Source organism: Hordeum vulgare, chromosome 6H (assembly GCF_904849725.1).
Source record: "Hordeum vulgare subsp. vulgare chromosome 6H, MorexV3_pseudomolecules_assembly, whole genome shotgun sequence".
NCBI lineage: Eukaryota > Viridiplantae > Streptophyta > Magnoliopsida > Poales > Poaceae > Hordeum > Hordeum vulgare.
The window spans coordinates 543318320-543390408 of NC_058523.1; the positions used below are offsets into that span (position 1 = coordinate 543318320).

At 45.3% G+C, this 72089-nt stretch overlaps 3 protein-coding genes across 3 annotated transcripts; 2 read left to right on the forward strand and 1 right to left on the reverse strand.

Annotated features, from left to right (window-relative positions):
- Positions 1 to 8442: 8442 nt before the first annotated feature.
- On the reverse strand, positions 8443 to 10894 carry LOC123405823 (zinc finger MYM-type protein 1-like). Its single transcript, XM_045099365.1, has 2 exons — positions 9999 to 10894; positions 8443 to 9904 (listed from the first exon to the last, which is right to left on the reverse strand). The coding sequence occupies exons 1-2, from the start codon at positions 10892 to 10894 to the stop codon at positions 8443 to 8445; spliced, it is 2358 nt and encodes a 785-aa protein (XP_044955300.1).
- Positions 10895 to 17642: 6748 nt separating this feature from the next.
- On the forward strand, positions 17643 to 22414 carry LOC123402606 (P-loop guanosine triphosphatase YjiA-like). Its single transcript, XM_045096538.1, has 10 exons — positions 17643 to 18037; positions 18671 to 18736; positions 18950 to 19130; positions 19329 to 19525; positions 19649 to 19699; positions 19777 to 19868; positions 20666 to 20799; positions 20894 to 20976; positions 21113 to 21217; positions 21959 to 22414. The coding sequence occupies exons 1-10, from the start codon at positions 17744 to 17746 to the stop codon at positions 22100 to 22102; spliced, it is 1347 nt and encodes a 448-aa protein (XP_044952473.1). The 5' UTR covers positions 17643 to 17743; the 3' UTR covers positions 22103 to 22414.
- Positions 22415 to 23032: 618 nt separating this feature from the next.
- LOC123402810 (cyclin-B1-2-like) lies at positions 23033 to 25771 on the forward strand. The gene is made up of 4 exons (XM_045096770.1): positions 23033 to 23252; positions 23358 to 23458; positions 24718 to 24815; positions 25542 to 25771. Exons 1-4 carry the CDS (start codon positions 23124 to 23126, stop codon positions 25640 to 25642), a joined length of 429 nt encoding a protein of 142 aa, XP_044952705.1. The 5' UTR covers positions 23033 to 23123; the 3' UTR covers positions 25643 to 25771.
- The last annotated feature ends 46318 nt before the right edge of the window (positions 25772 to 72089 follow it).

Consider the following 72089-nt stretch of genomic DNA (forward strand, 5'->3'; position numbering starts at 1 on the left):
CTGGAATCATGGAGTTCGTAGGAGATAAGAACAGGACCTAAGCCTTCATAAAGAAATCCAAAGGCATATAAGAGATTTTCTTTGATAGTGCATGTCAATGCATACGAAAGAAGCATCAACACCAATATACTTGGTGAGCTAGCTCATGCTCCACAGGGCAGGCGCAATACTGATAGCATATGTAATGTATGCCAATAGTGTAGTCGGTGTAGTAACATACACATCAAACTCCTAAAGTAACCACCATAACCAAGTCAACCTTGTCGTCAAAAAGAGTCGTAGCACACAACTAATCCTCTTCACTCGAACGAGAAACTTCATTTTGTTTCTTCATTTTCCATGCAATGAGTGAACCACCAAAAAACGCAATAAGCAAAAAGTAAATGATGATATGAGAGACCACTAGCCCACGTAGCATCCGAATAGGAATGAAGTTGTAACAAACTGAAGAGGGGAAAGAAAAAATACCGCAAGAGATCATGCCACGAAATATTATAGAACAAGAAGAAGGTGGTCACTTGCCTTAACAAAGGCAATGTACTCAAGGTCGTCGACAATGATGATCATGTCATCAACATATAGAAGAAGAGTTCAATCACAAGGTGGAAGTGAACAAGCAGTGCCAGATCAAGAGTACTCGTCGAAAACCAGAGACATTCACCATCAAGGTTTAACACATACATGATTATCACTTCATTGATGAAAGTGATGACTGATAATCCCCAAGTGTAAGGAATCATCGTAGCACTTTCCAAAGATGGAAGTGGTAAGTATGGAGTGTCGAACCCACAAGGAGCTAAAGGTAAGATCAATATTCTCTTAGGTCATATTTGCCACTGATACGACTCTACATATACCGAACGTTCTCTTCTATCTAGTAACGAGAAATAAAACTGTGTTGTGCGTATAAATAGGATAGCTTTGCATGATATTGGAGAACTAAAATATGAAAAGAGTTGCTGCACTAAATAGAGTTAGAATATATTACAATATATTACAAATAGCGACTGTGGAATAATGATGGTATGGTGTGCGTAATCATCCTAGGCAATTCATAACAAGATCGTTAATCATTCTTGCAATTTTATATGAGGCAAAGGCATGAGCTAACATACTTTTCGTACTTGGATCATATAAACTTATGATTGGATCTCCGCAACTACTAGAAATCATTAAGGTAAACCCAATCATAGCATTAAACATCAAGTCCCCTTTACTACCATACGTAAACAACCCCTTACTCGGGTGTAAGCTTCTGTTACTCTAGCCACACACTATAAGCGAATCATGAACGTATTGCAACACCCTCACGAATTAAACATACACTCAAACCAATAAAGATCATCAATCAACCCAAAGGACAACATAGATCTACTCAAACATCATAGGATGGCAACACATCACTGATTAATAATATGTGCATGAAACACCATGTTCAAGTAAGGGATTATAGCGGGGAGCAGGAGAGTGGACCGCTGAAAAGATATGAGGAAGGTGATGAAGACATTGATGTTGATGAAGACGATCACCACGGTGATGGCTCCCCCGGTGGCACTCCGGTGCCGCCGGAATAGAGGGGGAGAGAGTATCACCCCTTAGGCTTCCTCCTCCATGGCCTCTCCCCATCTAGGGAGTGGTTCTCCCTTTGGTCCTTGGCCGCCAAGGCTTTCAGAGGGGCGAGAGCCCCTTAAAGATTGGATCTCTCTCCCCCCTCTCTCTCTCTCTCTCTCTCTCTCTCTCTCTCTCTCTCTCTCTCTCTGTGTGTGTGTGTGTGTGTGTGTGTGTGTGTGTTTCTCTCCTTTTTCGCTGCTGTTTTCTGGCCTTTCACCGTTTCTTAAATATCCGGAGATCCGTAAATCTGATCGGGCTGAATTTTGAGGGGATTTTATCGGGAAAATATCTTTCTTGCGGAGAAATAATGGCCCCAACCGACTTAAGGGGTGGCCTGATGTCTGCTAGAACTACGTTGGTATTTTCCCAAAGAGGAAGGGATGAAGCAGTATAGCGACGGTAGGTATTTCCCTCAGTGATGAGACTAAGGTTATCTAACCAGTAGTAGAACCTCCTCACACCACGTAAACAGGACCTGCACACAAATAACAAATACTCGCAACCTGACGTGTTAAAGGGATTTTCAATCCCTCCCAGGCAACGGCGCTACAAATTGGCACGTTGGCGGGAGACTATCTTGACTTGATCTTTCCCGACAATGGCGTCAGAAATTCCTTTCGGGTACGACGCCTCAAGATAGGCAAATAATGTGAGGTAAATGTGGTAGATAGGATAAATAGATCGCAGAACAAATAAATTACAGCAAGGTATTTTTGTATTTTTGGTTTAATAGATCTAAAAATAAAAGCAAAGGAAAATAGATCGCAAAGGCAAATATGATGAAAAGAGACCCGGGGGCCGTAGGTTTCACTAGTGGCTTCTCTCGAGAAAAATAGCAAACGGTGGGAAAACAATTACCGTTGGGTAATTGATAGAACTTCAAATAATCATGATGATATCCAAGCAATGATCATTATATAGGCATCACGTCCAAGATTAGTAGACCGACTCCTGCGTGTATCTACTACTATTACTCCACACATCGATCGCTATCCATCATGCATCTAGTGTGTTAAGTTCATGGAAACCGAAGTAATGCGATAAGAACGATGACATGATGTAGACAAGATCTATTTGTGTAAAAATAGACCCCATCTTCTTATCCTTAATAGCAACGATACATACATGTCGTTTCCCTTTCTGTCGCTGGGATCAAGCAACGTAAGATCGAACCCATCACAAAGCACCTCTTCCCATTGCAAGATAAATAGATCAAGTTGGCCAAACAAAACCCAAATATCGGAGAATAAATACGAGACTACAATCAATCACGCATATAAGAGATCAAAGAAGACTCAATTAACTTTCATGGATAAAAACATAGATCTGATCATAAACTCAAAGTTCATCAGATCCCAACAAACACACCGCGAAAAGACTTACATCATATGGATCTCCAAGAGACCATTGTATTGATAATCAAGAGAGAGAGAACAAGCCATCTAGCTACTAACTACAGACCCGTGGGTCTACAAAGAACTACTCACGCATCATTGGAGAGGTACTAATGGACATGATGAACCCCTCCGTGATGGCGTCTAGATTGGATCTGGTGTTTCTGGAATCTGCGGTTGCTGGAATTGATTTTCGTCCCCCTCCTTAGGATTTATGGAATATTGGGATATTTATAGAGCAAAGAGGCGGTGCGGGAGGCCAACGGGGAGGGCACAACCCACCGGGGCGCGCCTGGGCCCCCAGGCGTGCCCTGGTTGGTTGTGCTCCCATCGGAGCTCCCCTCTGGTGCGTTCCTGGCCCACTGGATGTCTTCTGGCCCAAAAAAATCCACAAAAAGTTTCGCTGCATTTGGACTCCGTTTGGTATTGATTTCCCGCGATGTGAAAAAACATGCAGAAAACAAAACTGGCACTGGGCACTATGTCAGTAGGTTAGTACCAAAAAATGATATAAAATGACTATAAAATGATTGGAAAACATCCAAGAATGATAGTATAACAACATGGAACAATCAAAAATTATAGATATGTTGGAGACGTATCATGGCCAGAACCCATCAGGGTGCAGCCACCCCCTGACCACGCTCTGTTGTCTTGTGAGATCCTCGGGCATCATGTGGCGTTGATTCTGAGTTTGGTATAATGGCTCGGAATTTTTAGCAGCCGTTGAGAGCACACGACTCAACATCAGAATAATTCAGCAGCCTACCAATATCCCTGATTTGAATGGGCTTGACCTTGGATTCTTCAGTTCATTGCAATCTGTGACAGATTGTCTAAGCCCGAGAACCCTTCAAGACCTTATTAAGGGCGTGTTGGAAGAATTTGAAAACTATGAGGTTTACAAGCTGAACATAGTTTTCTTATCTCTGCATGCTTGCATGATTGAAATTTTGAACCATGCAGGGGGCAATGGCTATAAAATACCGCATGGAACAAGGAAAGACTAGAGAACCTTGGGTTGCTGCCTCCAAGACTCACATGCCCTCGAGAGGTTTACGCAAATGCCCTACACAACCTACAAGTAATGGAGAGAGTTCACTCATGGAAGATGCTTGATGAGATGCGTGAGGAGATGCTTGAGGAGCCCATTTTTTTGTGGAGTATGTGTAAACCCTAGAGATGAGGCTTGTGTGGAGTATGTGTAACTCCTTGTGGTGAGGCTTGTTGTGATCATTTGTACTCCTTGTGACGCGACATTCTCTTGTTGTGTCGCATCCTTGTGATTATGAGTATGTGTGAAGTATGATCATTTGTGTAACTCTTTGTTGTGATAAGTATTTCATTTTTTTGATTCGTATGAGCATTTGAACTCATGTGTTAATGTGTATGATCATTTGTGTAACTCCTTGTTGTGATATGTGTGTGAAAGGCTTGTGTTGAATACGATCATTTTTGTTTGAAAAGTTTGAGAATAAGAAGTGAGAAGAAGAGAATTGTTGGTGATTTAGGGCTACTGGATTTAGGACAAAATAAAGAAAAGAGAAGAGAAGAGAGCAAGAAAGTCCTATACTAAACTACTCCTACAAGCAAATAACTATAACAAATGATCAAAATGTTTTAGTAAATTTAAATTAATCTGTGAACATAAAAAGTTTGAGTTAAAGGAAATGAAGAAGGTTTTAGTGAATCATTTAATCCTCAACATTTTAGTGAAGCACTTGCTACACTAAAACAACAGCAAGTCCTGAACATTTTACTCCATTTTAATTAAAGGAACAATGTGAGTTAATTATACTTAGACAATGAGTAATCTAAAGTAAGAGTAAGTAAACATTTTGATCATTTGATCACTTGCCGCTCATAATGATCACTTGCTACTCAAAATGATCATTTGCTGCACTTAAATACTGCAAGTGATGCACTTAAATACTCCATCAATTTAGTTCCTTTGCAAAATTAAGAGGAACAAGCTACTCCTAAATCTCTTTGCTGGAACAACAAGCTATCTACTTCTACTCCAGCTCAACTAATTTTGCTAAATTTTACCAATCATCAGTCAAAACCTTTGTTCGCAACATCACAAACTGTAAATCTTACTGATTTTCAGTCAAAACCAACTTTTAGAGTTCAAGTACAATACAGATCTTAGTGAATTTTGAGTCAGTACAAATTTCAGAGTTCAGAGTTCAAATACATTACAAATCTTACTGAATTTAGCTGGAGTTTCAGTTTAGAGTTCACAGTACTCAAGCTCAAGCATCCACTAATTAATCCACTAACTACTCAAGCTCAAGTTTAGAGTACATATTGGTGGAGTACAAATCCTTTAGAGTTTCATTTAATTAACAAGCCTCACTAACACATCCACTAACTAATCAAGCTCAAGCGTGAAAAAACCTCATGTCGTCGTCGTGGTCGTGGTCGGGGAAGTCTAGCTGAGGGCGGCATCCAGATGCGGCTCCAACTCTTCATCACGACGATGTCCATATGCGGCTCCAGCTCCTTCCGCTCGGGCTCCATCTCCTCATGTCGTCGTCTTCATGCCCGCGCCGACACCTCTCGGGCTCTGCTTCAACGTCTCCTTCACTCCTCTCCAAAAAGCAAATCGAGGGCCGGCGCACTCAGATCGAGCGCCAGTGCGTGAATCTAGATCCTCCTTGCCCATCAATGCATCAACGATGCATAAAAATGGTAGCTTTGTGAATCTGCCGCAGCTGGATTAGCGGTGCGACATGAATCAGGGCGGTGGGGAGCTGTGACCTAGCCGGCGGTGCGAGGGAGAGGGCGGTGACGGGGAGAGGAAGGGAGAGGGAGGCGACGCACGCACGAGAGAGAGATGCGAGTGATGAGGAGCGACGACGTCGAGAGAAAGAGCCAAGTGGTGATGAGTGAGTGGTGGGGAGCGAGGGTAGAAAGGGAAAGTCGAGAAAATTCATAGCGTGGAAAAGTTTGCACTACATATTGTTAAACGACCTACATTTCGATAGAGAGGGAGTATAATTCATCAATATGCCTTTTCTTAGTTTTTTTAGTCTATATGCTTTTTCTTAGTCAATAACTTCGGGACCTCCTAGCGCCACTGGGGGAATCGACGCCTACAGCGCCACCTTCGCGGGCCGGACCATTTAATTGTTATTCTATAAACTTCAAATAAAGTAAAAAAAAGGCGCGTACGTCAGTTTTGAAATATAGAGCTCTCAAGTTAGAGTGTGAGGTTGTAACCAATAGGATACACCAATCTAATGTGAACATACATCCTTTTATCCTTATATTATCTTTAGTTCGCGGGAGTTTTTTTTAATTTTCTCTTGTTCTTTTTCTTAAGTGCATGATTTTAAAAAAAAATCGATGAAGTATTTCAAATTCAATGAACTTTGTCTCGAAATTTATAAACATTTTTTATAATTTGATGAACTATTTTTTTCAAGTCAATGAAATTTTTAAAATTTTGATAACATCAATGAACTTTTTTAGAAATTGATGAACTTTTTTCAAGGGAGTTAATCGGTTTTTGAAAATTTTCATCAATTTTGAAAATTTCCATTGTTTTTTTATTAAAGTTCATCAATTATGAAGAAACGTTCATTGTATTTGAAAAAAGAGTTCATCGATTTGAAAAAAGTTTATCATTTTTTCAAAAAATTCATTAGCTTTTGTAGACAGTTCGTGGGATTTAAATAAGTTCACGAATTCAAAAATGTGAATGAAAAAATGAAAAAAAAATCACGAGCTCGAGAAAAGTTCAACGAAAATTTTCATCATTTTTTAAAAAGTTCATCAATTGTGAAGAAAGATTCATTGTATTTGAAAACAAAAGTTCATATATGAAAAAAGGTCATCAACTTTTGAGAACAGTTTGTGGGATTTGACAAAAGTTCACGAATTCAAAAATATTCAAGAAAAATGTTTATGAAAAAAGATAAAAAATCACAAACTTGAGAAAAGCTCACGAAATGAAGAAAAAAATAGCTAAGAAAAAATTGTTCCAAAGAAAAAAAAAGGACATGGCAAGAAAAGTGGGAAGTAATAATAACAAAACTAAACAAATGAGGTGAACTTGGTCTGCTGGTTTGTGCGGCTCGCCCTCAACCATAAGATCACCGGTTTGAATCCGTAGAGCGAGCCCAGCTAAGGCGGCTGCAGGCGTCGATTTACAGAAAACCGAAGGAACCAGCGCCTGCAGCGTTAAATAGGATTTGCCAACAACTCATCAACATCTCCTAGATTATATCTTACTGGATGGTATTGCACTAATCATATGAGCTGCTGCTTATAACTGTATTAAGACCCTATGATTCCCCCGGAGAAAAAAAGGGAACAGCTAGGCGTCCACCGGCGGATCCGTACTAAACATCCGCCACCCGAATGACCGTTCGATGTACGCGCTCGTAGCCGTCCGATCCACCTGCTAGCACGCGGCTCAGTCGTTTCCCCGATCAATTAATTCTTGAAGCAACGGTCTAGTTGCAGAAACAACGGATGCGTTGCGGAAATAATTTCTAAAACAACGTCTCTTGTCGCGGTGAAGACCGGGCTGCCGGGCACGGGGGCGGCACCTGAGGCCACTGGGGCGTAGCCCCTACTCAGCCGCATCGGATGGGGGTCCTCGGGGGCTGAGGGATGGCCGGAGGCGGCGGCAACAATGGCGGAGGCGGCGGCCGGAGCTCGGCCAGGCCGGGTCCGTCGCTAGGGGCAACGAGGGGAGGAGCTGGAGGCAGCTACGGGCTCAGGGAAGTGCGGCGAATGCGATGACGCTACTGCGACAAGCGAAGGAGCTCAGCGGCCATGGCCATGGCCGGAGCTCGGGCTTGGCGGCGAATGGTGCTAGGAGAGGGAAACGACTACAGGGCTAGGAGAGTTGCAGGAAACTGTCCTGAAATAATAGGTGAACTGCAGGAAAAATGGAAGCGGCTTCGGCAAACTATCCTGAAACAACATGTGGGCTGCAGGAAAAATAAAAGCGGCTTCGGCAAACTATCCTGAAACAACAGGTGAGTTGCAGGAAACTGTCCTAAAATAATAGGTGAGGTGCAGGAAAAACGAAAGCGACTTCGACAAACTATCCTGAAACAACAGGTGAGTTGCAGGAAACAGTGGCGGAGCTAGGAAAAATTAGGAGCCGGGGCGGGCTACAAGCGCTAAAAAAATTTGGCGAATCCGAACCAGATATTTCGTTAAGCAACTACAAAACATCTAGAGTGCCGTAAAATCGCAATAGTTACGAAGTGAAACAACCAGTATTATATTGTTCATACACTTTATCAAAAACTGAAATCAAATACGACAACTAATTAAAATAGCACTCATGAATAAAATACTAAATATCCAAATGTTCGATGAAGCACACCAAAAAGACCCTAGAGGACAAGAATTAGTAATCTATAGCTGAGTTAGAAAAACTTAATTGAAAGGCACGGAACGTACCAATAAAATGCTAATGATGCCTCGGTAAAATTCCTTTTCGAGCCTTCATAGCCTGAAACCTTCGAGTAATAACATCATCATCGAGTGATTTAAATATTTCACGTTCGGTGTAGCATATCATCAAGTGATTAAACCAATCATCACTGATCGTGCTACGCAATTTAGACTTGATAATTTTCATTGCCGAGAAAGCTCTCTCAACAGACGCCGTTGACACTGGCAGTAGCAAAGCTAACTCAATGAGTTTGTAAACCAATGGAAAGACCAATTGTTTCTCTGTTTCAACCATTTTTCTAGCCAAACTTTCAACATCTTTGCAAGTAGAAAATGCAACATGGTTTCTCAAATGAAGAACATAAGTCTCAAGTTGGTCCCTCAATACTGCACGGTCACTATTTGAGAAATCTGCACAATATATTTCAGCAAGCCGTGATAGCTTCTCCACATCAAACTTGGAGAAATAATTCTTGGGATCAAGACACGAGAAACATGCAATTACCTCTTGATTTGAGTCACCGAAGCGATGATTCATCTCAACACATATTTTGTCAATAACGACATAGAAAATCTCGGCCCGATAATAATGAAGATTGGTGATAGTCCTTCCCTCTTTTCTCGAGCGACCACGAACTGGTATTTCATCATCCATATTAGGAACTGGAATACCTTTGGAATTGCAAAATTGTTGGACCTCGTCCTCGAGACTCTCCCAACCACTATCTCTCATGGTAGCCAAGCGGAGTTTAACATCATGAATTAATTCCAGGGCAAGCACAACATTTGTATCCTTTCTTTGCAAGAGTTGTGAAAGCTCATTTGTTATAGCAAACAACTTCATCATAAGCTTCAAAACAAGAGCAAATTTGAAGCACTCCATCTTTTCCATGCAACCGGCGGCATGGCTCGGATTACGCCCATTTGCATCAACCGTGCTAAGAACTTTTATCACAGAGGCCCACATTTGGTCCAACCGAAGCAATGTTTTATGATGTGAACCCCATCTGGTATCTCCAGGTCTAGCCAGACTAGTCTGTTGATGCAAGCCCCTTCCTGTAGATATTTCACCCCTCTCGAGCCTTTCCAAAATATCTTTGTGAGATTCTTCCACCAACACTTCCATCTTCTTGCAAGATGAAGTTGTTGTGGTTACAATTAGTGATACATACTCAAAAAAATCATGAATATATGAGCAAGAGGAACTAGCAACGGCAACCACAACCAACTGCAAACGATGGGCAAAGCAATGGACGTAGAAAGCATGAGGATTTTCATCTAGAATTTTTCTTTGCAAACCATTGAATTCACCTCTCATGTTCGAAGCACCGTCATATCCTTGCCCTCGCAGCCTTGAAATTGATAAATTGTAATGGTCAAGAATCTTTAGAAGAGCTAACTTTAGTGCCTCAGATGTTGTATCTATGATGTGGTGTAGACAAATAAATCGTTCCACAACCTTCCCTTCGTTCACATACCTAAAGAAAAATAGAATGAATGAATGAATAAATCATGGATGAACTTAGAACTGAAATAAATAAATGAAATCAAAAGACAAACACAGTTACTAACCTCAACATTACTGCCATCTGTTCTTTAACAGATATATCGCGTGACTCATCAATAAGAATGGAGAACTTTTTATCACCAAGCTCCCCCATAATCACTTCGGTGACTTCTTCTGCACAACATCTTGCAAGGTCCTTTTGTATTTCTCCGGAAGTCATCTTGCAATTATTTCCACCACGATCAAAAGCAACTCTTACATCTTCATTGCTATCCTTTAACCAATCTATCATCTCTAGAAAGTTCCCCTTGTTCAATGAAGTAGAAGATTCATCATGGCCACGGAATGAAAAACCTTGTGCTATGAGGTATCTTATACACTCTAGAGAAGAAGTCAAGTGGATCTTATATAATCTGTGTGACTCCTCACTTGCACAAGCCAACTTGGTTGACACACTTTGCCTTTGATTCTTGAAATCATCATAATGCCTAACACAATTGCTGTGACCACTATTCAAACCACCAACATGCTCAGGTAAGGCTCTATATGCATGTTTCCAGTCTCTAAAACCTGTTTTGGTGAAGACTTCAAAGCCGAAGTGTTCAGCCCTTCCAGGTTGCTTAAACAAGAAACAATAGAAACAAAAGGCTGCATCCTTGGACTCACTATATTCTATCCAGTGATATTTGTCGTACCATGACCGAGAAAATGCTCTAGAATCTGTGCGATGGAAATTTACTATTGGTTTGGTTCGACCCTTCAATATGTATGCCCTCCTAACTTGGTCTTGAATATCTGGTGCATATTCAGAAATTTGTTTCCTCTGTGCGGGATCAGATTGAATTTCGGCCGGATTAAACTCGGTATTGTTGGCAACATGAATATGAGGTTCTTGTTCTGCTTCCGGCTGCACAACATTTGCATTCTCAATACTTTCTCTAAGAACCAAAAACCTCCTCATATCTGAAATTTAATAACTTACAATTAAAGTGGGGATGATTTGCAATGATTGAAAAGATTAATAAAAATGAGGTTAGAGGTGTTCAAAGAAAATTGACAATACCTATGAGAAGTGAGGATCGATTTGCCTTCAATCAATCTGCTTGCGATGATAGAACTCTTAACTTCCTATAGCAGAAAATTACAAGCTGAATTGAGATTCCCAATTATGAGAAGAGACGTAATAGCGAATTCTCAATTTGTCTAAGCCCTAGACTCACCCGAATTCCTCTGCTCATTAGAACAGAAGCCAGGCCACGGCTGCTCGGAGATGTTGTGAATTGCTATTCTTTCCGCCGGGAGCAGCGGCGCCCGTGCCCGGCGATCTGTCTCTGCGATCTGCCTCTGGCCACTTTGACTGGCGTCTGGCAATCTGCCTCTGCGAGACGGCGACCGCCGAAGCTCTAGCAGTCGAGCGACTCAAAACTGATCGTCGGTCAATCCAAAGAACACGAGGAGTCAGGCTATTTCCTAGCGATTTGGGCTAACCAGGCTTGCTAGCCATAGGCCTAATTCAGCGTGAACGTGAATGTTAATCACAAGTTGATGGCATGGGCCTAGGAGTATAGCAGAATATTTTAAGGCACACCAATCAAGGCCCATACCGTGTGTTTGGAGAAAGGCCTTTGACCGGGCAAATAACTTTAAATTAAGCTAATCACTAGGCATCATGGTAGTTGGGATTAACGGCAGCTCAGCTATGAGCCCGGGCAAGTGCCCCGGGTCGCCGGGTACCAGCTCCGCCACTGGCAGGAAACTGTATTGAAACAATAGGTGAGCTGCAGAAAAAACAAAAGCGACTTCGATGAACGCGGGACGCTGTCGACTGTCTGATCAACACATAATCGAACGGCCATGGAGGCGTGATCAGCCGATAGAATTTAATCTTTTCTAAAAAAACTCATCGATATCTAGTACTCCCTCCGTCCGAAAAAAGATGTCACCGAGGCATTTTTTCAAAAAACCCCTTCATGTTTGCCCGACCGAACGCGCGCTCCCCTCCATCTTCCTCCACCGCGCCGCGCCGCAACTCCTGGTGCCACCGCGCCGCGCCGCCTCCTAAGCTCCGGGCCTCGTCTCGCCGTCGTCTCTATCGCCCCGCCAACCGCCGACCGCCTTCTCCCGCTCGTCTCGCCGCTGTCTCTATCGCCCCGCCAACCGTCGACCTCTTCTCTTCTTCCTCATCAGGATCTCAAGATGGAAGGAGCCCCTTTTCTTCCAAGCTCGCGATTTGCCGGCTCCGGCGGCGGCACTGCCCGTGCATACTCCAGCTCCGGCGAGTCTCCGTTAAGTTTTGTTTGTTTGGATCGGGACAACTTTGTTTGTTTGGCCCAATCGAAGCCTCGTGTCGCCGCGGAGTCCGTCCACAGCCCCCTCAGCAGCCATCCTGCGCCGCTCGCCCGCCCGCCCGCACACCCACCACCGTCGGCGGCGAGATGAGGCCCGCGGCGGCTGCTACCGCGTCCGTGCTGCAACGGTGAGATGAGGTCCGCGGCCGCGGCGAGCGCTCGGAGGGGTGTCGTTCGTCGCCGCGCGCTGCGGCTCCTCCTCCTCCTCCTCTTCGGTCTCCGCCGCCGCCGCCACGGCGTACAGTGAGGACGCCGGCAGTGTGCTATTTCTCCTCCTACCTGATTGTGGCAATTGGTTCGATATATCGAGCACTGCGCGACGTTCATAGATGCTGGATTCTTAGGCTTATGTTCTAGACCCAAACAAATGTGGCTACTCTTTAAATGGAATGCTGAATTATGTTGCTTTGCTTACTTTATTGTGCTAATTAGTGGGTGGATGTATAAGAACTCTATGATCTTTAACAACAACACTTGGATATATGCTGAGCAGGTCTGGAGAGTGATCCTCAGGACTCTCAAATCCTGGGAGATACTGACACCAGAACATGGCAAGCTGAAGATGTTGGGCTTCTTGGAGGAGCTGACAAGATACACCCAGCTGCCCCCCATGATCCTAAGTGGCTGATGCTAAAGCAGGTTTCAAATGAAGGGATCCCTAATCTCAAGGTATCTGATGACGACGACTGCTACCACTCCCGAGCAAGAAAAGGCCCCTAGGGACAAATGCACACTGAGCAGCCCCGTCTCTATCCTCTCTGCATGTTGGTCACCACAAGCCATTGCTGCACCTCCTCTGAAGCTCAGGCAATCAGGAGAATATGTGGTGGTCTGAAGCAGATCTGAACAAAAAGGCTAGTTTTAGTTTCTATCCCAGGCCTGCTTGTCTTTCATCTCCTGTTGAGGAGACGTTTTTATGTTTCCTTCACAGTAGACATTGTGTTTTCAAGCACAAGAAAAGGAGTTGTGCTTTCTGAATGTTTTGCCCATTTTAGAGCCTGTGTTTTAGTAAACCGAGCTAAGGGTGCTTCTTCTCTCTTCTAGAGCTTCTACTCTTTATGAATATAGGTAATCTGTAGCATAAAATGTTCTTTATTATGCTAATTAGTGGGTGGATGCTTTCTGCAGAATATTGAGGTCAACAAACTTGTTAAAGGACGGCCACTTGACAACTTGGAGTTTCTGAAATGGTTGAAAAGATAACGTTTTGTTTGTGTACTGCAGAATTATTTGGAGAATAGGAAACTATCATGTGTATTGAAGAAGAAGAAGAAGAAGAAGAAGAAGAAGAAAAATATGAAGAAGAAGAAGAAGAAGGAGAAGAATTTATTCTAATGATCTTATACAACTTGTAATGACCCTTATGAAGATATTATTTCTCTTCTTCCAACTCCTTGTAATGACCTTGTACATCTTGTAATGACTCTTAATAAAGATATTATTTCTCTCAACTAGAGTTTTTGTCTTTATATCTTGTCATAAGATTTTATTGTCAAATTAATTTAAATAATTTAAATAAATTCAAATAAATTCATAAAAATCCAAATAATTCAAATAAATCCAAATAAATTCATAAAATCCAAAAAATCCAAATAAATTCATAAAAAACCAAATAATTCAAATAAATTCATAAAAACCAAATAAATTCGTAAAAAAACAAATAATTCAAATAAATTCATAAAAACCAAATAAATTCAAATAAATTCATAAAAATGCAAATAATTCAAATAAATCCAAATAAATCACATGACATACTCAAATCTTATCTCATTGAACACATGACACAAGACATACATATCACACATGGCATACACATGACACATGACACGAATTCCTATCCTTTCTTTTCATATCCTTTCTTTTCATTTCCCTATCTACTGCTTTCCTTTTCCTTAGTCTATTATCCTTTTTCAAGAATGGCCACTGTGTCGGTAATTAGCTCGGCACTGCAATACACACCGATTATTTCCTCCCCGGCATTTTGTAAGCGATCTTTGTGCAAATGAGGCATTTTGTAGCTATTTCCTCCTTGATCTTCCATGACTCTTACCATGACTGCTTGGAGTGTGATGAAGCTCTTGAATAGCTTATGAGCCTCATAGTTCTCAAACTCCTCCTCTACACCCTGTATCAGTTCCCCGATATTCATAGGCGCTCTGTAGTCGGTTAGGGATTGGAGAGATCGGTGGAAGCACAGGTCTAAAACATTGAACTCGGGGCTGTTTGGAGGTTGTTGTAACAATCGAATGTCCAAATCTGTTTGCTCCACTGCTTCTCGAAAACCTGGATCGTTAGGAAGAACATGAGGCTTTGCATTGTCTTGTTGAATAAAGATTGTGGTGCCCTCGTCATCGTCGGGCCACTTGTCTTGGATTGCTGGGATTACTTTATTGATCAGGTACTCTCTGCATACATGTCTGGTTACCTTCACTGATTTCACCTCAATCGTTCCTCTATCTCTATTTTGACTGTTCCGTTGTGCCTCTGTCTCAACAACAAACGCCCAAGTCCCAATCTTTCCATCAAATGTCATCTCTCCTTCATCATTGTACCGGGGCTTTGCCACGGCGGTCAAGAACATGATCTTCCCAATACTGTTAGTGTTTGACACAGTGCGCTCAGGTTCAGGTTCTCCGGGCAGTACATAGTAAGTGTTCTTAACCCTCGTCATGTCATACCATTTCTCGTCTATATGAACCATATTATTCATTGATTTGAAGCTAGGATAGGGGGTTGATATCGAGTGCTCATCCATCATGGATATGCAAAATTTCAGTCTCGCTATCTTGTTAGCTCGCTTGAGGAAGGGCTTGACAGTGTTAGTGATGCGTTTCAGCTCTTTTAACTGAAACCTATCATGTAGCGTCGAGCGGGGAACACCCAAACACCTTGCAAGAGATCTGATTGTCCTTCTTTTGTTCAGTGGGACCGTAGCTGTTCTCGCCAAGTCTAGCTCTTTTCTCTTTCTACCAACATTCCCCTTCTTCTTGCTTGAAACGTTCACTTCTTGGCCTAAGTCAAGTTGTTCTTTCGCTAGATTCCATATTCTTGAAACTGTTCGTACGCATACATTCATCAGCGTTGCGATGAGCACCTTATCATATGGATGAACCTTCCCATCTCTGAGCTCGATTACTCGCAGAGCAAAGTAAACACCAAACCTCTCATTGTTTGTTAGCTCCTTCTTTTTTGCATTACCTTGTGCATCAGCTTCTTCCTCTCGAGCTTGTTCCTCCTCTTCAGCCATCAAGTTCGTATCCATAGCATGACCATGTCGAGCTCCTTCATCCTCTTCAGCCATCAAGTTCAAATCAATAGCATGACCATATTGAGCTTCTTCCTCCTCTTCAGCCATCAAGTTCAAATCCATACCATGACCGTCTCGAGCTCCTTCCTCCTCTTCAGCCATCAAGTTCAAATCCATAGCATGACCCTCTCGAGCTCCTTCCTCCTCTTCAGCCATCAAGTTCAAATCCATAGCATGACCCTCTCGAGCTCCTTCCTCCTCTTCAGCCATCAAGTTCAAATCCATAGCATGACCCTCTTGAGCTCCTTCCTCCTCTTCAGCCATCAAGTTCAAATCCATAGCATGACCCTCTCGAGCTCCTTCCTCCTCTTCAGCCATCAAGTTCAAATCCATAGTCGTTCCTCTGCTTCTATCTATAATCATTGATAAATGGAAAAAGATGAATCCGGTTAGCACCATAATGTAAACAAATGAAGCATTCTTCCCAATATACAAATGATAGAGACAAATAATTGAAACAGGGCAAAGAGGCTGCCATAGCACCATTTTAAGTATTCTCAGTTAACAAAGGTTTTAAATATCCAGGGTGCATTGTTGAACTTCATGCATTTCCTAAAAACACAGGGTCCTTTTAAACTTCAAGGATATTGTAGTGGATATCAACAGCAAGAATTAATAATCATCACAAGCCATCACAAGCAGCAATGCCGTTTTTTTCATTACACAAAACAGTTACTATGTGCAACCAAAACAGAGAACTGATTGTTACAAGAGCACATGTTCTGAGTACTGCACAAGTTTTCTACAGTACTCAAAACAGATAATTGTTCCTCGTCGCCCTGAACAGTTTCCTTCAGTGTTCTCTAATAGTGGACTAAAAAATGATTGTAGAAAGAGCTATGTGACCTGCAACATTTTAGCAAGAGACAAGTCTGAAATAAACCTTAAAATTCAGTTTTCTTCAGTTATCTGGGAAGTGTTGGAATATTGTGTCAACTTTCAGTTCTTGAGAAGGTTCAATCTGAGCTAAACATAGTTGCATAATATGATGACCAATTTTCCTTTCCAGTAGACATGGCAATAACTTCCTTATTGATTCATAGCATGTTATCCTACAGATGGCATCACTAAATTCAAGCTGGTACACAAGGAAGTATAAACCATAACAAAGCTCGGATGTGTTTAATAGTTCAGGCACTAGCTCACTAACTACCTTGCAAACATGGTGAACACACCCTGGGTAAAACTGGCAGAAAACAGCTTCAGTTTATTGAGAAGGGGATATGAGTCCCTCCATGTCACATGAAACAATGGTTTCAGCAAAGTACTGCGGATCCACAATGGACCAAGTGCAATTCAGAGGATATGAGTAGCACAAATACAGCTATTGTCTCCCCAGTCGGCGTTCCCAATCCCAGTTACCAAATTCACCACATACTGATATGCGCACTTGTGTGTAGTGGACACTCACAGAACAAATTGATCTCTCCATAGTGAAAATGCAGTGACGTACCACGCATAGCTGGACGCGGGACTCGAACCCCGAGAGCTCGCGGACCCGCGGCTCGCCTCCGTGCGGCAGGGCAGATGGAGACGAGGCGCGCGAGCTCAGAACGCGAGAGGTCGAGGCTGGTGAACCGGACGGCGGCGGGGCGCAGGTTGCTCTCCACGCCGGCGTAGAGGAACTGTGGGTCCTTGGAGACGAGGGCAGCGACGTCGACGCCAGAGAGGCCGAGGCCGGCGAGGAAGGCGAGCACGGCGTCGGGCTTGGAAGGCCAGATTCGCTGCAGCAGGTGGGAGGACAGCTTGAGGGCGGTGCAGGTGGGCAGCGGCGCGGGTGGGTGGCGGCCGTCCGCTACATCTACGGCGGCTGCCGACGGTGGCGAAGATGGCCACTTGGTCCAGCCACGGGTGAAGGAAGAAGAAGCAGAGGAGGGGGGATTAGCACGAGATTTAAAACGAAAAGGGTGTATTTGCAAAATTTAAAATGAACTAAGCATTGGACAACTTTTTTCGGACGGAGGGAGTAGATTATATCTTACTGCCAGCCAGCCCATTCCCAAATCCGGCCTCGGAGGAAGCCCAAATTCGGCACGCCTGAAGCCGAACGAGAACTCCCCTCGCACTCGCACCCGCACCCGCACCATTGGTCTACTCCGTCCCACAATATCCACTGCGCTCCCCCGCCCGCTCCCTCGCCCGCAGTCCGCAGCCCATGGCGGCGCTATGCTCCGCCGCCTCGCCGGCCGTCTCCAGGGCCGCGGCGCTCGGCCTGTCCGCGCGCGGGCCCGCCTCCCTCCTCCCCTTCCGCCTGCGCCTCCGCGCCGCCCCGCGCTCCTGCTACGCCGCGCCGCGGGCTGGGAGGGTCGCGCCGTCGTGGCGGGCGCACCGGCGCTTCGCCGCGTCGGCCGCCTCCGCCACGGAGGAGGGCGCGGACGTCGACACGGTGATCCCGCCCGACAACCGCATCCCCGCCACCATCATCACCGGCTTCCTCGGCTCCGGCAAGGTCGGTCAGGGCGCCCCCAAAACAAAATCTGTAGCCCCTACCATGCGCCCGAGCCGTATAGCATACACGCCGCTCTCCCGCAGGGATGCTGGGCACTTGTTTTGCCAGATTACCGTATTGCTGTGTATCTGCGTTAATGGACTTTAGTACAGTGGAAGATAGGTTAGAGCAGCACCTGGCCAGAATTAGGGTCACCGAAACCTTGAGGTAGTTCGCTCTGAATTTGTTTTTCATATGAACTATGAGCTTTGTAGCACGGATTGGCAAAGGACAGTAAGACTGATCGTGCAGGTGTAGCTATGCACCTTTGGCACTTTGACACGCAGTAGAATTTTACAGTGCCCCCAAATGTGCTAACGATTGTTGAACTGGAAAGGGAGAACTCAGTTCATATAGGAACAGCCCTTTTAACATAGGAGCTAGGAACTTTACGTAGGCAGAACGTTTAGATGGCTAAGATCAAAATACAACTCTTAACTTTTAGGACGGAACTGGGGCACCGTGAGGTAGTTCTACTTATATATATATCCATTGTGTACATGATGTTTATCATTTTTTTACTTGTGTTACCATGCGTGGCATGTGTGCCTGTCTCTGTTTTATTCACAGTTTGCCATTTGTTTCTGTTCGCAGACAACTTTACTAAATCACATACTGACATCTCACCATGGAAAACGGATCGCTGTCATTGAGAATGAGGTATGTCTGTATGAGGAACTCTTGTTGTATATTTATTCTTGAAGTCCCTGAGCAGGGTTAGCTTTTCATTCTTGGACACATGCCAGTCTTCTCAATTTGAAAAAATCATCTTAATTTTGCTAGTGCATCACTGAATAATCATTTTAGAAGGGCCATGCCATCAGCTAAGGTAGGCAAGGTCAAGCTGATCTGATGTCATTGTGTATATTGCAGTATGGTGAAGTTGACATCGATGGTTCATTGGTTGCCGCACAAACTGCTGGAGCTGAGGACATAATGATGCTGAACAATGGTTGCCTTTGCTGCACTGTGCGTGGTGATTTAGTACGAATGATTGGTGAATTGGTTGACAAGAAGAAGGGAAAGTTTGACCATCTTGTTATTGAAACCACAGGTAAGGAAACTTTGTAGGAACATGATGTCCACCATAATACCCTGCAAAAAGAGGATCTCCATGATACTCAAGAAACCTCTGAGATTTAATTTTCTCGAGGTTAAAATATCACCCTAACTTTGAGAACTTTAATTTCTTAGCTTTTTTTATTGCTTTACAATGTGCAGTTCTCTCACCTTCCGTCTATCTGTTTTTCAGGTTTAGCAAACCCAGCACCCATAATACAGACATTCTACGCAGAAGATGCAGTTTTTAATGATGTCAAGCTGGATGGTGTTGTTACTTTAGTGGATTCAAAGCATGCAAGGTTGCATCTGGATGAAGTGAAGCCCAAGGGTATAGTCAATGAGGCAGTTCAGCAAATTGCTTATGCTGACAGAATTATAATTAACAAGGTAATGTTTTTTGTAACCAATACATGCTGTTTAATGTGTAGTCATGTGTGTCTAACTACGAGGCCCTTTGTATTATTTCTATCCTTGCTGGTTGAGGAGCTAATTTCTGGTTACTTCTTGCAGACTGACCTTGTTAGCGAGCCTGAAGTTTCTTCCTTGGTTGAGCGTATAAGGGTCAGTACAGTACATTCATTTTACTCTCTCTTTTTGCCATGTGGTTATTCCTTACATTACGTTTTTTGTGCCTGCAGAGTATCAATCGCATGGCTAATTTGAAACGAGCTCAGTATGGTAAAGTTGATTTGGATTATGTGCTTGGAATTGGAGGCTTTGATTTGGAGAGGTTCCTTTCTTTCATCGCCTTTTTTGGACCTTTGTTTTTTACAAACAGAATGCTATCTTTCAGATGGTTATATGTCCTCCTAGTCAAGGGAAAAGAAACAAAGCCATCAATATAACCACATTGTGTATTGATCTAAATTATTCAAGCACACGGGAACGATACATTATCCTACAAGCATAACTATGGTAGATGTTAGTCTCACGGAGTCGCCCGCTAGCGCGGAGAGATCCATACTTTTACTGCTATGCGGACATAATGATCTGATTTGTCCAACCATAATGAAATGACATGTTAATGCTTAATGTACGAGTATAGTACTAAGTATATATCAGGCATATTATATTTACAAGCATTGAGAGATGCAAGATCAACAGCCACAATAACTTGATGGGTTACAATGCGACCTAAGGTATTGCTATTAAATGATTAAATGGACCATGTCTAGAGTTGATTTAAAATGATGCCATCAATCAATTATACACACATTAGATGTCTCAATCCAATATAGATTAGCTATTTGTTAAATGTGGACATGTACTCTTTGAGATATCATTAGTGACTTCTTAAGCTTGCTGATATACTTGTAATTTATTCATTTACCAAACATGTCATCATCTGTTTTAATTTTTCTTGGGTAGAATTAACTGGTTTAGTTGGGTATTTACCATCACCAAACAGCGCACGCCACGTATATTACACCTAGTGATCGTTCTTTATCTTCCCTCAAAATTTAGCTCTAGTTACTCAAATTAGGAGACATTGACCATAAAGGAAACTGGCTTTCGTTTATGTTTCAGGATTGAGAGTGCTGTCACTGAAGAACCACATGATGACCACGAACATGAACACGAACACAAGCATGAGCATGAACATCACCATGACCATGACCACGACCATGATCACCATCATCATGATCATGACCATAAACATGGTAAGCATAGTATTATTTATGTGGTCATCTACAAATCTGAAGTACCATATAGCTCAACAATATAAAGTGAATTAACGTTGTTTGCTTCTTGTAGACCATCATGCGCATGATCACACCCATGATCCTGGCGTTTCTTCTGTAAGCATCGTTTGCGAAGGGGAGATGGACCTTGAAAAGGTTAGACTGAAAATTGTGTCTTGCATTTTTATGTTTTGTCAAGATAGCTAAGATGAATTCCAAGACATATGTTTATGGCCCTGCACATGATTGGTTTCTGTATGTTAGGACAAACATTTTACTTGCGCTCATGCAGGCTGACATGTGGTTGGGGAACCTACTGCTGGCACGCAGTGATGATATATACCGGATGAAAGGGCTGCTTTCTGTCAGTGGAATGCCCCAACGCTTCGTCTTTCAGGTATTTGTTACTCAAGCCTTTAGTTTATCCAGTTCAATTTATTCTCCTGTTCTGGTGAATGCAAACTAATCATGTCTTCTTTAGTGACTTATTAAATGATACGCTGGGTCCAAACAGTCTTAGAAAATTATTTGTTGGTAGAAAAGATGTGTCTGTTTATAAAACAAGCAGCTTGTCTTTCCTTCGATGTTTTTATTTGCTCTGCTAGTTAGCGAGTCCATTTGAGAGTTGTCTTTCTTTGATGGTAGTGTCATTTCTTCACGCTCACAATCTCTGCAGAATTTAACAAGATAATCCACGCTAACAACCACTCCTTTTCAATAGAAAGGAATAGCCAAACCTACCCAGCTGGCTGGTCAATCTCAGTCGTTTATGTTTACTGAGCTTTCTTCACTTTCAGCGTCATGTGCTTTTCTTCGCTTTATAGCATAGAGACACCGATCATTGGTGTATGTACGTTTCCACACCCAAGCACCAGTTGCTTGATCTTAATGGTTCTTGAATTTCTACTCCTGATCTAAGATCCTTTTTTTGTCTAACTCCTGATCTCTTCAAGGCCCATGTTGTTGATGCTAGAGTGTCACTGGACAATTTTTTTCACCTGTTTTAAGATTCCTTGCATAAGCTTATGACAATTTTTCTTCCAAATTTGCACAATTGGGTGAACAATTAGCTAGCTATTATGCCGTCCTCTTGTTAAACGACCTAACCACTGCCTCCATGTTCTCTCTCTGTTTGTAGGGAGTGCATGACATTTTCCAGGGATCACCTGACAGGATGTGGGAGCCCAACGAACCGCGCATCAACAAGATTGTGTTCATCGGCAGGAACCTGAACCGAGAAGAGCTGGAGACGGGCTTCAAGGACTGCCTGCTGAAGAAGTAGGCCTAGGCCATAGACCCCAAGCTTCTTCCGTTTCTCCTACGTGCGTGTGCATGCGGGGTGGATCTCCAGCTTCATGATTTTGAGCTTTGTGGCTGCAGAACCTATATCCTTCATTCAAATGTCGAAACCAAAACCGTGAACGAACCGGCACGAAACGCGATATGTGTATATAGATTGGGGGAACATCAGCATATCCTTGGAATCTGGCCGCCGTGTCTTTCACGGATGTCTACTGTGCCTGGATGCCAGATGTTTTGTGCACGATGTTGCACTGTGACTCGCAGAGATTTATAGACCGCCCTGTGAATTGAAGAATTTGCTTCACAAGTCCGAAAAGCCTCCATAGCACGCATTTGTTAGTTTTTGCAATTTTCAAAACTCATGCTGAAGTTTAAATGTGTTTGAAATCGCATATTTCCAAGCTCAGTTCTGAACTGGCGACCTCTCTCTCCACCGCAGCTAATCACCCACCTTCGTCACATTCACCCTCCTCCCTCCTGACCTCCGTAGGTGACTGCCGTCAGCGATGTCCTTCCCCATGACCAAACCTCTTCCCTACCACCGTCCTTCCCCATGACCAAACCTCTTCCTTACCACCGGGACATGCAAACAACATCAAAGAGCTCGTCTCTTCTCTACCTCCACACCGTAGCAAGTCGCCCACCATCGAAGATATTCACTTTGTTCGATGACGACCACATGCCAACAATTCTAAACCGATACAAGAAAGTTGTTGTTGTTATAAAATTTAGATACTAAAATAGATATTCTGTGTGCGAAAAATACGAAAAATCCGGAGTGCCTTCTGTATGGATAAAAACCAACGCAGGGAAAAAAACAAAAACTTGGGCCTCACGACGGATTAGGCCCAGGCACTACCCGAACGGGCCTATATCATCTACCAAGCCCAGACCAGCGGCCCCCCAGCCTTCTTTCTTCTCCGCAAAGAAAGAAACCACGACCCGAAAGAGGACACAGAGAGAGAGAGAGAGAGAGAGAGAGGAAAAGCTCAGCAGCGGCGATGGCGAGCGGCGGATTCATGGCGAAGAAGGAGCTCGGCGAGACCCACGACGTGCTCCGCTTCGGCGTCAACGACAGCGTCCGCGGCGACCTCGCGCCGGCGCACCCCGTCCAGGCCGCCATCCACAAGGTAAACCCTCTCTCCCTCCCTCCCCGATCTGCCCCCGCGAGCTGAAAAACCCTAGCCCTGAATCCGATTTGTTCTGTGGGTGCCCGCGCGCGTGCGTGCGTGCAGGAGTCCAAGTTCTGGGACGACAAGAAGAAGTTCGGGACCGAGGCCATCTACGGATCCGCCTTCAACATCCGCAAGGATCTCGACGCCCAGATCCTCTCCAGGTAGACTTCGCCCGTCGCCCCCTTCTCCCCCCCCTCCTGTAAATAGGTTTTCGCTAGCTACTGGCGGTAGCTGATGCGGGGCATTAGAAGAAGAAAAAGTTAGCGTATGATCTGGCGGCTGCAGTTTCGTGGATTTGACCTTACTTCGAGAACCAGATGTGTTCATATCTTGTGCTAGACTACTTGTGCTAGACTTTTCGTTAATCTCACTTTCGAACATTGGTCTACAGACATGGAAACATGTTAAGGTAGGAAGGAGCGACTGGGGTGAATAAAATCTCCGATTAAACAACACCAGTTAGTACCATGTCATAGTTCCCAGGAGCACAACATCCAATCCAATTGAATTTGCAAACTAAATTTGGTTAAACAAAATGGCAAGTAAATCTGTATACATAAATCTATTTAGGTATAATTTCCCCGATTTATCATGTTTAATTGTTTTATTAATCTATGAATATGAAAGTGGAGACAATCGAAGGTCCAGTAATACATCAAGAAATGGGTCAGTCCATGCATGTTTAGAGGTCATGAGTATGCCATACGTCCTGGTGTTTCACTCTGTCAAGCAGATTGCAACATAACGGATTAGTGCGTTCTGAATAGGAGATACAAAACCAATCATGCAGCTTCAGAAACACAGGTTATGGTAGAATGAAGTAATAAGGCAATCATCTACACATGTGGAGATCTCAGTGTTCATTATCCCATCAACACTCCAAACTGGCAGAGACGGATCGGCTTTGTCCTTAGGAAACAGAACTTCAACAAGCTCATGTTGACCATGAGCCGCTGCGCTCAATTGTAATTGGCCATGCTATATCATAGAACAGAACATAATATGTTATATGATCCAGGGTGAAGAAGATAAAGCGGTCAACATCATCAAATCATAAAAAAAGAAGACCGAAAATTCTGTAAGAAAACAAGATATTCTTGAATTCATCCCAGTGGCAGTAAGAGCCCTGGATACTGCTACATGAACTTTATTGGAGAGCATAAAGATTAGTTAACAGAGAGACATAACATACCTACAATTACCTGGTGGCTCCAGCCTTTAGCAAAACCTTGACAAAATCAATTAAGCTTCTGTTAAAGGAGTTGATCTAGAGTGATTTCCGTTTTGTTTATACACTTTTGAACGTCGTTTTTCCTTGTCCTCAGTTTTTTTTCTTTAAAAATATGTAGGCGGTAAGCTCTTTTGACTTAACGGCTGCTTCACACTAGAAACGTTTGATTGATGACTTCTGTGTTTCCAGGTTCCAAAGGCCCCCAGGTGCATTGCCATCATCTATGCTGGGATATGAGGCAATGACAGGTTCCTTGGATGATTTTGGATTTGAAGATTACCTTAACTGTAAGGATTGCCGTCCTTTTTGTTTCCATCAATCTTTTGCTTGCTGCTTCATAACTCTTTAAGCTTCCGTGCAAAACTTGCTAGTTATGACTTATGAATTGATTGGTTGGAGTTAGGAAGAACTGCTGCATTTAAACTTTTTAAAGCTGTTCTGGGCATTAGCTTCCTTGCTCACAGTCGAATACACTCGAGCAAGTTTTTATTGATCTGGTGGGGTTTTGATCCTAGAACAGTGGAACACACAAGTTCTTGGGAAATCAAGATAAGCTTTATTAAAATGGTTCTGTTGCTAATTTTCCGCACTTCTGGCTAGTTACATCTGGCATATAGAGTTTGTTATGCTCTAGAATAGTACCCGCAGAGATCATTATTACAGCTATATTTACAAGGTAGGTAGCTGATGGACTAGTCTATTTTGAAGGAATCTCTTCATGAATAACCAATAACAAATTGTTCGACAATTTTGTCAACCAAGCTTGTGCCCTCCTTAGTTTCAAGTACCTTAGTCTGGCATATATGATTTCTATGGCAGAAAGTGTACAGCCTGTTCATGAATTGCAGAAAGTGCTTGCCACCATGAGTTCTGCTTTGATAGCTTAAGAAAATGTCTCTCAGTGCAACATTTGCCCTTGCAAGTTGCAGCTAACCCTTTCCTTGTGTTATTTCCATTTGCTAGTAGAAATGTCTTCAGTTCTTGTGATTCTTATTTCCTTGGTTACTTTGCAGTGCCCCAAGACTCTGACAGCCTGCGCGTACCGGACATGCACCACGGGATGGAGGTTCGCCTTGGCCTGTCCAAGGGACCCATCTGCCCCAGTTTCAATTGATTCCATCCATGTATTAGTCTTGTGATACGTTGTGCTCCCCGTCCAGCATCTACACCAGTCACTAGGCTGTATCATGGATTTGTGAAACATGAGAACTAAATGGGTATCGCATCAGTTTGAATTCTTTAACGTCGATTGTAATGTCACTGTGTTTTCAGCTTTTGGACTTGTGTTTATTTGCTTGTTGTCCTCTGTTTCTGGGTCGACAGACTTGGAAAATGCTGATCTCGAGCTGTAAGAACGTATTATAGGCAAGGCCAATGGATCTTCCTGTTGGTTCGTATCCTGTTTCTAGTCTCGAGCTGTAAGAAAGTTCATCAAGCTTCTTTGCTCTGCTGTGCGAGCAATTCATTCATAAACAGGTGTACAATAGAGGAAGGTGGGGTCATCTAACCATGTACGAGGATCATGTTTTTTTTGCCAAGAAACGCCAATTCGTGAGCTGCAGTATTTGCTTCTCTGTATTCATGAACATACTCTTGCATTGAGAGGAAGTAACAATCTTCCGCTGCAACCCCTGCAGAATGGATCTTCCGGCGTTGTCCTCCTGTTGCAGCCGAAGGATTCAGAAAATAGCAACCCTTGATAATGCTTCTGCTGATAAAACATCAAGCACAGTATCTGTTCTGATTTCCTTTTGCTGGCATGAACCATCCTTTATTATCTTGGATCGCTACTCCAGTAGTGCCTGTTTTTCATCCACGTTGATTTTGACAAAATCTTCCTGCGCCCATATAATCTTCCTTGTCTTTTGATGGTTGCCTGAAGCCTGCATGTAGTTTTTCGCGCGGATCTTATTCAGCATTGCTGAGCTTTCCTGTGAGCAAACTGCTTTTGAAATCGGGACATCGCCATTTCATTGGGCAGTGATGCTCCGATCGTGCTGTCTATGGCGATCGGCGATTATGAAATGAAACAAAAGAAGCTTTCCGTGGATCCCGGTTTCAGCTGCTCAGCGATTTTGTGCGAAGGTTCTTCCTAGTTTATTTTGGCAACAAGACTGGTGGAACCTTTGGAGAACAAAAATATCATGGTGAACCAAAAAATTGCCAGCTTGTTATTCCGTCGCTTATGTTGCCAGTGCCCCTGAATATCTTTCTTAGCCGCCACACTCTGCTGAACTAATCAAGCAAAGCGACTATACAACTAGCATACGCCAATCAGCAGGTACGATCAGTAGAGTGTATCTGATTGCCCTCTTGCCGCAAGCAAAACACAAAACAGGGCAAACACGCTGCACAAAGTTACAAGACCCAAGCTTTCAGGAAATTCCTGCTAGCGACAGTGCTACGACAGGAACTAAATTGTACTTCCTTCATAAACTAATACTCCCTCCGTCCCAAAATAACTGTCTTGACTTTGTACTGGCTCTAATACAAAATTGTATTAAGCTTAAGACAGTTATTTTGAGACAGAGGGAGTATAATATAAAAGGAAAGCGTTTAGATCATCAAGTTTACAGAGAGAGTACATACCCTTCTTTTGTTTTTTTGCAGGAGGGTACATACCCTTCGTCAGTGTACTACTCCACTTAAGAATCTACAATGCTATGTTTTGGACTGAAATTTTTTAGACCACTTCTTCTTTCCTTTTGAGGGAAACCTGTTAGATTGATCTCCTCCCGTTTGAGTCCAACGGCTCAACGGGCCCCTGACTCGCGCCCTGATCTAGGACGCCAACTCTCTTCTGGTTGGTGGGGCCCTTGTCGCCAACGCTATAAAGAGAGGTGGGAAGCCGGACGCACAGATCACGAGGTTGACCGTGCGTCAAACACCCCACCGACACCCCAATCCGATCTAGGGTAGCGCCAGGCCGACGGGAAGCGTCGTCATCCTTTCGCCCATTCTCGGCCATCGCCGCCGTCGCCATCCACCATGGCATCAGCTCGGGCTCCTCGAGTCAAGCAGAAGGTAAACCCACCGTCAATCACTAAGCCTATCCGATCCACCAAAGTCTATCAAAACCAACAAGCAGCTGCGCAGTGTAGGCCTGGATTTGCTTGACCTGTAGCGAGAAGCCTTGCTTGCATGAGGCGCCAAGGATAGCACTAATTGAGCCCATCTTTGCCACTTGAAAAAGAAAGCCTCATAGTCCTCTAGGCTCCATCCCATTAGCTTTACACTAGCAAACGCAAGCTAAGCACCTCACCTAGCCTGAAAATTGCAGAATAATTGCCTTTTCTCGAGCACATTTTCAACAATAACATAAGATTGCTATAGGCACAATGGAGATGATTTGAATGTTGCCATTGAAAAGGCCAACACGGATATAACAAGACCGGGGCCCGGTGTTCCTGCCTCTTGTGGATTAGTCTAATCGAAAAGTTTATTTCCTTCTAAAACGCAGGTTAGTAGAATTATGGTGCTGTTGGGGGGAGGGACTCGAGGTCAGGTGTAGGCATGTAGCAGCTGCGTGAGAGGATAGGAGGCAGTGGTCAACTTCTCTCACCAACTAATTATTTGACATTTGTTCCATCCTTGTGTTTATCCTAAACAAGCAAGGCCAGGTGCGTGCTACTAGTTATAATTAACACTAGACTTTGGCAGGAAATTAGTTAAATAAAAGTAGTACGTAGTAGTCGCACCAACTAAGATTTGGTCTAACTGTCATGATTGTTCGTGCTTCATTCAGACACAGGTATTTCCGTTCTCATGGTAGATTAGGCTGGTTGTAATGGGGAGTATCATGCATATGATACTAGTATATGATACTACACCCGTAATGCGTAGTACTCCCTCCGTTCCTAAATATAAGTCTTTTAAGCGATTTTACTAGATGTCTACATACGGAGCAAAATGATTGAATGTACACTCTAAAGTATGTCTATATACATCCGTATGTAGTCCATTAGTGAAATCTCTACAAAGACTTATATTTAGGAACGGAGGGAGTAGTATCATATGTTAGTATCACAAGATAGGTCATTTATTACCATGCATGACACATAGTAGCACAACATTTAATATGATACGGTATCATGATATGATACTCAACCCTCTTTTTTTTCATTTAATTCTATGTCACATCATCAAAATTGCTTAATTGGCATGCATGATAGTACTAGCTATGGTACTCCCATTACGACTAGCCTTATATGGCTACGTACTAGCTGGCGTATTTTTAGTTAGTTTTTACTCAAATTAGCAGTACACTTGTGGCCCTCTTTGCCATTGCAAGTAAGCAAAAGGTCAGAGCCAGCAGGCATTATACCACAGTTGGGTTTGGATGCATGCATGCCCTGTTTTGAACAGGAGAAAATAAAAATGCATGCATGGGCTTGTGGTAATGCGTTTTTCTTTCTTTGAGTGGGCAACAATGCATAGTCACTGGAGTAAGTAGAGTGCTTGCTTGTGGACCAAACAAATGTTAGCATCCCCTGACCTCCAACAATCAACGCGTGCGTTGTACTGCGTGCTCCGACCGTGAGGTCGGTTTCCATTCTAACATGTCAAATACTAACGTTTTGGATGCATGCTCTATCGACACTGACACCACTAAAATGCTACTGCTTGTAGTAACCATCGTAACGTTTGTTGAGATAGTTACTGCTCATGCATATGCGCGCTGTTGCGTCACACTTTTGGTGCTACTAACCTTTTTTGTTGCTGTTGAGCCACAAACCGAAATTCGTTTTCACCAACAGTACGTACCCATCTTAATTTCCTTATAAGTTTTGCGTTGCTTTTACCACCACGCCCGCCTCATCGAGTTTGTCCCGCCCACGAGCCAAGCAAGGCAAAAAGCAGAGGAATGTGCAGCGAAGGCAGGCAGGCAGACCCATCACCCATCTTCTTCTTCTTCTTATTAGAGCATCTACAGCCAAACCTTGCAAATCCGGCCTTTCAAACGCCCGCGAACACGTGCCTGCGGACACTAACCGGACACGTCTTAAATAATACATTTTACATCCGGATACCTTAAATCCATACTATTGCATGCAACGTAAACCTCAATGTCAGACGGACCACACCGTCCCTGGTGAGGCAGCGACGCCGGATCCAAGCACCGGTTGCGCAGACGCAATAGATTCCCAGCGTTGCGAGTCCGAGCGCTGCCGTCGTGCGGCCGCCTCCCGGGAGTGAGGAAACGCAAGCCGGACGACCATCTCCTCCTCGGGCCGCGTGGGACGAGCTCGTGGTCGACGGATCTGGAGGTGAAGGACCCGGATCCGCTGCCGCCATACTGGGGGTGAGCTTGGGTGGCGGATGGGAGTGAAGGGGGTTGGAGCGAAATGGCTAGGGTTTGATCCGGCGAGCGAATGGAGACGAGTATATGTGAGGTAGATGCGGGCGAGCGTGGGCTACTGCGGGCCAGGCAGGCGTACCCGGGAGAGCCGAGGCTCCCCCATATCCGCCCCATATTTGGGCTCGATATGAAGGGTGCCGGTCAGCCCGAGCGAATGTAGACGAATATATGTGGGGGTAGATGCGGGCCAGGCAGGCGTACCCGGGAGAGCCGAGGCTCCCCCATATCCGCCCCATATTTGGGCTCGATATGAAGGGTGCCGGTCAGCCCGAGCGAATGTAGACGAATATATGTGGGGGTAGATGCGGGCCAGTGCAGGCCACTACGGGCCAGGCAGCCGTACCCGAGCGAGCCCAAGCTCCCCATATTCGCCTCATATTTGGGCTTGATATGAGGGGTGACGGTCAGCTCGGGCATTTGAGGCCGGTTTGAGGGGTCCGTTTGGGTCTCTTTTTCATGATCGGTCAGTGATCGGGCGGCCTGCCTGGACGTTTGAGGAGGTTTTGAGGGGTCCGGTTATAATTGCTCTTAGAGCATCTACAGCCGGGTGTCCCAAACCGGCCACAAACGTCCGGGCAGCCCGTGTGGTCACGTACCGGTAACGATTTTTTGATCGAGACAAACGTCTCAAACGGGCCTCAAACGTTCGGACAATCCTTATATCCGGTCCAAATATGAAGCGGACACTGATGGTCCGGGCACCCCCGAGCGTGTCCCCTTGATAAGCCCGGCCCACCATCGATCCTACGAAACCCCATTCGGCTCATCGCTTCGAAACCCTAGCTCACTCAATCTCCTCTCTCGCTCCGTCCTCTCCTCTCCCTGTACCGATTCGGATCGAATCCGGCGCAATGTCGAGCTCCGGCAGCTGCTCTGACTCGGACCTGGATCCGAACTATGAGCTTGCCCTCTGCATCGCCTTGGAGCGGTCCAAGGTGAAGACCGGGACAACTCCGGGTATGCAACCTCGCTACTTCCCCGTCGGCGTAGCTCGAAAGCCGGTAGTGGGCCCTCCCGGTCCGTGCCAGCTCCGACAGGAGCCCCGCGCAATTAGTGCCTCCCCTATGCCGTCCCCTGCTCCAGCTGGCTGCTGCTCCCCCACGTGGGCAGCGGTAGGCGCTTGTGCCCGTCCTGTCGTCCCGGACGCGCATGCCGGAAACAAAGGCGCGCGCCCCCGCCTCGAGCAGTAGCAACAAAGGGAGAGGAGGAAGGCAGAGCAGTCCATGCACCATCGCCGTGGGATGGAGGCGGAGCCCGACGAGGATGTGTGGCGGCTTCGCCGGAAGAACGCCAAGTTGCTCCGGATTGCCATTGAGCAGTTCAAGCGCGAGGCGGCGGAGGTGGCTCGGCTCGAGAAGCTTAAGCGGCAGCAGGACAGGGAGGTCTGACGGCTAAAAGGGCTCATCATCCTCTCCGACACCTCCGCCACCGCCGCCGCCGACCACGGCTCCTCATTGGACGACTCAGAGGAGCTGCCACCAGCTGGCGACGCCTACAGGTGCACCGACGACCGGAAGGGCAAAGGGCCGACGAGGAAGTGATGAATGTCCGCCATCCCCGTCTTCAATTTCATGTTTTTAGTAATCCAGTTTAAATTTGTCCGTTGTTTACGTGAATTATGTGAAATGTTGTGATCTTTTGGACATCCAGTGGTGATCTTTTGATGATCGAAATATGCATTCCATTGTCGGATTCTATGTTCGTCTGTTGTTCTATGTTTTCTTTATCTATGTTGCATTGCTAGTATGGATATAAAAGATCGAATATGAGATACACAGATCGATCTAGGATGGGTTCCAGGCCGGCAGCCTGGGATAGCAAGGATGGACGTCGTTCTTCTTTTCTCATTTGTTTTCGTCCGTAGTCGGACCCTGCTCTTACTCTTGATGATTGTGTAATGTACTGATGTGACTCTGATGTAGCTTGTGGCGAGTGTAAGCCAATTCTATCATATACCTCTTCTTTTCAGTACATGTACTTGTAACGATATCCATTCTTGCGACACGACGAGATGCGCTTCTATCCCTGACGAGGCCTTCGTGCCAAATTGAGGATAGGGTCGCATCTTGGGCGTGACAGTCCGTCTGCTTCGTCTACGTCCGCGCCGTCCTCGTCATCACCATGTCTTCACCATCCGAGGCCGATCGTCTCGCCCTTGAAGCTGAGAAGAAGAGGGCAGAGGATGCTGCTGCGGCTACGGCCACGGCCAACGCCAACGTTGCTGCTACAGCCAACTGGCCTATTGGAGGGTATGACTCGTTTATCCTCATGTTCGTATTTATCCTAGCAGTACTACTTGTCTGCATAGATGTATCCACTATATGCATAGTATGTGCTAGGTTAGCTCAAGATCAGTATATCATTAGTCTAGTCAGTGCCATGCTAGTTATTATCTCGTGGATTAATATACTCGGAAAATTGCCTATTTACTCAACAGGCTCCTCATTGGACGACTCAGACGAGCCGCCACCAGCTGGCAACGCCTACAGGTGCGTCAACGACCGGAATGGCAAAGGGCCGACGAGGAAGTGATGAATGTCCGCCATCCCCGTCTTCAATTTCATGTTTTTAGTAATCCAGTTTAAATTTGACCGTTGTTTATGTGAATTATGTGAAATGTTGTGATCTTTTGGACATCCGGTGGTGTTCTTTTGGTGATCGAAATATGCATTCCTTGTTTGTCTGTTGTTCTACGTTTTCTTTATCTACGTTGCATTGCTAGTATGGATATAAAAGATCGAATATGAGATACACAGATGTGGACGATAGAATTTGAGAAGGACGTGTCCGTGGGCGTTTGAGGATCCGGATTTGCAGGTCATGGGCGTAGATGCTCTTCTTAATATGCAGCACAAGTGCACAACACATAGATCCATCTTGTTTGCCGATGGTGTTTCGTTTCAACTGTGAGGACCAGAGAATAAAGGATGGGCAAGCTCAAATGATTTGCATGGTTAATGGCTAGTAGTACTAGGGGGGTATCCAGTCCAATAATACGCATGCATTGGTGCCATGTCTCCTCCTCGCTCCTCAGATCTCATCTCATCTCATCTCATCTCATCTCATCTCATCCTATGCCATTGCCACCACACCAAAACATCACGTGGCATTGTTGCTGGCACGCGCACGGAAACACCCTACTTGCTGATGTTTACGCCCATGCTTTTTTCCAAAGAAAATGACAGGCCCGTCGACGGGGATGGACCGTGCATGTGTTGGTGTTGCAACCTCGCAACCTACAGAGCCGTCACAGTGGCAACAACTCAGCATGGTCGGCTGAATATAGTCTTGTGGGCTATGATGAGACCACTGGATTGGTTAACTTTCGTAGGAGTATGTTTCACTCACTGAATGAATCATGCATTATTGGTCGCATGCAGCAAGATGGCAGCAGGTAAAAACATGGGCCGGCGACGGGCACGCCACGGTAAGTAAGCTTGTCGATGCACACGGCATGCAGTTTCGGGGTAAAAAGTACCATGAAAGAACTTGCACGTGTCTCTCTCCTCTGTCGGCTCTGTTTATCCTCTTCTTCTCTCGCTCCATTTGTTTTGGTCATGGCCTCGTGGTGCAGCATGTGTCAAACCGTACGTACAAATCAACACGCTCGTCATTAGCTTAGCTTATCTACTACTCCCCTCACATGGAGTAAATTGACAGCCTGAGGAGAGGGCATAGATTAGAGGGATTATTCGGTAGCAGTTTGGCTGACCCGGCGCCGCAGATTATGAGTTTTGTTATAGGCAAATCGAGGACGATCGATGGATGCTGGTGCACCAACGTTGTCTGTTGGCACGGAGCAGGTGTCCTGACACCGCCATGAAGACCGGTGGTGGATGGGCACAGGCAACAAGTTAACAACTCACACACATTCGAGGCTTGCACGGCAGGGTTGGCCGGAATTTCTAAGGGCACGCATCTGTCAAGCCCTGTCCGAGTTTGATAACCCTAAAAATAAACAATGCCAGATAAGCAAACCTAAACAAAACACTTAGATGTAAGAAACTCATCGATGCATGAAAAACTTTAATTCCTCCGTCATGGTTTAGAAGACGTGTTTGAAAATTCTCTCTTTACTTCTTCTACTACCAATAGAATATAATAAGAATAGTGACCAGTCTGAGACCTTCTTACATTTATTTCTCTCTTTACTTCTTCTACTAATAATCTTAAATTCACCACCAACTACGAAGGAAAGTTATTAAACCTAGCATCTAAACCCAATCAACAAGAAACTCGTCCTTATCTACGGAATGAGCAGCCCCATAAATATTGAATGGGTTCCACTCAAACCCAGTCCTTTTGTCCATAAGAACCATTCTTGTCATAAACCTACTAGCTATGCAGGAATCAGCTTTAAAATATATCCTACCGCACCCCTTAAGCAACCCAACAAAGGCACCAACATCAGCTTGCCAAAGTCAAATAAAAATAAATCCTCCACTTAATCACATTCAACCACACTTTTTCAGTTGTTACAGGCCCCACATGTTCATGTTGTGGTTTCAAATTTTACACTTACATACACATATTCATTCTTTAAAATTTATAAAAATGTCTTTTTTTTCTTGGGGTAAAGAGTATAGGGATCATGTGTGCCTATGAGACGAGTATTTTCCAAATAAACCAAATATAATGGTACAAAGAAGCATCTATTTCCATTGGCCAAAATAATTACAATACTCTTGCCCCCCCTAAATCCACAAACTCTCCTGCCGTTTGTCTTCTGTCATCCTGTAATTAGTACGGCAGCGACGTAGCTATAGTTAAGTCGTTAGCCACACACTAAACTGTATTACTAGTACTATTCAGTGTTACTTCAGAGAATCCACAACAGGTGAGGCTGCGGTTTGGAGTGAAATTTTGAAACAGTTCTTCTTTCCTTTTGAACGAAACAAGCAAACAGCCGTGGAGCTAGTGCAGGCCTGGGTTTAACTTGTAGCGAGAAGCCTTACTTCATGCATGCATGGGACGCCCCAGAACACACTAATTGAGCCCACCATTGTCACTTGAAAAGAAGCCTCTAGTCTCTATTCCATTACACTAGCAAACATAAGCTAAGCTCCTCACCTAGCCTGAAAATTGCAGGATAATTGCCCGTTTTCCAGCACATTTTCAACAATAAAACACGATAACGAAGGCCACAATGAAGATGATTTGCCCGTTGCCACTGAAAAGGCCAACACGGATATAACAAGACAGGGGCCCCGGGTTCCTGCCTCTTGTGGATTGTTATAACCGAAAATTTCAGAAGAATTGGTAGTTTTGCTTTTCAATTATGGCGCTTTTATTTATTTGGAAGAGGTACTCGAGGTCAGGTGTAGCAGTTGCATTAGAGGAGGCCGTAGTCAACTTCACACCAACTAATTATTTAACGTTTGTTCCATTCTTGTGTTGATTCTAAACAGGCAAGGCTAGGTAGGTGCTCCTAATTAATTAACACTAGACTTAGGCAGAAAATTATCAGTTAAATAAAAGTAGCAATCGCACCAACTAGATTTGATATTGACTGTCATGATTGCTAATGTTAGGTCTTTCCATTCTAATGGTAGATCATATGGCTACGTGCTAGTTGATGTATTTTTAGTTTTGACTAAAATTAATTACTCCCTTTGTTCAAAAATACTTGTCGTGGAAATAGATGTATATAGATGTATTTTAGTTATAGATACATTCATTTGTAGCTATTTTTTTATAAGTAATTTTGGATGAAGGGAATAGTAGTCTAGTAGACTTGTGGCCCTCTGTGCCATAGCAAGTAAGTAAAAGGACAGGGCCAGCAGCCATTACCAGTTCGGTTGGATACTTGGATGCATGCCATGAACTTGAGCCCTCTCTTCAAAAAGGAAAAGAAAAATGCATGGACTTGTGGTGGTGCTTTTTTTTGGAAGAGTGGACAACAATGTATAGTCACTGCACTAGTAAGTAGCGTGCTTGTGGACCAAAGATATGTTAGCATCTCCAAAAATCAACGCGTGCACTGTACGTGCTCTAACCGTAAGGTCGGTTTTCGTCTATACTACATGTCAAATAACCTTTAGATACTGTGACGGAGATGGACACAATAATGTTGCTTCCCCATCTGAATGTTTGTTGAGAGATGGTTACTGCTCATTGCATACAACGCGCCGTTGCGCCACACCTTGCTAAGAGCATCTCCAACAGCCGCGCTAAACAAACGCCGCGTCGAAAATTAGGCCATTTTAACGCGCGCGCAATCCGGTGGGTGGCTTCAGCGGGCGCGCAATAACCACGCGCGCGTTATAAGGAGTTGGGCGCGCGGTCGGATTCGCTATCTCGCGAGGTGTATTTGGGACGCCCGCTTCCGCGCGCGCCACACTCGAGCGCTCGCGCCGCACTCTCTCCTCTCCGCCTCCTACACCCCGCGCGCGTCGGCGCCGGCGAACTGCACCCGTGGACGCACGCGCCGGCACCCCGCTCACCCCATTGTACAGCCGCGACCCCCCCCCCCCCCCGCCACCGGAAACCCTAGCGCGGGGACCGGTGGCCTCGCCACCGCCGGAGCTCCGCCGAGCATCGGCTTCGCGCGCAGCCTCTTCTTGCCGCCGCGGATGACCACGGCGACGGGTGGCGTCGCGTCGGCGCCGTCTCGTGCCGCCGCCCCCCCCCCCTCGAAGCTCCCCAATGCGGTGCGGCCGAAGAAGGGCAAGACATCCGCGAAGAAGAACAAGGCGGCGGACGTCTCCGGCAGCTCGAAGGCGAGGGGAAAGAAGCTTGCAGGGCATTTGACAGGTGCGGCGAGTTTCAAACTTTTATTCATCAGCTTGTTTGTGTCAAATTTTACATGTTCATTGCATTTTGATGAATGTTTCAAACTCATTTTATGTTCAAAATGCCATATATGTGAAATGCCCGACGAGTCGCGCGTGCTGTATTTTTTACGCGCTGCTGGAGCGGCGCGCGCGCTGTATTTTAACGCAGCTGTTGGAGCCAGCGCTGGCGGCCACGCTAAACCAGCCGAACCGCGCGCGATAAATAAGTTTTTTACGCGCGACGCGAAGCGCGGGTGTTGAAGATGCTCTAACCTCTTGTTGCTGTTGCGCCACAAACTTTGGCACAAGGAACGGAGGAGAGAAACCCGCACTAATAACAACGTTACATGAACGCTAGTTGATTAATACCGTGTCTTGTATGCATGGGTAACATTCGACGTACGTAACAACTCTTTCAAATTTTGTCTAGCCGATGGAACAACCTGCCGGCATGATGCAGGACATTGAGCTTTGTCAGTTAGGTGCGGCGTCAATTCGCCATGGCGTTCGTCTGACGAGCCAGCCAGCGAACCAACCGGCTAACCAACCAAACCCTATCTATCTAGAAGAGCTATCTTGCCCATTCACTAAGGGCCTCTTTGATTTGTAGGATTTTGAAAACGTAGGAATAGGAAAAGTATAGGGTTGGAGTGGCATGCCCACCTGAATCTTATAGGATTAGCAATGAGTGTTTGATGTCAAGGAAAAACAAAGGAATTATAAAAAGAGGTTGGAGTGGATGTTAGATTTTCTATGAAATGTAGTATAAAATATTTTATAGGAAAAATTCCTATGAGATCCAATCCTACGAATCAAAGGCCCAACGTAGGAAAAATTCCTAACGATTTCAATCCTCCAGAAATTCTATAGAATTCCTTTGAATCAAAGAGGCCGTAATTGGTTCGGTTATGGCCATGGGCTACCTCCATCGTCCACAGGTCTGAATGTTGATGGAGCTTTGTCCCGCCCACAAGTCAAGCAACCATAGGAAAAGGTGGAGGATTGCAGCAAAGGCAGGCAGAGCCATTGGTATCTTCTGGATGGCGAGCAGAAGGAGCGACCCACATTGGTACTCCCTCCCTCCGTTCATAAATATAAGTTCATTACCTTGCATGTGTGGCACGTACGTGTCACTGAAGAAGCTCAGCCGGAATCGCCACATGCATGCACATGTTACAGCCACCAACATGGGCCACGGACCATTTTGCAAAGGACAAGGCAACGCGAGGCACATGATGCGTCGCGATAGCTTAAATTGAGATTGCAACATGGCTCATGTTGCAGTCAGAACAGCCGTCGCGTTGAAAACGTTTTCTTATATGAATCTTTAGAAAATGTTGATGGAGCGCAACATATGACGCATGTTGCAAAACCTGAACACAAAACACGTCATGTTGTGAATAGTTGAGACGCATGGCCAAGGTGGCGAGAGATGTCCATGCGCCATCCAACGACGACCGACGCAGTCCGATTATCACCCGGCCGACACGGAGGTTGCCATGCATGCTTTCTTCTTCGAAGATAAACGATGCGCATGCACATGCACCGAAGTAGGAGCACATGTACTGTTGCTCAAGCTCAAATGATCGAATCATGCACACTTTGATTTGCATAATGGATAGTACTAGGGTACCACATACACTATCCAGTCCAATAATACGCATGCATAGCATAGCACAGAGCGCATTGGTGCCTGTCCCCTCATTGGATCTGACCTAATCTAATCCTATGCCACACACCAAAACATCACGTGCCATTATTGCCGACACATGCACACACTACTTGGGCAAAATTGACAAAAATGACCCCGGAAAAGAACTCATGGAGTGACCCTTCGGAGAAAATATTTCACCCGCCTGACCCTTTTATGTGGCGCCCGACACCTAGGCGCCACACTACACTGTGTGACGCCTAGCCGTTCGGCGCCACACCCCCCGACCACCTGGCAGGGAGGGCCCACCCCCAGGCCGTGTGACGCCTAAGCCTCAGGCGTCACACATTGTAATGTGTGGCGCCGAACGCTTAGGCGCCACACATTGACTTAATTCGCCACGGTCAGCCCCCCTCCCCACCCCCTCCCCATTCCCCTCCCTCATTCAAACAGAAACTGCAACGGCGGCGGCTGGCTCTCTTCGAATCCCTAATCCCCTCCCCCATCTCCTTCAGATCTGGTGATTTCTTCCTTGGATTGATCCCCCAAGGTAATCTCCTCCCCCATCCCTTCCGTTTCCCATCCTTTTATCCAAGTGTATTAGGTTTTTGTTGAGTAGATTGATTTGAGTAGGTTCTTAGGATTTGACTAGTTAGGGTATGAGTTAGTATATGAGTAGATGAGTAGTAGTAGTTCATATTTGTAGTTAGTATTAGTAGTTAGTCTATGAGTATATTAGTAGTAGTAGTTCATATTTGTAGTTAGTATTAATAGTTAGTAATAGTAGTTAGTATTAATAGTTAGTGTATGAGTATATTAGTAGTAGTAGTTCATATTTGTAGTTAGTATATGAGTATATGAGTAGTAGTAGTTCATATGAGTTCTTAGGATTTGAGTAGTTAGGATATGTAGATTAGTGGATGAGTAGTAGTAGTTAGGATATTTAGTTCATATGAGTTCTTAGGATTTGTAGGATGGTGTAATTTTTTGAATATGAGTATTTTTTGAATATTAGTTAGTATATGAGTAGATGAGTAATTTTTTTGAATATGATTATTTTTTTGTGATTTGTAGGATGGTGTGGCTTCTGAATAATGTTTATGACGTTGATCACCGGGCCTATTTCATGTCGGAGAAGAAAATGGTAAGTAGAAAATGATTAGTAGATGAGTAATTTTTTGAAAATGTAATAAGCACTTGATATCTTCTTCTCCTATCTGTTTGCAGGAGCTTACGCCCTTGAAGATCCGGTCTCATGGGGCATCGTCTGTAATGCAGTACGATGAGCGGTACACCCCGTACATCGAGATGACAGGACTCCTTCCATTCGTCCAGCTTGTGAGTCGTTCAACACCCAATCTGAACGCTGCGGCAGTCACAACACTTATTGATCGTTGGAGGCCGGAGACACATAGTTTTCACCTCCGGACCGGAGAGATGACGGTTACTCTTCAAGATGTTTCCATGATCACCGCACTTCCGATCGAGGGGAAGCCTCTTTGTATGAGCACTGATTCCGAGGGATGGCGGCAACAAATGGAGGCTCTTATTGGTATGTCGCCGCAGGAGCCGGAGGTAGAAGATGGAGGGAAGAAAGATAGAGTCCCGGCCGACGCTCCTTTCACTTGGATTGCCGCGAACTTTGCTCATTGTCCTGAGGACGCAGATGACGAGGTGATCCAGAGGTATGCTCGCGTGTACATGTGGTACGTCATCTCTAGGACTATCTTTGCTGACGACACATGCAAGAATGCTCCATGGATGTGGGTGAAGGCGTTGACTGTTTTCGACCACAAGTTCAGCCGGGGCTCGGCCGCACTGGCTTACTTGTATCGGCAGGTAATAAATTGTTAGTATTAAGTACTCTCTGTTATCTTTTTCTACTAAACTGATGCATGTTTGTTGTTACTTGTAGTTGGACGATGCTTGTCGCAGGACGACAAAGGACGGTGGAGTTGGTGGTTGTATGCTCCTACTTTCAGTATGGAGCTGGGAACGCCTACCTGTTGGACGCCCTAAAAGCTCACAGTGGAATACCTGGGATGACCACGGCAACCCTGTACGGCAACCTACATGGGCTTACAAGTGGGACTTGGTATTGGAGGTGGCAAGCGAAGTGAACCTATTGTACAAGCAATACACCAACGAGATGGATTCGCTTACCCCCAGCAGGTAAGATGGTTTCAGAGTTGACTTCCAGCTTTTATGTTGTGAGTAAAATGAATTGTGCCTTTTATGTTGTGTTGTAGGTGGAATGGGAGCCATATGGTGTCGGGCCAAACTTTGGTGATGCACACACGTTCGAGCTCAATCCACTATGCGTGCAGGAAAGACATCTTTGGCTAATGCGTTGTCCCCTTATATGCAATTGGGCGGTTGAGTTTCATCTCCCGCATCGTGTGATGCATCAATTTGGGTTCTTTCAGCCACACCCGCCGGAGTGGTTGGACACGGACACACAGCTTCACAGGTAACAAAAAATAAGTACTGATTAGTTTTGTTCTTAGTGTTGAGCGAGCTACTGATGTGTTTTGTTAAAAGCATGTTGGATAGGAGGAGGCAGCGAAAGATCAAGGATTGGGAGAAGCATCATAAGAGCTATGTCATTATGTTCGAGCAAAGTGTGCAGGCAGCTTCGAGCATACGACGAACCCAGAACCGCCAGCATTGTCCGCTTGCGTTCAACAACTACGTAAGATGGTTTCAGGAGAGTACTCGTGTCGAGATTTGTCCGCCGGCTTACGAGGAGGACATATTGGAAGAACCCACTGAGTACGATGCACTTGCCCAAGGCCGTTACAACAAGTTAATTCGCGAAGGGTACCAAACTTCCTTCGCCCCTGTCCTGAACTTTGTGGTAAGTGTGCTCACCTATGTTAAGTATGAATTCTAGTACACCTATTCACTTGCATGTCATTGTCTTATGATCATAGCGCAAAGAGGTCAAGAAACAAGCTGATGAGTCCGAAGATATTCTAGATAACACACCTGGAGGAAAAAAGGGAGAATCTGCACTTCGTCTTTTCATAAAGGTGTTGTGTCATTATTATTATTTTGCCCACGAATGCAACATTATAGGTTACCTTATATATGTCATTTATATTTGAATCTAACAGGAACAGGGCCAGAAGTTACGGCGCCTATCCAACATTTTAGGTTGTCGTGACCCTGAATATGTTTCACCTTCGAGATCCGGTTCATCCGAAAGAAATACTCTAGACAATTCAGCTTCTTCGGGTGCTCGTATGGACGATGGTGACATTACCTCGGCAGCTAATACCCAAAGAAATACTGTAGAGGATGATGTTGACACTCCTAAGGTATGACATAGCCATAAAACATTTTGCACTTTCAACCTTCAACTTTGAACTTTCAACCTTCATATGTATTAGGTTGCACACGGGATGACGTTGAAGGCTTTCCAATGCTCCGCTTACATGTTGAAGCCTAGGAAGGAATTTAGGCGGTACTCACCGGATGATTATGCGAAAGGAAAGAACCCGGTCGCCGGGGGCTCTCGTTTGTCAAGGATGAGAAGCATGGATGATGAGGATGAGGATGACGATGACGATGAGTCGGATGACACGGAGCAATTTGTGGTTGCCAGAAGAAAGAAGCTAGTTTCTAAGAGGGGACGAGGCCCCAAGATGTGAACCGGAGCCATTTGGAGTTGGTGTTGCACTTGTGTTGTGAACCATTTACTTTTGTTGTGAACTATTTCGAGTTGTGAACCATTTAGTTGCTGTTGCACTTGTTGTGAACCATTTAGTTGCTGTCTAAATATATGATGATGATCTGTCAAAAATGCTGTCTAAATATATGATGATGTTGTTGCACTTGTTGTGAACCATTTAGTTGCTGTCAAAAATGTTGTATTGCTGTCAAAATTAAGCTTCCAGCAGGTTTTCACATGTGTGGCGCCCAAGGCTTAGGCGCCACATGCCTAAGCCTTGGGCGCCACACATGTGCAACGCCCAAAGCTTAGGCGCCACACATGTGCAAACCTACTCGCATCTCAAAGCACACTATTTCCCGCCACCTTTCCCTCCTCCGTTCCCGTCAAAATTTCCACGTCTTCTTTCCCGCCACCTTTCCCTCCTCCGTTCCGCCAAAATTTCCACGTCTTCTTTCCTGCCACCTTTCCCTCCTCCGTTCCCGCCAAAATTTCCACGTCTTCTTTCCCGCCACCTTTCCCTCCTCCGTTCCCGCCAAAATTTCCACGTCTTCTTTCCCGCCACCTTTCCCTCCTCCGTTCCCGCAAAAATTTCCACGTTTCCTTTCCCGCCACCTTTCCCTCCTCCGTTCCCGCCACCTTTCCCTCCTCCGGTCTATAAAAGGAGGCATTGGATTGCCTTCCTTCAGAACACTACCACCGCTTTAGTCAATATGAGTTTGCCTTGCTCGGATCAAAGTATCAGGCCTAAGAAAATGAAGAGTGCGAGTTTGCCTCGGGGTGTGGAAGCAGTTCGATGTTGATGCGGTGATCTCTGCAAGGTGAAGGAGGTGGAGGATTTTTCAGATTGGTTGGGCATGAAGTTTTTCATGTGCGCCAATTATGAATCTGATCCACCCGAATCTATTTCTGCGTACATCAGGCCTCCGGTATGCTCAAGTCATCCAGATTATTGTTTACTTGAATCTGATCCTCCTGGTAGTCTCCTCCTCCTCTCTGCATGTACTATCGTTGGATTGACACGGAAATGTCGGACTGGGCGGTGACAGAGATTCGTGAAAGAGGTCGCCGTGCATGGGCTAGCTGGGACTTGGAAGAGCGCCGCGAGAATGCTGAAGCAGAGGAGAAAGCAGCGCAGAAGAAAGAGTGGGAAGAGTACTGTGTGGAGCAGAGGGCTTTTCTTGATGATATGATAAGGAAAAACCAAGAAGAGAAACTACGGCTGGAGGAGGTTTACAGACAGCGGGAACAAGCCCGTGAAGCTGAGAGGGAGAGAAAGAGAGAAAGAGCTCGTGCGGCCAAGGCAGCAGAAGAAGCCAGTGATGGAAAAGGAAAATATCCACGTTGGACTCAGTAGATTTCACGAAGTTGTATGAGCAAGTTGTATCTTAATTTCAGCAAGTTGTATCTTAATTTCAGCAATTTGTATCAGCAAGTTGTATCTTAATTTCAGCAATTTGTATTAGCAAGTTGTATCAAGACTTGAGTCTTGATGAAATGAGAAACATAGTCTTGATGAAACAGAGTAACCCTAAACCCTAAGACCAAAATGAGAACAAAGTGAAACTAAGACCAACATAGTGAAACTAAGACCAAAATGAGAACAAAATGGGAACATAGTGAAACTGAGACCACCAAAATGAGAACAAAGTGAAACTAAGACCAACATAGTGAAACTAAGACCAAAATGAGAACAAAGTGAAACTAAGACCAATAAAATGAGAATAAAGTGAAACAGAGTATCAGCACTTGAGAGCCAAGTTACTAAGACCAACAAAAGGATAAGGATCAAGGATGAGCATTACTCATCAAAAGAGTAGCCAAGTTACTCTGTTTCACATGTGTGGCGCCTAAGCCTTAGGCGCCACACATGTGAAATAGAGTAACAGAAAGTCTACATTAGGGATGCCAGTAGGTTTTCAATTGTGTGGCGCCTAAGCCTTGGGCGTTGCACATGTGTGGCGCCTAAGGCTTAGGCGCCACATAATTGAAAACCTACTGGCATCCCAAATGTCGACTTTCTGTTACTCAATTTCACATGTGTGGCGCCTAAGCCTTAGGCGCCACACATGTGCAACGCCCAAGGCTTAGGCGCCACACATTCTGTCAGGCTGAAAACTGCAGCACATAGTGGTGGATGAGTTCAAATATACATCACAAATATGCATAAATATACAACAAAATAATACTAGAGTTAAAACATACAACACAAAGAGGGTGGAGTTCAAACATACATAGGGTTCTTAAAGAACATACGTCCAAAAGTGCATACATAGTGGAGTTTCATAGTAAGAAAGCGCGTAAGCGAACAAGGTTCAACAACACATAGGGTTCAACAACACATAGAATAGAAGCATCCGGTTCTATTGGGTCGAGCAAGGCCCCTTTCCCTTCTTCTTCTTCCTCTCTTCTTCCTCTTCCTCTTCCCTTTTGGGCATTTTTGAAGCCTCTTCCTTAACACTCTCCGTGAAGCGTTGATGCTCCCGCTCTCTCTTTGCTGCGCCATCTGCCCACATCTTCTTAAAGTTAGCTTCATATTCTTTTTTACATTTCTCTAGCGTCTTCCTATCATTCTCCTTTATCCTAGCCTCATATCGCTTATGCTCAAGGAACATTTGCCACTCCTCATCCATCTTTGCCTTATGCTCCTCATCCTTCTTCTTTTGCGCTTCCGCTGCATCCTCCTCTCTCAACTTCTTTGCAGCCCTCTCCATCAACCGCTGCTCCTCACTGGCTGCATCCTTCTCCTCCCCCCACTCCGCTTTTGCCTTGTTGGGTTGAGAAGCGGCCATACCTACAAAACAGGCATCAAAGCTCATAGTTAGTAAAATAACACACAAAGGAGCATGAAAAACAACATGATAAAGATAAGTCAAATATGTGACATACGGAAATGGTCCTCGTAGGTATCCACGCATACCAATCCTAGTAAGTCCGCCACCTATCCCACCCCTGCCTCTAGCAGCACCACCACCTATCCCACCCCTTCCTCTAGCACCACCACCACCTATCCCACCCCTACCTCTAGCACCACCACGACCTATCTCACCCCTGCCTCTAGCAGCACCCCTGCCTCTACCACCACCACTTCCTCTAGCACCACGTCCTCTAGTAAGCCCAAGTCGGCTAGGAACATGTTGAGTAGGAACTTGTTGGGTTGTGCTTGCTTGACCCGTCCCTTGTTGGCTCGTGCTTCCTTGACCCGTCCCTTGTTGGCTTGAACTTGGTTGGCTAGGACTTGGTTGGCTTGACCTGCAATCATTGTTTTTGGACTTCTTCTTTCGCGTCGTACACCTTCTTGTGTTGTGCCCTGTTACACCGCAATCTCCACAATGTGATCTCTCAGTAGGCTCTTGGAATTGGTTGTTCCCCATTTCTCTGCCACCACCATGGCCCCATCCATCCATGTCTCCTCTAAAACGCTTTGTCTTTCGTCTTCCCAGTTTCACAACTTTCCACTATGGGTCGGGCCATAGTTATACTCCATGATACTCCAGCCATTGTGATTGGTCAAAGTATGGTTCAAATCTAGGAGCCCATGTATGCTTCGTGGTCATGATCGAGAACTCGGACTCCCTCACGGTTAGTGGATGGTTGACGTCCACATTCCTACTGCGAGCTGCCGTGTACAAATACGAGCATGCGAGATGAAGCAACCTTGGCTTCCCACAAGAGCAATCACACAATGATAAAGATACCTTGAACGCCCTGTTTCCGTGTTGCTGGCCATCGTTTGTCGTTCCTCCGGGCTCATTCACTTCGTATGTCCAATCCTCGTTGTTGTACAGGGTAGCCGTTTGGGAGTCAGCCTTCCGTGATTGAAATACCATCCATTTGTCAACCTTTGGTGGAAAATGGTACTTATACTTTTTCTTGTTCTCTCCCGCAATCTGATCATCTGTTTCTTGCGAGTACTTTAGAAAGTATGCTCTCAACTTGTCGAATGTGTATTGAACTATTGCCGTCACCGGCAACGCGGGACACCCTTCAACACCCGGTTGAAGCATTCTGCCATGTTACTTGTCATTTGACCATATCTTCGGCCATCTTCGTCATAAGCTCGTGCCCACTTGGCCCGAAGTTCAATGTGCGTGTTAAGAAACTCAAGCCCACCCGCATCAAGTTTTTTGTTTACAAGCAAAGCATTGTACAATCTTGCAAATCGTTTGTCCGAAAATGCTTGACAACAATCTTGAAGATCATCCGCCAACTCCTTGCTACCACATGCCCGGTAGAAGTTTGCACAGAAATGCCTCATGCACCATCGATGATGCAAAGGAGCATGGCCGGGAATGACAATGTCAACCGCGTTAAGTATGCCTTGATGGCGATCCGATATGACACATATTTCCCTTTCAAACGGTAATACTTTGGTTCTCAAAATATACAAGAACCATTCCCAGTTAACATTGTTCTCTGCCTCAACCAAAGCAAAAGCCAAAGGCATCAACCGGTTATTTGCATCACTTGCTATTGCAACCAACAAAGTGCCCTTGAATTGTCCGGTCAAAAACGTGCCATCGATGGAGATGACAGGACGACAGTGCTGCAAAGCCCTCACACATTGCTCAAATGCCCAAAATGCACGGCCAAATACGCGGACCCTATTTCCATTGAGAATCCTTGTTTTCTCCCCATACGGCTCGACCACATGAACCATGCCCGGGTTAGTATGGGCAATAGCTCCCAACAACCTAGGTATGCGGTTGTATGCTTCCTCCCAATCACCATACAACATCTTGAATGCGGCTTGCTTTTCTTTCCATGCCTTACCATATTTCACCTCGTAGTGAAAGAGGGCTTTCACAAGGTCTTGTACGCTTTTTATGTTCATTGTAGGAAGAGAGGAGATGGAGTTGGAAAGCCTATAAGCGATGAACTCGGAGGTGAGTTGTCTATGGCTTTGCGACGAAAGGGCACCATCAACCCTCTTGCCTCGACACATGTGAGGCATACAACTGACAATGTTCCATCCTGGCCCTCCTTTCCATGGTCTTGCACGGACAATCCAAGGACACCCTCTATCCTCACATGCAACCGTGTAACGCAGCTTCATGTTTGAATGAACAACTTTGTGTGGCCTATAATGCGTAACAGAATATTCATCCAACCACATCTTCAGTTCAAAGAATGTTTTGAACTTTGACCCCGGCAAAATAATATTCTTCCCATGTATGTCCCGATGAGAAGGTGGCCTAACTCCAAACAATATGCCTTCGCCTCCGTCAACCACGGCTTCATCCGCAAGGCTAAGATCCTCGAACAATGGTGTCCGGTGATCATTCTTTAATACCTTCGTGAAAGCTTCAGCTTCCTTTGCCGTGAACCCTTCCTCATCAACTTCTTCATCGGGACCCTCATCGTCAGACTCAGAGGCATAGCCACGTGAGTACGGAATATAATGGTCCATTGTCTCTTGCAAATTATATTTGTCCAAATCACCAAGATTGTTGTCATGAAGAACATTACCATCATTCTCATCATCATCGTGCTCATCATTAGCCTCTACCAATGGTTCATGTTCAATGTTGACCTCTTCGTTGGCCTCATCGACACAAGAAAGAAATTCAATGTTGGCCTCTTCGTTGAAGGGTGCAGGAATAGCTTCAACAATCGAAGAGGCAACCCGGTTCAAATCCAACAAGTTAGTGTTGGAAATATGCCCTAGAGGCAATAATAAAATGGTTATTATCATATTTCCTTGTTCATGATAATCGTCTATTGTTCATGCTATAATTGTATTAACAGGAAACAGTAATACATGTGTGAATAAATAGATCACAATGTGTCCCTAGCAAGCCTTTAGTTAGCTGGCTCGTTAGTCAATAGATGATCATGGTTTCCTGATCATGGGCATTAGATGTCATTGATAACGGGATCACATCATTGGGAGAATGATGTGATGGACAAGACCCAATCCTAAGCATAGCACTAGATCGTATTGTTCGTATGCTAAAGCTTTTCTAATGTCAAGTGTCTTTTCCTTCGACCGTGAGATTGTGCAACTCCCGGATACCGTAGGAGTGCTTTGGGTGTATCAGACGTCACAACGTAACTGGGTGACTATAAAGGTGCACTACGGGTACCTCCAAAAGTGTCTGTTGGGTTGGTACGAATCAAGATCGGGATTTGTCACTCCGTGTGACGGAGAGGTATCTCTGGGCCCACTCGGTAGAACATCATCATGAGCTCAATGTGACTAAGGAGTTAGTCACACGATGACGTGCTACGGAACGAGTAAAGAGACTTACCGGTAACGAGATTGAACAAGGTATAGGTATACCGACGATCGAATCTCGGGCAAGTTCTATACCGACAGACAAAGGGAATCGTATACGGGAATGATTGAATCCTTGACATCGTGGTTCATCCGATGAGATCATCGTGGAGCAAGTGGGAGCCACTATGGGTATCTAGACCCCGCTGGTGGTTACTGGCGAGAGAGGTGTCTCGGTCATGTGTGCCTGTCTCCCGAACCCGTAGGGTCTACACACTTAAGGTTCGATGACGCTAGGGTTATAGGAAATTGTTATACGAGGTTTCCGAAAGTTGTTCGGAGTCCTCGATGAGATCCCGGACGTCACGAGGAGCCCCGGAGGTAAAAATTGATATATAGGACGGATGGTTTCGGATACCGGAAGTGTTTCGGGCATCACCGGTAACGTACCGGGACCACCGGGACCACCGGAGGTGGCCCCGGGGGACCACCGAAGAGGGGCAACGACCCCGGGAGATAAGGTGGGCCAAGTGGGGGTGGGAACCAGCCCCTAGGTGGGCTGGTGTGCCTCCCCACTCAGCCCATAGCGCAAGGGAGAGAAAAGGGGGAGCAAACCCTAGGCCAGGTGGGCCTAAGGCCCACCAGATGGTGCGCCACCCCCTCCTCCCCCTTCTGGCCGCCGCACCTCCCATCTGGGGGGGCTGCCGCACCCCCTAGGGTGGGAACCCTAGGGGTGGCACCCCCTCTCCCCTCCCCCTATATATATCGGGCACTTTTGGCCATTGAGACACACGGTTTTTCCCTCTCTCTCGGCGCAGCCCTGCACTTCTTCCTCCTCCTCTCTGCCGGCGCTTGGCGAAGCCCTGCCGGGAGACCTCGTCTCTCCACCAACACCACGCCGTCGTGTTGCTGGAGTTCTTCCCCAACCTCTCCCTCCTCCTTGCTGGATCAAGGTGCGGGAGACGTCACCGGGCTGCACGTGTGTTGAACGCGGAGGTGCCGTAGTTCGGCACTAGATCGGAATCGCTGCGAGTACGACTCCATCAACCGCGTTCTAGCAACGCTTCCGCTTAGCGATCTTCAAAGGTATGAAGATGGTCTTACCCCTCTCTCCTTGCTGGTCTCTCCATAGGAAGATCTGAATATGCGTAGGAAAATTTTGAATTTATGCTACGTTACCCAAAAGTGGCATCCGAGCCAGGTTTTCTATGCGTAGATTCTATGCACGAGTAGAACACAAAAGTTGTGGGCGATGATTTGTCAATTTGCTTGCCGCTACTAGTCTTATTCTTTTCCGACGGTATTGTGGGATGAAGTGGCCCGGACCGACTTTACACGTACACTTACGTGAGACTGGTTCCACCGACAGACATGCACACCGTGCATAAAGGTGGCTAGCGGGTGACAGTCGGATTGGATTTGATGAAAAGGGTCCTTATGAAGGGTAAATAGCTTTGGCATATCATCGTTGTGGCTGTCACGTAGGTAAGAAGGCGTTCTTGCTAGAAACCCAAATCAGCCACGTAAAACTTGCAACAACAATTAGAGGACGTCTAACTTGTTTTTGCAGGGTTTGACATGTGATGTGATATGGCCAAAGTTGTGATGTTGCATGTATGATGTATGAGATGATCATGTTATTGTAATAGGTTTCACGACTTGCATGTTGATGAGTATGACAACCGACAGGAGCCATAGGAGTTGTCTTAATTTATTGTATGAGATGCAACGCCATGTGCTTACTACATTTACTTCATTGCTAACGGTTAGCTATAGTAGTAGTGATAGTAGTAGTTGGCGTGACGACTTCACGGAGACACGATGATGGAGATCATGGTGTCACGCCGGTGACGATGATGATCATGTGATGCCTGAAGATGGAGATCGAAAGAGCAAAGATGATAATGGCCATATCATGTCACTATATGATTGCATTGTGATGTTTATCATGTTTTACATCTTATTGCTTAGAACGACGGTTGCATAATAAGATGATCCCTCTTAAAATTTCGAGAACGTATTCCCCTAAGTGTGCACCGTTGCGAAGGTTCGTTGTCTCGAAGCACCACGTGATGATCGGGTGTGATAGATTCTAACGTTCGCATACAACGGGTGTAAGCCAGATTTACACACGCGAAACACCTAGGTTGACTCGACGAGCTTAGCATGTACACACATGACCTCGAATACAAGAGACCGAAAGGTCGAACATGAGTCGTATGGTTGAATACGATCAACATGGAGTTGCTCACCATGGTGACTAGTCCGTCTCACGTGATGATCGGACACGGGTTAGTCAACATGGATCATGTATCACTTAGATGACTAGAGGGATGTCGATTTAAGTGGGAGTTCATACTTAATTTGATTAAATGAACTTAATTGTCATGAACTTAGTCTAAAAGTTGTCTTTATAAATATTGTAGATGTCCAACGTCAACCTCAATTTCAACGCATTCCTAGAGAAAAACAAGCTGAAAGATGATGGTAGCAACTATGCGGACTGGGTTCGCAACTTGAAGCTCATCCTTGAAGCAGCTAAAAAGGCTTATGTCCTTGATGCGCCGCTAGGTGACCCTCCCGCTCCCGCAGCAGCCCAGGACATTCTGAACGTCTGGCAAACGCGGAGTGATGACTACTCTCTGGTCAGGTGTGGCGTGTTATACAGTTTAGAAACGGGGCTCCAAAGGCGTTTTGAGCAACACGGAGCATATGAGATGTTCCAGGAGCTGAAGCTAGTTTTTCAAGCTTATGCCCGTATCGAGAGATATGAAGTCTCCGACAAGTTCTTTAGCTGTAAGATGGAGGAGAACAGTTCTGTCAGTGAGCACATACTCAAAATGTCTGGGTTACACGGTCGTCTGACTTCACTTGGAGTTGAACTTCCGGATGATGCTATAATTGACAGAATCCTCCAGTCTCTCCCACCAAGCTACAAAGGCTTTGTGCTTAACTATAACATGCAAGGGATGGAGAAGACCATTCCCGAGTTGTACTCGATGCTCAAGTCTGCAGAAGTAGAAATCAAGAAAGGGCATCAAGTGTTGATGGTCAACAAGACCACTAGTTTCAAGAAAGGCAAGGGTAAGAAGAACTTCAAGAAAGATGGCAAAGCTGTTGCGGCGCCCGGTAAGCCAGATGCCGGGAAGAAAAAAAAGAACGGACCCAAGCCTGAGACTGAGTGCTTCTATTGCAAGGGAAAGGGTCACTGGAAGCGGATTTGCCCCAAATACTTAGCGGACAAGAAGGCCGGCAACATTAAAGGTATATGTGATATACATGTTATTGATGTGTACCTTACCAGCGCTCGTAGTAGCTCCTGGGTATTTGATACCGGTGTTGTTGCTCACATTTGCAACTCAAAGCAGGAACTGCGGAATAAGCGGAGACTGGCCAAGGACGAGGTGACGATGCGCGTCGGGAATGGTTCAAAGGTCGATGTGATCGCCGTCGGCACGCTACCTCTAAATCTACCGTCGGGATTAGTTTTAAACCTTAATAATTGTTATTTAGTACCAGCTTTAAGCATGAACATTGTATCAGGGTCTTGCTTAATGCGAGACGGCTACTCATTTAAGTCAGAGAATAATGGTTGTTCTATTTATATGAGTGATATGTTTTATGGTCATGCTCCGCTGGTGAATGGTTTATTCTTGATGAATCTCGATCGTGATGTTACACACATTCATAGTGTGAGTACCAAAAGATGCAAAGTTGATAATGATAGTCCCACATACTTGTGGCACTGCCGCCTTGGTCATATCGGCGTTAAGCGCATGAAGAAGCTCCATACTGATGGACTATTAGAGTCTCTTGACTTCGAATCATTTGACACATGCGAACCGTGCCTCATGGGTAAGATGACTAAGACTCCATTCTCAGGAATAATGGAGAGAGCAACTGACTTATTGGAAATAATACATACTGATGTGTGTGGTCCAATGAACGTTGAAGCTCGCGGTGGTTATCGTTATGTTCTCACTCTCACCGATGATTTGAGTAGGTATGGGTATATCTACTTGATGAAGCACAAATCTGAGACGTTTGAAAGGTTCAAGGAATTTCAGAGTGAGGTTGAGAATCAACGTGACAGAAAAGTTAAATGTCTACGATCTGATCGTGGAGGAGAATATTTGAGTCACGAGTTTGGCACACACCTAAGGAAGTGTGGAATTGTTTCACAACTGACGCCGCCTGGCACACCGCAGCGCAACGGAGTGTCTGAACGTCGTAATCGCACTTTATTAGATATGGTACGATCTATGATGTCTCTCACCGACTTACCGCTATCATTTTGGGGATACGCATTAGAAAATGCAGCATTCACTTTAAATAGGGCACCGTCTAAATCCGTTGAGACGACACCGTATGAACTATAGTTTGGCAAGAAACCTAAGTTGTCGTTTCTTAAAGTTTGGGGCTGCGATGCTTATGTGAAGAAACTTCAACCAGAAAAGCTCGAACCCAAAGCGGAGAAATGCGTATTCATAGGATACCCTAAGGAAACTATAGGGTATACCTTCTATCTTAGATCCGAAGGTAAAACCTTTGTTGCCAAGAACGGATCCTTTCTAGAGAAAGAGTTTCTCTCGAAAGAAGTAAGTGGGAGGAAGGTAGAACTTGATGAGGTAATTACACCCCCTCTCGAACAGGAAAGTAGCGCAGCGCGGGAAGTTGTTCCTGTGGCGCCTACACCGACTGAAGAGGAAGTTAATGATGATGATCATGAAGCTTTGGATCAAGTTACTACTGAACCGCGAAGGTCCACAAGGGCACGCTCCGCAGCAGAGTGGTACGGCAACCCTGTGATGGAAATCATGTTGTTAGACAACGGTGAACCTTCGAACTATGAAGAAGCGATGGCGGGCCCGGATTCCAACAAATGGCTTGAGGCCATGAAATCCGACATAGGATCCATGTATGAGAACAAAGTATGGACTTTGGTGGACTTGCCCGATGACCGGCGAGCCATAGAAAATAAATGGATCTTCAAGAAGAAGACTGATGCAAACGGTAATGTAACCGTTTACAAAGCTCGACTTGTCGCAAAGGGTTTTCGACAAATTCAAGGAGTTGACTACGAAGAGACTTTCTCTCCCGTAGCGAAGCTGAAATCAGTCCGAATCATGTTAGCAATTGCCACCTTTTATGATTATGAAATTTGGCAAATGGACGTCAAAACAGCGTTCCTTAACGGGAACCTTAAGGAAGAGTTGTATATGATGCAACCAGAAGGTTTTGTCGACCCTAAGGGTGCTAAAAAAGTGTGCAAGCTCCAGCGCTCCATCTATGGGCTGGTGCAAGCATCTCGGAGTTGGAACATTCGCTTTAATGAGGTGATTAAAGCTTTTGAGTTCATACAGGTTTACGGAGAAGCCTGTCTGTACAAGAAAGTGAGTGGGAGCTCTGTAGCTTTCCTCATACTATATGTGGATGACATATTATTGATGGGGAATAATATAGAGATGTTGGAGAGCATAAAGGCCTATTTGAACAAGAGTTTTTCAATGAAGGACCTTGGAGAAGCTGCATACATATTAGGCATCAAGATCTATAGAGATAGATCGAGACGCCTCATAGGTCTTTCGCAAAGTACATACCTTGACAAGATATTGAAGAAGTTCAATATGGAAAACTCAAAGAAAGGGTTCTTGCCAGTTTTGCAAGGTATGAGATTGAGTAAGACTCAGTCGCCGACCACGGCAGCAGATAGAGAGAAGATGAGTTATGTCCCCTACGCTTCAGCCGTGGGCTCTCTAATGTATGCCATGCTGTGTACCAGACCTGATATAAACCTTGCCATAAGTTTGGTAGGGAGGTACCAAAGTGATCCCGGTACGGAACACTGGACAACGGTCAAGAATATCCTTAAGTACCTGAAAAGGACTAAGGAAATGTTTCTCGTTTATGGAGGTGACAAAGAGCTCGTCGTAAAGGGTTACGTCGACGCTAGCTTCGACACACATCCGGATGACTCCAAGTCACAGACCGGATACGTATATGTGTTGAATGGTGGGGCAGTGAGCTGGTGCAGCAGCAAGCAAGAAGTCATGGCAGCATCTACATGTGAAACGGAGTACATAGCTGCTTCAGAAGCGGCTCATGAAGGAATTTGGATGAAGGAGCTCATCACCGACCTTGGAGTGGTTCCAAGCGCGTCGGGTCCTATGACACTCTTCTGTGATAACACTGGAGCCATTGCCATAGCCAAGGAGCCCAGGTTTCACCGAAAGACGAAGCACATCAAACGCCGCTACAACTCCATCCAGGACCATGTCCAGAGTGGAGTGATAGATATTTGTAAAGTACACACGGATCTGAATATTGCAGATCCGTTGACTAAACCTCTTCCACGAGCAAAACAGTATGCTATGGGTGTTCGATACATCACAATGTAACTAGATTATTGACTCTAGTGCAAGTGGGAGACTGTTGGAAATATGCCCTAGAGGCAATAATAAAATGGTTATTATCATATTTCCTTGTTAATGATAATCGTCTATTGTTCATGCTATAATTGTATTAACAGGAAACAGTAATACATGTGTGAATAAATAGATCACAATGTGTCCCTAGCAAGCCTCTAGTTAGCTAGCTCGTTAGTCAATAGATGATCATGGTTTCCTGATCATGGGCATTAGATGTCATTGATAACGGGATCACATCATTGGGAGAATGATGTGATGGACAAGACCCAATCCTAAGCATAGCACTAGATCGTATTGTTCGTATGCTAAAGCTTTTCTAATGTCAAGTGTCTTTTCCTTCGACCGTGAGATTGTGCAACTCCCGGATACCGTAGGAGTGCTTTGGGTGTATCAAACGTCACAACGTAACTGGGTGACTATAAATGTGCACTAGGGGTACCTCCGAAAGTGTCTGTTGGGTTGGTACGAATCAAGATCGGGATTTGTCACTCCGTGTGACGGAGAGGTATCTCTGGGCCCACTCGGTAGAACATCATCATGAGCTCAATGTGACTAAGGAGTTAGTCACACGATGACGTGCTACGGAACGAGTAAAAAGACTTACCGGTAACGAGATTGAACAAGGTATAGGTATACCGACGATCGTATCTCGGGCAAGTTCTATACCGACAGACAAAGGGAATCGTATACGGGATTGATTGAATCCTTGACATCGTGGTTCATCCAATGAGATCATCGTGGAGCAAGTGGGAGCCACCATGGGTATCCAGACCCCGCTGATGGTTATTGGCCAGAGAGGTGTCTCGGTCATGTGTGCCTGCCTCCCAAACCCGTGGGGTCTACACACTTAAGGTTCGATGACGCTAGGGTTGTAGGTGTTGGAGCATATATCTCCATATGTGGTTTTGGTACTTGATGACAATTCCTATGGACTAATGGTTTCCTTAAGTTACATTTATAGGATTTGTCCATAGGCACTTCTTGAAGTCCATCTGTTGGGTTCAAGGAGTTTATATGATGACCAAGATGGTATTCAAGGTATTATCCAAAGAATGGTCATAGAGACACATGGTTGATCAAGATCTCAGACAAAGAGTAAATCAAGATGATCAACTCACAAAGCGTACAAGATGTACCGAGAGGGATCAAGTGATCCCATGGTATGGTAAGCATTGTCCATTACGTGTTTGTGTACTAACCCATGGTCTTCGTGAGAGTTCTATGTGGGGGTTAGGTGTGTTTCCTTGGGCTTGCGTCAAAGGGAAGATCTCATACAACCCATGGAGTATGACTTCAAGTTGTGATCGTCATCAAGATTGCGGTGTGCAAGTTCAAGTGGATCAGCATGAAGATAGCATGCTTGAAGCTTGCCGTCCATTATGGTGGCAATGGACTTGTGAAGATATGCTGAAGAGTGGCTCACCCATAGTGAGTATGGGGGAGCAATCAACTAGTCTTCATCAAGCCAACACAATCAAGAAAGGTGGTCCATCTTGAGGAAGCCAGGATCATCATCATCTAGCTCAAGAGGATGAGGTGCAAGGTATAGGTTTGCCCTTGATAGGTTTTCTGGTTAGGATAGATTGTTGTTCTATCAAGGGGGGCTCTCAAGTGAGTAGCTTGATCGTATCGTTCGTTGAGAGCTCAAACCATTTGCATCCTTGCATCATACTTCTTGGTTCTTAGTTGGTGTTTCTCTTTGTGAGTTTTAGAGCTTATGGTCATCTTCATGACAAGCTCGAGTTCATCGAAAACAGAGTCCATATGCATCTACTATGATGTTTTCGATGTTGGAGTTTTTGCCGGTTCTTCATTCATAGAGATCTCACATCTCTATATCTTTGGCATATTCATAACCGCATGGTCTTAAGATTTCCAACAAGCTTGGGTTTGCTCGATTCAGAGCTCGTATGCGAAAGTTATGGTTGTTTCAGTGGCGAGCGGTAGTACCGCTGGACCTAGCGGTAGTACCGCTAGAGTTGGCGGTAGTACCGCTGGCCCTAGCGGTAGTACCGCTGGCTCGCGGTAGTACCGCCCCTGGTCAGCGGTAGTACCGCTCCAGGAGCTTAGTACCGCCTGCCTAGCGGTTGTTCGTGGACGGACCTTTTTGCGAAGACTTTCTTGGCGGTGGTAGTGTCGTTGCACTACCAGGGGCCCAGCGGTAGTACCGCTGGGGCCAGCGGTAGTACCGTTGGAGTGCCAGCGGTAGTACCGCTGCAGCCAGCGGTAGTACCGCTAGCTGGCGGTAGTACCGCTGGAGTGCCAGCGGTAGTACCGCCGCAGCCAGCGGTAGTACCGCTGGAGCTTGGGCAGAAAGTGGGGTAATGGTCTGATTCCTTCCCCCACTATATAAAGGGGGTCTTCTTCCCCCTTGGACTTATCCATCTGTTGAGCTCTTGTTCTACCTCCATTGTTGACATTCTTAGAGCTTGATTACTCTCAATCCCTCCAATGATTCTTGCTTGTTCTTGAGGGAAAAGAGAGAGGAGATCTAGATCCACATCTCCACCAATCACTTTCTCCTCTATGTGAGGGGAACCCCTTGGATCTTGATCTTGGAGTTCTTTGTGAGCTCCTTGTTCTTCCTCTCATATTTCTCCATAGCTTTTGTTGTTGTGGAGGGATTTGAGTGTGAGGGACTTGACCACTTCGTGTGTTCTTGCCATTGCATTAGTTGCATCGGTTTGAGTTCTCCACGGTGATACGTGGAAGTGAGAAGTTGAGAAGCTTACTACCTTTGGTACTTGGTACCCTTGATATTGTTCTCCATGGATGCTTTGGCGTCCTAGAAGCTTGGTGGTGTCTCGGAGCTCAATCATTGTGGTGTGAAGCTCCGGGAAGCGTTGGGGTCTCCAATTAGGTTGTGGAGATTGCCCCGAGCAATTTGTACGGGTACCGGTAACCGCCCCCAAGGGTTGTCACGTGTACGGGTTCGGTGACCGCCCCCAAGGGTTTCCATTTGTACGGGTTCGGTGACCGCCCCCAAGGGTTGCCATTTGTACGGGTTCGGTGACCGCCCTCAAGGGTCCCTTAGTGGAATCACGGCATCTTGTATTGTGCGAGGGCGTGAGGAGATTACGGTGGCCTTAGTGGCATCTTGGGGAGCATTGTGCCTCCACACCGCTCTAACGGAGATTAGCATCCGCAAGGGTGTGAACTTCGGGATACATCATCGTCTCCCCGTGCCTCGGTTATCTCTTACCCGAACCCTTTACTTATGCACTTTACTTTGTGATAGACATATTGTTTATTGTAATATATCTTGCTATCACTTAGTTGTTTATCTTGCTTAGCATAAGTTGTTGGTGCACATAGGTGAGCCTAGTTGTTTGTAGGTTTTGTGCTTGACATATTAAACGTTAGTTTTATTCCACATTTGTTCAAGCCTAAACCTTAACTATTTAAAGCGCCTATTCACCCCCCCCTCTAGGCGACATCCACGTCCTTTTCAATAGGGAATTGTTATACGAGGTTACCGAAAGTTGTTCGGAGTCCCGGATGAGAACCCGGACGTCACGAGGAGCTCCGGAATGGTCCGGAGGTAAAGATTGATATATAGGACGGATGGTTTCGGATAGCGGAAGTGTTTCGGGCATCACCGGTAACGTACCGGGACCACCGGGACCACCGAAGGGGGGCAACGACCACGGGAGATAAGGTGGGCCAAGTGGGGGTGGGAACCAGCCCCTATGTGGGCTGGTGCGCCTCCCCACTCAGCCCATAGCGCAAGGGAGAGAAAAGGGGGGGGCAAACCCTAGGCCAGTTGGGCCTAAGGCCCATCAGATGGTGCGCCACCCCCTCCTCCCCCTTCTGGCCGCCGCACCTCCCATCTGGGGGGGGGGCTGCTGCACCCCCTAGGGTGGGAACCCTAGGGGTGGCACCCCCTCTCCCCTCCCCCTATAAATATCGGGCACTTTTGGCCATTGAGACACACGGTTTTTCCCTCTCTCTCGGCGCAGCCCTGCTCTTCTTCCTCCTCCTCTCTGCCGGTGCTTGGCGAAGCCCTGCCGGGAGACCTCGTCTCTCCATCGTCACCACGCCGTCGTGTTGCTGGAGTTCTTCCCCAACCTCTCCCTCCTCCTTGCTGGATCAAGGTGCGGGAGACATCACCGGGCTGCACGTGTGTTGAACGCGGAGGTGCCGTAGTTCGGCACTAGATCGGAATCGCTGCGAGTACGACTCCATCAACCGCGTTCTAGCAACGCTTCCGCTTAGCGATCTTCAAAGGTATGAAGATGCTCTTACCCCTCTCTCGTTGCTTGTCTCTCCATAGGAAGATCTGAATATGCGTAGGAAAATTTTGAATTTATGCTACGTTACCCAACAGTTAGGAACATTTTTTTTGATGGCAAATAGCTCTAGAGCCTTGTCTAGTGATTCGGCCACCGTATCCTTGTATGCAAGCCAACGTTGCTCGGAGTTTACACGCATGGTCTTCCAACGAATGTACATTCCGAATCCCACATTATGCCTACCATCAAACTCAACTACATCACTAGGGTCCATCCAATTCAAATCCTTTCGGACTTGTTCCAACAATTCGCCATAGCTAGGACACAAATCGAACACCATGTCAAGCTCATCCGGGTCTGGATCAATATTGCCTTTTAAAAAGGCATCCTTGTCCACGTGATGAACATAAACACATGTTCTTCCCATACCTAAACAACAAAACATAGAACCTTTTTTATAAGCAATCATACAATTACAATAACCCTAGCCTAACTTCCAAATAACCCTAACCCCATCATAACCCTAACACAACCAAACATCCCTAACCCTAGCCTAACCATAGCCTAACCCTAAAACAACCATAATGCAAACATCCAAACAACCCTGATCCTAACCCCATCATACCCCTTATCCTAACATACAAACAAATACAACAATATCATATACATCCCACATTTCATGAAAAACTAAGGTTTCCTCAAATTTGCAAAAAAAAGACCACAAGAGATTTTTCTTTGGATGAGAATGAGGGGAGAGGTGGGGATTACCTTAGGGGAGTGATTGGACAACAAATGCGCGGTCCAAACCTTCAGATTTGGTGATTTAGAGAAGGATTTGAGGGAGGGGCAGTGGCTGGGAGAGGGGGCTGGGGGAGGGGAATGAGGAGGGGGTGGGGTGGAGGGCCGGCCCGTGGCCAGTTAAGTCAATGTGTGGCACCTAAGCGTTCGGCGCCACACATTACAATGTGTGACGCCTGAGGCTTAGGCGTCACACGACCTAGGGGGTGGGCCCTCCCTGCCAGGTGGTCGGGGTGTGTGGCGCCGAACGGCTAGGCGTCACACAGTGTAGTGTGGCGCCTAGGTGTCGGGCGCCACACAAAAGGGTCAGGCGAGTGAAATATTTCCTGCGAGGGGTCACTCCGTGAGTTCTTTCCCCCCAGGGGTTATTTTTGTCAATTTTGCCCACTGCTTGCTGATATTTAGACCATCTATAGGCTATAGCAACGATAGCAAATCTGGTTCCTAAACTCGTCTAATACGGCTTATATTATTTCTCTCATAACCGCATTCACCATATCTGAAATACTAAATTCATGTAACCAATGTAACACTATGTAAAGTAAACCAAACCATAGTTCATCATCGTACAAAAGATCATAGTTCATTGATGGACAGTGCAACTTCATACTACGGGAAAGGGTATACACCATTTTCTAGCCGACCCCTTCCCCTTGTGGTCGCTGAGTTGTTGTGCCCCTCCTTCGTGTACACATTGCGTGCTATTGTGTGTCGGCATCGGAGCTGGAGGTTGAGCCGTCCGTCAGGTTGGAGTCGTCGGAGCAAGTTTGGCCCGTCAACCTGCGGAGCAAGATGTGCTGCTCCTTGGCATGGCAGGTCACCTTCACCTTGGCCGCCACCTCTTTGCCTCCCGCCCTGATAGCTCCATGGCGAGCCTGCGCGCCTTGGCATTCTTGTGGCAGAGGCAGCGTGCATCCGTCCTCGCCGTCGTGAGAGAGCAGCGAAGGAACGGCACGCGAAGCTTGGCCTCACGATCTATCTGCGTGTGTACGCATGCCTAGTGCGTTCAACGCCTCCCCCGCCGCCGCGCGCTCCCTCGCGCGATGTCACTCGCGGCGAACTGGTGATGCCTTTGATTCGGGCGTCCTCCTGTGTGTCGGCACCGACGCGGGCACAAGGACCCAACGGTTGCCGAGTGCCACTTCTGGACGAGATTCAAACACCGTAGGTGGAGGTGGGTGGCGTACTTGTAGGGACGAAGGCACAGAGTGGCCGGAGCTGCATGTCGGGCATGACGGCCCGCCGACATCTCTGACGTTGCGTCGACGGGTGACGGGCGCTGCGGAGCAGGAGCTGACGCTGTAATTGCCATTACCTACTTTGTCGAGCTGCAAACACTTCAACGTGATGCAGAGGGCTACATCCTCCACATCGTTGGGCTCCGTGTGCCGCATCAGACTCGACCAGTAGTTGGAGCCACCGGATTCGCCACCGGAGCCAGTGTTGCTGTCGTCGCCAGCAATCAATTAAGATCGGAGAGGATCGGGAGTGGAGTGGACGGACAAGGGAGTGGAGTGAACTACCGGACTAACGATGATCTAGGGTTTTCTGGATGCGGATCTTTGTGGGGCAAGGATGGGCCAGGGTGGGCCAGGCTCGGCCAGGACGATGTGGCGGAAGCGCCCGGGCCGCCCCATATCCGCTTTATATTTGGGTTGGATATGAGAGGCACCGGACAACCTGGACGTTTGTGGACAGTTTGAGGTGTCCGACTAGGTCGGTTTTTATTACCTGTTAGTGATCGGACGGCCCACCCGGTCGTTTGTTGAAGGTTTGAGGTGCTCGGCTCTAGATGCTCTTACGTCCATGCTTTACCAAAAAGGCCCGCGCCCCGCTTTATATATAAAGAAACGACCATAGAAATCAACACACCCCACCCGACACCACAAAATACATATTCAAGGCACGATGCAAGGGAGATAGGAACAACTACATAGAGAAGTTGTGTATGATGAACCAAGAGCTCAAAAATGACGCCTTCGGGAAGGAAACACCACAAAAATATCGCCACCGCTCAATCCAGGGGTAAGGGTTTCCATCGGAGCAACAAGGGAGACGAAGAAGATTTTAGACGACGCCTTCAAGAAGGGGGCAACACCATAGGCGCCCCCGCCGTCGATCTGGCATAGCCAGAATGGGTTCTCACCCCAGCACACCCTCTGCATCTCCTAGATGGAGTACACCAAGCCATCGTTGGCCGCACTAGCGCCATCGGGTGCCGCACACGGACCACCATGTTGCTCGCACAACCATGACATCCCATGAGCACCACGGCTACCACCCCGGAATCCAATACCCTGGCACCACCCCTACCCGAGATGCGCACTTACAACGACCAAAGAGGCGAGCAGAAAGGACCCTCCTGTCCCACCCCTGGGCGCCCCCAGCCCTGAGACCCCTTGGGTCAGCCAGATCTGGCCGCCATCGCCTCACCCTCCAACTCCTAGGTAGTGGACGAGCTCCCCGATGGCGCGTCACCAATCGTTGGAAGGCAAGGATGATTCCACAACCCTCCTAGCGGGGGAATCGTCCCTCAGTGGTGAACAACGATTGGGAAAGGACTAGCCCTCCGACGAAGGCAACACACACACGACGAGGAGAAGAGGCGGATGCCGAAACGGTCCACTTGCAGGGGCCAATGCCGGAGAAGCCGGTCGTCGCCGCAGCCAGAGCCGAGAAGGTACCGTGTAGCGCCGCGCTGCATGAAGGCCAGCACACATCGTTTATGCCCATGCTTGCAAAAAATAAAACGACAAATATAACTTCCGAACGCTCCTACTTTCGCAATACTCCCTCCTTTGCGATTTATAGGGCTCAAATATGAAATCTCATCAATCAAGGTGAATTGTGAGTGGATGACACTATTTTTAACTAGTCAATGAAATATTTCTCACATATTTAATTTCTGAGGCAATAAATATAGCACCCTCGTTCTCATAGGAGTAGAAAATGCCGCATGCATAACCATTCATTTCCTTTTTTTTAAACTCTATGAATCAAATATAGCTTATGACTCAAATCATTTTAACTTAATTAGACTAATACCAACGACTCGATCGATCGTCATCTGATCCGGAGCGAGCGATTCCCGCTCGCTTTTAACTGCTCACAAAAATACAGCGGCGATGGGAATCAAACCTCCCACCTATAGGCTGGGTTCTCTCTCGAGTAACCACTTTAGCTGGTGAAGTTTGATGATAAGGAATATGTTAGCTTTCAGTTTGATGATTAGGAATATGTTTGATGCTTTCAGTTTGATGATTAGGAATATGTTAGATGCTTTTTGTACCGCGCCTCTGATTCCTGCCAGAAAAAAAAATTGATGTTAGTACCTAAAATTTGAACCTGGGTCGTTAGGGAATTTAGTAGAGTCCCATTAACACCTTATCTAAATTGCTTTAATGTCCATTTGTGGAGAAACCAACCTTTTCAATTAATGCAAGAAAAAAAACGTTTATAAAAATCTATTATCCGTGTAGTTTTTGTCATGCATTTCTCTAGGTATCATTCACGTGATAAAGATAGCTTGATATGTCTTGCGAACGCTCTGCGGTTGTTGGTTGGATTAAAGACAATCCTAAATTTAAGTGCACTCAGTTCTGGTAACAAAATCTAGTTTTCTATATATGTGATCCTATCATTTTTGTGTAAACTTATCATGCATGCTAATTAACTTTGATACAATTTTGTATACATGCGAAATATGTTTGAAATAGGTTCACATCCTTTCCATATTTGAGATGGATATGAGGGTTCGCGAACAATTCGATCATATGAAGATGATATAAAGGGTTTGATTGGATCACTTTTTTTCTTCTCTTGTGTCTGATCACTGAATGAGCGCGTCCGCGGACATATGAGGAGTCATTTAAGGCGTCCGGCTGTAGATGGATATTTACGATCCAATAACAAAGTCACAAATGACCTGGGGTGAGCTCCGTCAGCAACAACCCAGCATGGTCGGCTAATAGTCTAATGAGATATGATGAGACCAGTGGATTATATTTCAGATGTTTCACTCGCCGGATCATTCGTTATTGGGCGCAGCAAGATGACAGCAGGTAAAAACATGGGCCGGCGACGGGCACGCCACGGTAATTATGATTGTGAATGCACATTGCAGTTGCAGGGTAAAAAAGAAAACATGAGTTTGCACGTGTCTCTCTGTTATGTCGGCTCTGTTTATCCTCTTCTCCTTTATCTCAAGAAATGCACCGTAAGAGATTCGGTCATGGTCACGTAGCGCAGCTTATCAAAAGTTATCTTCATCTCTTGTCACATGAGGTAAAAAAACAGCTGAGGAAATTGACAGCCTGAGAAGAGGGTGTAAATTAATTAGAGCGATTGTTCAGTGACGGTTTGGGTGACCCGGCGCCGCAGATTATGAGTTTTATTATGGCAAGTCGAATCGGCGACGAGTCGCAGGTGCATCGAGGTTGTTGGCACGGAGCAGGTGGCCCGGAGTGGTGGTGGCCCGGCCATGAAGGCTACCGGTAATGGATGTACACAAACACAACAAGTTACAGTAGTTACCAACGCGCACATTCGAGGCTTGCACGGCAGGGTTGACACCTCACATTCTCCAGCAACGAACATACCAACCTTTACAAAAGCTCCCAACAAATTCCAGCCTCCACATGCATTTTGGTGCGTGCTCAAAAAGGGGAGAAATGCCGTTATGTTGTGTACGACTATCCTAGCAAAATAGGTAGAAGCAGATTTTTTTAACACAGTACAAGAACAGATGCCCATACACACATGGACACATACATTCACCTCTGTAAATGCATGCACATACATCCTGTTCATATGAACATTTTTGATATGTTGAGCCGATACAATATCTTAAGATTGATGAAGACATTACATGTGTCTTCTTACTTAGTTGACAAAAGCACCTCCTCCCACTGAACACACGTCACCCGATAGACTAAAGTAAATTCAAAAAAATGTGTGCATCAGTGTCAAATATAGGACATGAACATAGTGAGTTGGTTCCATCACGAAAAACATAACCATTTGAGAATAACTCAGTTTACAAGAATTTTATTATGGAATGCCAGTTCTAAACCGCGTCCAAAGTCATGCATACTTTATGTTTTATGGTCTAAATTTCAAACACGTGTAACAACAACTAAACATCATATAACACCTAGCCACACAAACAGGCCGGCCATCCTGCAAATTCTTGTTAAATATAGTCATCGATTCTCAACTATCATATAAAAAAAAAGATTCTCAACTCTACAATATTCCGTGTACATTCATACATTCTATTCTTTCAGTGCCAAGTCTCAGACTTGGACGAGTGGAAAATAACATAATTAAGGATTTTAACATTACGATGACTTACCTTTGAATCTATTTTTCAGTTGTAGAGATAACAATATTTTTGTCTAACTGTCAATGAGAATTGCATCCTCACTTAAAAGATAATTGCATCTTCACTTAAAAGATAATCAAAAATTCCCCATAATATTATTATGATTTTATCACACGTATGGAGTTCGCTCCAAATCCAACTAATTTTAATGGAAAAATAGACTTAGACTTTACTGTAATTAAAAGTTGAGGCACAACTATGCACTAAACACGTCATTAAAATTTTGATCTCGCTAATTTTTTTTATAGTTTGAGGGCCAGTAGCCTTGATTCCATCACCTTAGTCTTGAAGTTGTCAATTTAGAGATTAACGACCTAAAGTTAGAAAGATTAATCACAAGAAAACCTGAAATACAATATCTACATACGTAATTGTTAAATTTTTTTAATAGTTCTTGTAGAGTACTAGTCCTATCAATTCAAAATAATAATATAAAAATATATAATGACCTTTTTCACCTCATTCATCTTTGTATTGTACGAAAATGTAACAGGTTTCAAAGTCTTGAGTAGGTGGAAAATCTCATACCATCGTACAACTGCAAAATTCCCAAATACATACATAGGTAGAACTCTCATTATTATTTTATCTATTATCTATATACATCTCTTATTCACTATTACATGAATTTTATTATCATTGAACAGAAAGTTATAGATTGTATTATTAGTAGTAAAATAAATATAATGTTAAATGTGTAGGGTTTGTTCGCCCATCAAAGATCAAATCGATACTCATAAGGTCATCAAAGTCTCATATAATGTACTTCAATATTTTCTATTTGTCCTCTCATTGTTATCTCAATATTTTGGAGAAACACTCATTAGAACATAGAGGCACGCACACACTCACATCACTACACATGCACTCACACATCCTACCAAAGACCGTGTCAGAGTCACGAAGCTTCAAAATTGATGAAGTCACCATGGCCGGGTGTATGGCTATCGATGCAAATGCCACCCCACCAAAAGAAAAATCCACATTAGTGGGACACAAAAGTGTCAAACTTGAGTTTCGACCCTTGGTGGGGGCGAGGGGGTGTACGTACCACTACCCTCCTAACCATCCAGCTGCTATTTACTTTAATAATATATTTTTTTCCTTTTGTGGTTGGCTCTCTCAACTTCATGTATGGCAGTGGCAGTTTTGGTAGTTTAAAGCTAATTATATACATTTACTCTACTAAAAACTTGTGTATTTATGGATGCAGCTAGCAAGGTATGCTTAGAGAAAGCACATTAAAAATTGATTTAGTTGTCCTTTTGATTTGTGCTTGTTGCGTTGCATTATAAATATTTGAATGAAGTATTTTAATATTTGTGTTATCTTCATGTGCATAGAGGTACGATTATGTATACATATTTGTGGTGATAGCAACCATGATTATGTGATGACAAGAATGTTTTGTTGATTACGTTGACGAGGGGCCTAGATGTTGCAAAGCTCGAAGAACCGGTGGATAACAACTAGAATGGCCAGTGCAATCTTCATTACCAGCAAACATTTTATTGCTTAATTCTAACAATATATCCATCATGGCAACACACATAGGAATCTTATGTATTTCTTGAGTGCTTGGTCTTTACCCACGATTCACCAGTGGCTCCACTACATTCTTTACCAAAATAACTCTATCGTGGCAAATAACCGATATGGCCCTGTTCACAATACCAAAAGTGACAAAGATCATGACATACAACCCACTTTTCAATGCCAAAATTCACAAGGATCAAAATAAAACCAACTAAACATGAGACGATATGGCATTTCCAACACAAATTTAGAAGCCATGATTAAATATTTTGACCTTGTTTTCTGGGTGTCGTTTCTCTTATTTTGAACTGTTGCATTTCGTCGGAAAAGAACTTACTTATATTTTGAGTGAGGTTCATTGATTGCTAAATAGAAATAGAGGGATTGCGCTCAATAAGGTGGATTACATCAAAATAGGTTTGCATAGGTGTTAGAGCATCTCTAGCAGACCCCGTACAGTGCCCCCACCTGCAAAATAGCCGCCAAAATATGGGCCCGCACGAAAAAAGTTGCCCGATCAGAACCCGCAAATGTGTCGGACCCTTAAATATTTTGCGGCGCACGGCAAAATTCCCACGCCAACCCGCGAAAACACATGTTCTCCCCCTCGCCCCGTCGGTGCCATGTATATAGCGGGAGCGGTTGGCGGGTGGGACATTTCAGACCGCGCTTTTCCCCACCGACCGCCGCTGGGCTGCCGCCTACGATTCCGCCCATACCAGCCGCCGGGATCACGCCGGCGGGCCTCCACACACCCGAAATTGACCTCTACCCTTTCCTGCTACCTCGGTCGGCCAGAAAGTTGCACATAGGCGACTGTTTGTCATGCCTACCAGATCTGGCATTTCCGGCTACTAGCGGCTGCGCCAAACCATGGATTGGTTGGGGAGCACCCCGCATAGCTCCGACAAAGCGTAAGCGCCGCATGCAGGAATTGGTTCGTCCTCTAGTCGCCGTCGTCGGTTTGTCGGCAAGGACTCGACGGGCCGCCGTGTTGGGGAACGTCGCATGGGAAACAAAAATTTTCCTGCGCGCACGAAGACCTATATTGGTGATGTCCATCTACGAGAGGAGATGAGTGATCTACGTACCCTTGTAGATCGTACAGCAGAAGCCTTAGTGAACGCGGTTGATGTAGTGGAACGTCCTCACGTCCCTCGATCCGCCCCGCGAACAATCCGGCGATCAGTCCCACGATCTAGTACCGCACGGACGGCACCTCCGCGTTCAGCACACGTACAGCTCGACGATGATCTCGGCCTTCTTGATCCAGCAAGAGAGATGGAGAGGTAGAAGAGTTCTCCGGCAGCGTGACGGTGCTCCGGAGGTTGGTGATGACCTTGTCTCAGCAGGGCTCCGCCCGAGCTCCACAGAAACGCGATCTAGAGGAAAAACCGTGGAGGTATGTGGTCGGGCTGCCATGGAAAAGTCGTCTCAAATCAGCCCCAATACCTCCGTATATATAGGTGGGAGGGAGGGGACCTTGCCTTGGGGCTCAAGGAGCCCCAAGGGGGTCGGCCGAGTCCAAGGGGGGAAGGCTCCCCCCCCAAACCGAGTTGGACTTGGTTTGGTGGGTGGGAGTCCTTCCCTTCTTTCCCACCTCCCTTTTTTTTTTCTTTCTCTTTGATTTTTATCTCTATGGCGCATAGGGCCCTTTTGGGCTGTCCCACCAGCCCACTAAGGGCTGGTGCGCCACCCTTATGTCCTATGGGCTTCCCCGGGGTGGGTTGCCCCCCCCCCCGGGTGAACTCCCGGAACCCATTCGTCATTCCCGGTACATTCCCGGTAACTCCAAAAACCTTTCGGTAATCAAATGAGGTCATCCTATATATCAATCTTCGTTTCCGGACTATTCCGGAAACCCTCATGACGTCCGTGATCTCATCCGGGACTCCGAACAACATTCGGTAACCACAATCATCCCCCTTCCTTCCCACCTCCTCCTTTTTTTTTCTTTCTCTCTTGATTTTCTTCTCCTTGGCGCATAGGGCACTTGTGGGCTGTCCCACCAGCCCACTAAGGGCTGGTGTGTCTCCCCCAAGGCCTATGGGCTTCCCCGGGGTGGGTTGCCCCCCGGTGAACTCCCGGAACCCATTCGTCATTCCCGGTAACTCCGAAAACCTTCCGGTAATCAAATGAGGTCATCCTATATATCAATCTTCGTTTCCCGACCATTCCGTAAACCCTCGTGACGTCCGTGATCTCATCCGGGACTCCGAACAACATTCGGTAACCAACCATATAACTCTAATACGCATAAAACAACGTCGAACCTTAAGTGTGCAGACCCTGCGGGTTCGAGAACTATGTAGACATGACCCGAGAGACTCCTCGGTCAATATCCAATAGCGGGACCTGGATGCCCATATTGGATCCTACATATTCTACGAAGATCTTATCGTTTGAACCTCAGTGCCAAGGATTCGTATAATCCCGTATGTCATTCCCTTTGTCCTTCGGTATGTTACTTGCCCGAGATTCGATCGTCAGTATCCGCATACCTATTTCAATCTCGTTTACCGGCAAGTCTCTTTACTCGTTCCGTAATACAAGATCCCGCAACTTACACTAAGTCACATTGCTTGCAAGGCTTGTGTGTGATGTTGTATTACCGAGTGGGCCCCGAGATACCTCTCCGTCACACGGAGTGACAAATCCCAGTCTTGATCCATACTAACTCAACTAACACCTTCGGAGATACCTGTAGAGCATCTTTATAGTCTCCCAGTTACGTTGCGATGTTTGATACACACAAAGCATTCCTCCGGTGTCAGTGAGTTATATGATCTCATGGTCATAGGAATAAATACTTGACACGCAGAAAACAGTAGCAACAAAATGACACGATCAATATGCTACGTCTATTAGTTTGGGTCTAGTCCATCACGTGATTCTCCTAATGACGTGATCCAGTTATCAAGCAACAACACCTTGTTCATAATCAGAAGACACTGACTATCTTTGATCAACTGGCTAGCCAACTAGAGGCTTGCTAGGGACGGTGTTTTGTCTATGTATCCACACATGTAAATGAGTCTTCATTCAATACAATTATAGCATGGATAATAAACGATTATCTTGATACAGGAATTATAATAATAACTATATTTATTATTGCCTCTAGGGCATAATTCCAACACGCCGCCCGAGATCAGTGCTCGCGCAGCGGCTCGCCAGCTTGCCGATGCCTCTCATACAGTGCGACGGCTGCATAGAGACAGTGTTGCGGCTTACATCTAGCATGCGACAACACCTCGGATGGGTATTCTTCAAATTCAATAACGACGGAGTATGTTCTTGTTTCCGTTCGACTTTGTCAACTTATTTGGTTCAATTTTGGTAGCTTATTGAGATGTTCATGTGTGTAGGAAGGTGGAAGCTCATTTTGGTATTGGAAAGAAGAATACATTGATTTATTAATAGGAAGAAACTTCATAGATGCTCCTGCACTTCTTAGTATAATTGAGGCTAATGATGCGGTTGTATGTGCAATTAGAAAAGAAATTAGAGAAGAAGAAACTTCTAATTCTTTAGAATCAAAGCCGAAGAATGAAGAATGTAAGATCAAGAATTCGCAAATAAACAATGCATGGAGAAGATGTTGGTCCAACTAGTAGGAACAGTTATGGAAGTTGGATACCTTCTAAAATGCCTAATTGTGATTCTTGTTTTCTTTGTCTTGCTATTTTAGCAAAGATTTGGTGAATTATTATGTGTCCAATGCCTCTGAAGAAAATAAAGAAGCAAAAAAATGTGTTTTCATGCTCGAAATTGAAATACAAATAACTGATTTACAGGTCGGAGGCGGACGACGTCCGACCAGACTCCGCAAAACAGACCCTGAAAAAGGATATTATGCGAATATCCTTTTTTACAGAACCGATTTGCGGGGTCTGCTCGGCCGCCGTCCACGCTGGCCCATAAAATCATTTTTCCGCAAACTGTAAATAACTCTTGTGGGTTAGCGATATAGGGGGTGTGCTAGATATGCTCTTGGTAGCTAACTTTGCTAGAACCAGGGTGATAATGTTTGGTTGCATCGCTCACGAGAGTGTTTCTCACGTGTTTTTCGATGACTGTATTGTCTCTTATTCTATCCCTATCCCTATCCCTTCCTTATCCCTATCCCTATCTTACCTACTAATAAAGCAAGGATCGCTTCTGCCGTACGTCATTAAGTTTGCCCCTGAAGTTGACAAAAATTACCCACCAATGCCATCCATAAGTGATGAAAAACGGTTCGGTCTGTAAAGGCGTCGGCGCCACATATGGTTCATGTATATATTTATCCAATAGAAACTCACGTGAACACTAGCAGCCAACTCGCCAAAGCCGTTTGCTCCCTCCCAGCCGACATGAGTTCGATCCCTCCTTCTCACTATTTTTCTTTGTTTTTCTCGATTATTTCAGTTGAGCTCGGTCCAACTTTTCTTTTCAAATCGTAACTTCAAAATTAAAAATCTATATACAAAAATCACTCAGAATATTGTGTACATTCCAAATATGATATTATCTTGCGTGTTAAAAGTTACGTTTACGTTGCACCTTAAACTTTGAGTAATACTTTTCTCCGTTGTTTCTCGTATATATTTCAAAAATTCTTTTATATTTGTGCACAACACAACTGATTTGGCACTCTGAAAGATTTCAAGTAGTTTGTTGTTGTCGTGATTGTGTGTATGGCGGGTGTTTTTTCTCTTCTGTGGCAACGCACGGGTCCTTTTGCTAGTCTCCCCTAATAATAAAGCGCGCATCGCTTTTGCCGTCCGTCATGGCGGTTTTGCAAAAAAGCTCCTGACATTTTGTGTATTCAACCCGCACTCCCTTTTTAAGTGGAAAAATCGAAAAACGGTTCGTTTAGTCTGGTATATATAAAGTTCCACCTCTGTTTATGCACATTCATGTACCTAGCCCAGTGGCAGACGCACCGAGAGTTTGCTGCACCACTAGCAGACCTGAGTTTGACTCCAGCATGGGTGTGTTTTTCCTTTCCTATTGCTTCATTTTTTGTGTAAATTCAAATGCTTTTAAAACATTCATATCTTTTAAATCCTAACTCCAAATCTAACATGTTATATATGAAAATCACTCAGAAAAAAGTGAAGATTTCAAATATGCTATTATTTTGCATGTTACTTTCCTGTTTTTCCTTTCCTATTGCTTTATTTTTTGTGTAAATTCAAATGCTTTTAAAACATTCATATCATTTAAATCCTAACTTCAAATCTAACATGTTATATATGAAAATCGCTCAGAAAAAAGTGAAGATTTCAAATATGCTATTATTTTGCATGTTACTTTCCTGTTTTTTCCTTTCCTATTGCTTTACTTTTTGTGTAAATTCAAATGCTTTTAAAACATTCATATCATTTAAATCCTAACTTCAAATCTAATATGTTATATATGAAAATCGCTCAGAAAAAAGTGAAGATTTTAAATATGCTATTATTTTTCATGTTACTTTTCACAATAAAGCTTATTGTGCAATATTAATTAATACCTTATCTATAT

What these genes read in the sequence shown, in the direction of transcription:
- LOC123405823 (XM_045099365.1), bottom strand. Translation starts at nt 10,894, where the DNA reads ATGAGGAGGTTTTTGGTTCTTAGAGAAAGTATTGAGAATGCAAATGTT. An exon ending in CAGATGGCAGTAATGTTGAG is followed by an intron (nt 9,905 to 9,998) that starts GTTAGTAACTGT and finishes ATTTTTCTTTAG; the next exon opens with GTATGTGAACGAAGGGAAGG.
- LOC123402810 (XM_045096770.1), top strand. Translation starts at nt 23,124, where the DNA reads ATGGCGAGCGGCGGATTCATGGCGAAGAAGGAGCTCGGCGAGACCCAC. An exon ending in GACGCCCAGATCCTCTCCAG is followed by an intron (nt 23,459 to 24,717) that starts GTAGACTTCGCC and finishes CTGTGTTTCCAG; the next exon opens with GTTCCAAAGGCCCCCAGGTG. An exon ending in ATTTGAAGATTACCTTAACT is followed by an intron (nt 24,816 to 25,541) that starts GTAAGGATTGCC and finishes GTTACTTTGCAG; the next exon opens with TGCCCCAAGACTCTGACAGC.
- LOC123402606 (XM_045096538.1), top strand. Translation starts at nt 17,744, where the DNA reads ATGGCGGCGCTATGCTCCGCCGCCTCGCCGGCCGTCTCCAGGGCCGCG. An exon ending in TGATCATGACCATAAACATG is followed by an intron (nt 20,800 to 20,893) that starts GTAAGCATAGTA and finishes TGCTTCTTGTAG; the next exon opens with ACCATCATGCGCATGATCAC. An exon ending in CCCAACGCTTCGTCTTTCAG is followed by an intron (nt 21,218 to 21,958) that starts GTATTTGTTACT and finishes CTCTGTTTGTAG; the next exon opens with GGAGTGCATGACATTTTCCA.